The sequence below is a fragment of the Coregonus lavaretus genome (assembly GCF_964263955.1).
Source record: "Coregonus lavaretus genome assembly, contig: HAP1_SCAFFOLD_840, whole genome shotgun sequence".
Classification (NCBI taxonomy): Eukaryota; Metazoa; Chordata; class Actinopteri; order Salmoniformes; family Salmonidae; genus Coregonus; species Coregonus lavaretus.
The window spans coordinates 163,005-225,588 of NW_028157439.1; the positions used below are offsets into that span (position 1 = coordinate 163,005).

A 62,584-nucleotide genomic window follows, 5' to 3' on the forward strand; every position below is an offset into this window, starting at 1 on the left:
AAGTGCCTAGATTAGGACCTGAACCGCTTCCTGCTCCGTCTTGTCGAGTTTGAGCTTGAGGTGGTGGACTAACATCCAAGCTGAGACATCTGCCAGGCACGCAGAGATGCGGTACAGAAGGGGGGAAGGAAAAAAGTAGTTGAGTGTCATCCGCATTTAGACATTTTTATTTTTCAGAGGGGAAGCATGGCTATCCTCAGACACTGCCAGTTTGAAAAATGAGAATGAGGTGGCATGTAAAAGCAATTAGAAAGGGATTCAAATGGAATTCTCTCACTCACACTTCACCCGGGAAAATACCTAATAGGGCATTTACATTTTGCCATGTAGTGTTTTTTGGTCGGGCACAGCTTCGCGCTACTAGTCCTGCCAAGTCCAATAAACCCAGATAAGGACCAGCAAAAACAAACACTTTCCTCGGTCAATCACAGCCAGAACAATGGCCAGAGAGGACTCATGGAATGGCTTGTCATCGCAGGCCAGCCTCTACTGGGAACATGCCGCTTGTTGTCGTCTACTAGTTGTGGAATGTCTGGATCCTTTGCCAACTACATACCTATACAGACATTTTTTCCTTTTATATACCAGGTACTATTTATAAATAAGGACTATTTGAAAGGTTTTTCGTCACCCCCAACATCTAACCAATGTAGGTTCCACATATTTTTGTCTGGCATGCTATCGGGTCATTCCCATGGCCGGACATCTCCCTGCTATTCCTCCTTTATACCCATTTGGAATGACGAAGGAAAGGGGAAAAAGTGCTGTGATTCCTCTGTATCTCCCTGTAAGTTAGTTGATAAGAAGATATTATCAGTGTGCCTTCAGGGGACAGTGGAGATCTATGGCTGTTATCAGACGGGTGTTTTTAGACTACTGCTCATTGTTTCGATAACAGGAAATGGATGAGCTTTTTAATGACCACAATAACAGTGACCTGTACAAGCTACCCATAATCAGTCACAACACAGAGGACTGTGAAGTGTTAGCCTAATTCTGAGCGTTTGAAGAATGCCTCTCAATCAAATACGCGCCAAACATTGTTAGACCACGATACTCTTAGTCAAACGCGAGCATGGCCTGAAACGGAAGGTCCATTTTTTAACAAGGGACAGAAATAGCCACTTTCAAAATACAGACATCATCCCCATATGATGCAAAATGCATAATGGGTTTGGGGGTTGCATTTGTAGCTCAGTTGGTAGAGCATGGCGCTTGCAACGCCAGGGTTGTGGGTTCGTTTCCCACGGGGGGCCAGTATGAAAATGTATGAAAACTCATTAACTGTAAGTCGCTCTGGATAAGAGCGTCTGCTAAATGACTAAAATGTAAAATTATTTCTGTATTTTTAAAGTTACATATCTTAAAAACTTGATTGCTGACAAGCAAAACATTTTGGGACTATGTCAACAATGGACTAATGAAACAAATACCAAAAGCTAGTTTTTTGGGTGGAGTTTTCCTTTAAATCTCCAGAGAAGGTACATTTACATTTATGTCATTTAGCAGATGCTCTTATCCAGAGCGACTTACAAATTGGTAGTAGGGTAACGTGGGGTAACTAGCCCCCCCCCCCCCTGTAATTCTCACAGAAACAACTTTGTCACCCATTTTTTCCCCCAACACCTGCCCTTGCTGATTTCTTTTTTAATATATAGTGTGTTGGGGGAAACTGTCCCCCCCCGGCAATCCAATGCAAGTCAGTGGTAGGCCTACCTTAAACTCATGACCAAATCATCTAAAAGTATGTAATTTTTTAGAAACTTTAGGATGATTTGGACCTTACATCAAAACCTCATCATAGTGAGGATATTAATAGTGAGATGTGCAATGCCATTTTGTTTCAATATCTAATTTATTTAATTAACATATGATACCTAGACTATAGCTTTTTAAGGGGGGGGGGCATTAAAGACATGCTCCTGTACTTTGGCGATCACTTATTTCCCTTCATAGTGTGTTTGCCTAAGCATGAACATCATCCATATACCTCATTTTTACCAAACTTTGCTATTTTGTGTCAGCAATTGGTTCATTGTTCTTATCACTCCGTAGTTATCCCACGTTACCCTATCTGAGTGAACAAGAACCCAGTACACCAAGACATTAATTAGGGTATGTAGGGATAAACTGGATTACTTTACCTGACTTACCTCTAAACTTAGTTCTTAGTGTTGTACGGTATGCTGAATTTATATCCTCCCTTGAAAATGTTTCCCGTTTTGACGTCGTGAAATAAAGGAAATGATTTAATGAAATCTATCGTTAAACGATCACGGGAAAACCATTTCCCAACCATTTTATCAGTTATTTATCGCTCGTTGTCGGCATTTTGATGATTTAAGGAAATAATTCAGCAAACAGAGATGTAATAGCTGGACGTAATATAAAATATGATTCAGGAGCTAGTGAGTGAAGTAGCAGGGATGGTAGCTAGGCAAACACCATGATGATCTTCCCTCTCTCAGTTTCTCTCAGTTCCTCTCTGAGGTCAGATTCGATCACACGGATCATCGGTAGAGTGCTGTATTGCTCTCATCTCCTCAACATGAACCTCTCCAAACGTAGGAGGGTTCTCTCTTTTTCCCAGGCACACACTATGCATTATACTGGGAATGGTTCTCAGTCACCCTTTTCTTTTTCATCTTCTAAATCTCTTTTCTGTATGTATTTTCCTTTTGACATCAGGCCTTTCATTTTAGTTATGAATTATAAGATAATATTCTGGTCAAGATCAGGCCATTGTGCATGGGATCCCGGTTAGAGTGGATTTTTTCCTACCCTTATATTGAAACCACTTCATCCAGGTGCTCCATCATTGTGAGCAGCCCTCTCCTTTAAACAGAAGGCTCTGGAATGAGATCTCTAAAGCACATCTCATATCCAACCTGAAACAAGCCCCGAAACCCAATAAATCAATCAATTGCGTTTTATAAGAGGGTGTGTTACCCACTCAGGAAATGGAGTATTCCTGCTGCTTAGCCACCTTGTATCATGTTGAGGATGAGACTGACAGCACAATGAGTGTGTGTATGATGTGTGCGCTGTGTGTGTGTATTTACGCAAGCTTACAAGTGCACATGCGTGTGCGTGCGTGCAATTGTGCATTTGTGTCTGTGTGTGGCACAGCTCCAGACGACAGAACCCTGTGTCTGAGGCAGTTTCCCATCCTCACTGCTCCGGGGAGGCCCAGGCCGGGTCCAATGTCTTGGCAGAGGAATGCCTAGGAGTGGGCTTTTCCAATAAAGGCAACTCTCTTTCAGGGCCCTGTGACGGCCTTTAGTTTTCATCCTCTCCCTCTCTGAACCCAAGTGGGCCGCTTCATCTCAGGCTGGCTCTCAGCCCCTAATGACTTTACCTTGAGGTACGTAGGCCTGTAGCTAAAAGCAGCATTACTCATGTCCTGGCCGCCAATGTTAAGTGCGGGCTGCTATCATGTCATTCGCTTAAGAACCTGGCCCTGCAGCTGTCGGAATCAACAGAACACTCTGGTCTCTGTCTCTGACCGGCTAGCATCATCATGTACGAACATTGTCTGAACTGATACATAACGTATGTTGTTGTGTGTGGTGGAGTCATCTTGAGTCACTTTGGGAATAGTCCCCAGTGGTTATAACACAATTAAAGCAGGGGTAGAAGAACTTCCAGTGATACATTGCTTGTTCAATTCACCGTTTTTGTATTTGTCATCCATTATAACAAGGTGTTAGCCTACTACTCTGTACTTTGTATGTCATAACATTTAAAAACACAACAACAAAAAAAAAAGCATTACATCACTATATGTAATTTTAACGTGTCGAATTTCGGACCCTGGCAGCACTTTTCCATAGTCTTATTTGCTCTATAAATCTAATCTTACACTCAATACGACATACCAGGGTTCTTCAATTCCGGTCCTGGAGGGCCGAAACACCTCTGTTTTTCATCCTCTCCTTCTAATCAGGGCTAATTCAGACCTGGGACACCAGGTGAGTGCAATTAACTACCAGGTAGAAATAAAAACAGAAGTGTTTCGGCCCTCCAGGACCGGAATTGAAGAACCCTGCGATATACCCTGTTGTATTGTTGAGGGCTAGCAAGTCTGTCTGTCAGAAGCAGTTGTGAGGAGAGAGAGAGAGAGAGAGAGAGAGAGAGAGAGAGAGAGAGAGAGAGAGAGAGAGAGAGAGAGAGAGAGAGAGAGAGAGAGAGAGAGAGAGAGAGAGAGAGAGAGAGAGAGAGAGAGAGAGAGAGAGAGAGAGAGAGAGAGAGAGAGAGAGAGAGAGAGAGAGAGAGAGAGAGAGAGAGAGAGAGAGAGAGAGAGAGAGAGAGAGAGAGAGAGAGAGAGAGAGAGAGAGAGAGAGAGAGAGAGAGAGAGAGAGAGAGGAGAGAGAGAGAGAGAGAGAGAGAGAGAGAGAGAGAGAGAGAGAGAGAGAGAGAGAGAGAGAGAGAGAGAGAGAGAGAGAGAGAGAGAGAGAGAGAGAGAGAGAGAGAGGAGGAGAGAGAGAGAGAGAGAGAGGAGAGAAGAGGAGAGAGAGAGAGAGAGAGAGAGAGAGAGGACCCTGGACCACAGATCAAAGTAGCCACAGTGAATAGCAGCCCTGAGCAGAGCACCTGCTTCTGCCCGGCCGGCCGGCCAAGTCAAACACATTATTCCACCAGCCGCGCCGTTTAATGGCTTCTGTGGGGACCCCGTGAGTGGAGGGCCATCCAGGGCTGCCTGAACTCATGCTACACAGGTACAGGCCATAAACGCACAAAGTACACACATTCTAATAATGCAAACACAGATACAAACCCACACAACACACTCTCACACATAAATGCACATACACACACCTGGTCTTGGCCTAAGAGGAAAGCCCATGCTGCCCCCGCTCTCCCATTATGTTACTCAGTGCTCTGGTGAGGGGAGTGTGGTTATGCTTGGACTGAGATCAATAATGAGAAGAGAAGAAATCATCCTAAGAAAAACAGCAAACATCTGTTTTGAGACTTGGCCACCTCTCGTTGGCAACGTCAGGCTGACTTCAACAAAGCTGGTCCCTTTCTTCCATGAGCGAGCAAGTGAAAATAAAAACTAACCTTGACGCAGTGTAGGGTTCGCTTAAGTGTCTTGCAATATGTCTAAACAGACTGGCAGGTGAACGTCAGTGGGCATCGTGACATTCAGAGCCCTTGAAATATTGGCTGTTGAAAGATGACCTGAGACAGGACCATGTCTGTCCAAGTCCTTGTGTCAGCTGTGTGATTTGTACACTGACGATGATGTTTTCATAACCAGACCACATGCATTCAAATAAAAGTTGTCTCTTTTAAATAAAGTTGAGGACCTCCATGCTCCATGTATCTTACTGCTATGATGGCCTCTATCTAGAAGTGGACCTTAAGACACACAGTGGGTCCTGTTACTATGGGGTTTCTGGTTCAAGCTCTGCCCTGACTTTTCTGTCTCAATGGCCACAATAACGTTAAATGTTAATCTCACCAAACAGAATATGCCCCCCCTCCCCCTCCCCTAACAGGCCCATAGCTGAAGCCTTCGCTGTCTGCCTTGTTAGTGGGGATCTGACTGGGTTGCCATGATGGCCGACTCCCTGCTGCCGCACCAATGGGCAGCGGTGTGGTGATAGACTTTACAGCTTGGCCCCTCTGCTCTCTCAATCTCAGCATCCAGCCACAGGGGAGCCTGAGATCTGCCAATCACCAAAGTTTCTACAGGTCTGTGTGTGCTCTCCTCTGGTCCCGACGCTCTTGATGGGTTTTCCAGTAGGAAGACGGAGCTTAACGTTTGGAGGGGACCGCCGGCCGGCCAGCGTCTGTGAGAGGCAGCCCCGGCAGAGGGACCCTATCACCAGGGCTCAGATCGGTGAGAGCCTTGTACAACTTGTTCAACCAGGAGCCGTGTTCACATTTCTTACAAAGTGGTGACACATGACAAGGCAGCAAGTGAAAGCACATGGAATCTGCCAGGATAACTTTTTCTATTCCTTTCCCTGCTCAGCGAACAGAGGTAGCCAGACCATGTTACCCGGTTATAGCTGAAGAATATTGTGACGAATCACTACGCCAGGTTATTAAGTCTTGAGCATGTTTTCACTACAAAAACGAGCATTGAATTGAACACTAAAACAGTGCCTGTCCTGAGTTGTCTGCATGTAGATTGTTCTGTACTGTGATCTGCTCCCCTAACCACAGGTCCCCATCAAGTCAAAGACAAATAGGGGGTGCTTATATTTGTCCTGTTTCACACATGTACAAGTGTGGGGTGTGAAATGAAAATGTGTTTTTTGCATATCCTACTCCCCCCGAGACACCCTCGGAGAGTGGGGTCACGGCCAGGTCCCCATAAACCACCTGCACAACAAGGCCCTCCCCTGTCCTGTACCCAACCTGCAGATTGCCATGTCCCCCGGGAGTCACTTACACAGTAGCCCGACCCTACTCCCAGGTTTGAAAACAGTCATAGTTCCAACATCTACCTCAGGAGACCTGGGTTTGGGTTAGTCATTAAGCAGAGGTAGAACATAAAAATACTGTGATACAATAGCCATCGCCATGGAGATCGACCTCAGCCGGTGTGTGTGTCCATCCCAAATTCCCAGATTAAAGGCACGGTGGCATGGGAGGCCTTTTCCAATGGAAGGTGGCTTGTGTAGCAGCTAGCCTGCGAATGACATACGTTCCTCTCGATTGATCGCTTCCTGTGTTCCCGAACGCCATGTGAAATAGGCGGATGTGATCATTTCATTTCTTCATATTCCCAGAAAACAAATGTACTGTTGTATTACTTCCTCGGTGATATGCTTTATGTTCAAGTAATCATCAAGAAGATCTGTGCTGCAAGTTGAAATATTTAAAACAACTGTGGCGCTGCTGGCGCATAAGTATTGTACCTTAACTAATCAATTCGTTCAATGTAGGCCTGCTGTGGATAAAACAAATCTGAATTATTGCAATATAAACAGGAAACAACTGTAACTGCTGATGATGATCCTGACCTTATTTCAATGTTTTGTAAAGCTTAGCCCAGGAAAGTAAATAAAATGCTAGAGAAAAATGTATTTCTCACATGTTCCTAAAACCCAGTTACTGATTTAATATGGCCTGCTGTTCTCATTGTGCATGTTGAATCTGAAACGTTCTCATTATAGACCGAGACTTGAGAGTGAAACTCTCAAATGCAATCCACAGCTGTGAAGTAAGAGATCTATTGTGGTCAGGTTAACCAGGTTGTTTTGATCAAGATATAAATTCTAAGCAATGGTTTTGCGATTGTGGATGGTGGCAACATAGTGTATCACAAGATAGCAGCTTCTTCTCAACTCAAGAGCCTTCTTTAACTTTAAGAAGTGTTCCATGCTCTGTAGAGACAGACAGCGGAGTAAGCCTTTTACTTATATTCTTCAACCTTGGTAGACAGAAATCTGACTGTGCCTTTAATTTGGTCCTCACTCTCCTCCTCTCTTTCAGTCTCCCAATCAGTCTCTCTTTCAGTCTCCCAATCAGTCTCTTTCAGTCTTTCACCCTACCACCTGCCGACTACTGCATTCTCGAGCACTAACTTCAGACAATTATGAAAATAAACAGCACGTCCTCGGGTCCCTGCGGACCACGAATCTACTATTCCTATTACAGCATGTACTGTATGGCTGGCCTGGCAAGCTGCCCACTGTCAACAATGGTTAACCAGTAGGCACTAGAACTATGTGCCCTTCGGTATGAGAGGCATGCGTACATGTGTCAGCTGCAATTTAGTCACATTTACCACCGGTATGACATGTTGAGATGAAGCTGTGGGGATAAATTGTGAAATGTGGTTTCCTGGGTAGCAACAGAGGACCAATGGGAGTTTTGTCTCTCGACGTTATTTATCATGTGTGGAAGCCAAAGAAAATAATATTGTATATTATTTTTCACCTGCTGTTAGCTATAAAGGCCTAGGTTTCATTGAGCAAGGAGGGATTGGAATGTGATAGAGTGGCAAGAGGGTCAGCTCTGGGTCATATATTATACAGCTCTCTTCTGATATAAAACCTCAATGAAAAAAACTGTGTGGTTTGAGCCCTAAATGCTGATTGGCTGACAGCCGTGGTATATCATACCGTATACCACAGGTATGACAAAACATGTATTTTTACTGCTCTAATTACGTTGGTAACCAGTTTATAAGAGCAATAAGGCGCCTCGGGATTTGTGGTATATGGCCAATATACTATGGCTAAGGGCTGTATCCAGGCACTGCCTTATTGCCTAAATAAACACTTCTGTGTGTAACATATCATAGCATACTGAAATCTCCTGCCAAGAAGTGATATGTAAGCACAATGGACAAGATGAGGGGCAGAATTCAAACAAATATGTCATGACTTGAGACTTGGTGATCACTCAGCCCTATCATTTTGTTAGATCTTGTGCTCTACGCCTCAACAAATTGGGTCACTACTCAAGCATTTTATGAAGCTGTTCTGAACGGGAGGCATGCTTGGGTTTTTAGGGCAGAGATTGAAGTTCAACTCTAGTCAACCTTGTGGCAAAAGTGGCATCATGTATCTCTGTGGGGAGAGTCTGTTGCGTTGCTGCCCCATAAACGGGCCCAGTCCCTGTGGACTGAAGGAATTTTAATGGTCGCCCTAGGAATGGCAAGGCAGAGTCCATCCCTTGAAACAGGTCACCTCCCAACCAGTGACCCCCAGTTTAACCAAACCCAGAACACTTTGTAAACACCTCCTTCAACAGTAGCATGGCTGAAAGCAGACCCTGGTGGTATAAATATTGTTTTACACTGTAGACCCGTGGTTCGCAAACGTTTTTGGAGCTGTGATCCATCTAAAGCTTAAGTACTTTTCTTGTGACCATCATCCAAGAAAACAAGACCAATGTTTTTGACTAGGAATGGATCGGAATCTAATAACCAAAAAGTTATTAGCTATGATGACCCACCAACGGATACAGCACAGAGATCAGTTTTATGTCTCTGGTAAACCGTAAAACACATCAGCTCCTTAAGGGTAAATCAAATATAAAATATGACAAAATAGAGTATCTATAGGCTGGTCTCGTACAGTAGTAAACTTTTCTGTCATTGTCACATCATATGACATGGCTAAATTACAAACAGCACTGGCACGCTATTGGCTAGACTATGTGCATCTGTTGCCTAAAAAACCAACCCAGGAGCCTGCATTGCACTGTGAGTCAATGAAGTCTTTCTGTGACATGTTGGAAATTGTTTGTCCAGCCAAAGACTTGTCAGTCCTGGGAGGCAGCGCACTAAATACCTTGGGAATGGAGCTCAGATTTATAGGGCTGTAACCATTTCACGGCACCACAGTCCCCAAGGGAGGGATCACATAGCCTCAGCAATAAATTGGATTAATTAATAAGTTTAAATGCGCTCATTCTTTCATTTCCAGTGGTGATGAAGAGGAAGACAATTTTTACTCATATCTGACCATCAGCTAGTGAGACCAACAGACTATTATTTTTACATTTAAGTCATTTAGCAGACGCTCTTATCCAGAGCGACTTACAGTTAGTGAGTGCATATATTTTTCATACTGGCCCCCCATGGGAAATGAACCCAAAACCCTGGCGTTGCAAGCGCAATGCACTACCAATTGAGCTACAGGGGACTACAGTTAGAGTGTAAGGGGCAATCACTTTTTCACACAGGGGCATTGGGTGTTGCATAACTTTGTTTATGAAATAAGTACGTAAATCTGTTATTTATTCACTCGGGTTCCCTTTATCTAATATTAGGTTTTGGTTGAAGTTCCGATGCAGTGCCTTCAGAAAGTATTCAGACCCCTGGACTTACTCCACTTTGATACGTTACAGCCTTATTCTAAAATAGACCAAATAAATACAAATCCTCAGCAATCTACACACAATACCCCATAATGACAAAGCGAAAACAGAAATACCTTATTTACATAAGTATTCAGACCTTTTGCTATGAGACTAAAAATTGAGCTCAGGTGCATCCTGTTTCCATTGATCATCCTTGAGATGTTTCTACAACTTGGATTCCACCGGTGGTAAATTCAATTGATTGGACATGATTTGGAAAGGCACACACCTGTCTATATAAGTTGACAGTGCAAAAACCTAACCATGAGGTCGAAGGAATTGTCCGTAGAGGTCCGAGACAGGATTGCAGAAGGACAACCATCTCTGCAGCACTCCACCAATCAGGCCTTTATGGTAGAGAGGCCAGACTGACGCCACTCCTCAGTAAAAGGCACATGACAGCCAGCTTGGAATTTGCCAAAAGGCATCTAAAGACTCTCAGACCATGAGAAACAAGATTCTCTGGTCTGACGAAACCAAGATTGAACTTTTTGCCCTGAATGCCAAGCATCACTTCTAGAGAAAACCTGGCACCATCCCTACGGTGAAGCATGGTGGTGGCAGCATCATGCTGTGGGGATGTTTTTCAGCTGCAGGGACTGGGAGACTAGTCAGGATCGAGGCAAAGATTAACGGAGCAAAGTACAGCGAGATCCTTGATGAAAACCTGCTCAGAGCGCTCACTACCTCAGACTGGGGGCAAAGGTTCACCTTCCAACCAGACAACGACCCTAAGCATACAGCCAAGACAGCGCAGGAGTGGCTTCGGGACAAGTCTCTGAATGTCCTTGAGTGGCCCAGCCAGAGCCTGGACATGAACCCGATGGAACATCTCTGGAGAAACCTGAAAATAGCTGTGCAGCAACGCTCCCCATCCAACCTGACAGAGCTTGAGAGGATCTGCAGAGAAGAATGGGAGAAACTCCCCATATACAGGTGTGCCAAGCTTGTAGCATCATACCCAAGAAGACTCGAGGCTGTAATCGCTGCCAAAGGTGCTTCAACAAAGTACTGAGTAAAGGGTCTGAATACTTATGTAAATGTCATATTTCTGTTTTAGCAAAATTTTCTAAAATCCTATTTTTGCTTTGTCATTATGGGGCAGTGTGCAGATTGGGGAGGAAAAAACTATTCAATCAATTTTAGAATAAGGCTGCAACCCAACAAAATGTGGGAAAAGTCAAGGGGTCCGAATACTTTCCGAAGGCGCTAACATTCAGTATAAAAAATATGCAGAAGTAGAGGAAATTAGAAAGGGTTGGCAAATACTTTTTCACAGCACTGTACCTTACTATAAGGAGGGAGAAGCACTACATTCACATAGAGCAGAACTGGTGCGGCATTAGTTTAAATAATTACATTTTCCACATGGTAATAAGAATCAGTTGAGTGTAATAACCCATTGTTCACTCAAATAAGAGGAAATGTAGTCGGCAGGAGTGGAGGAAGAGGCCAACGGTTGATTGTTACTAGTTAACTGACTAAGTGTTCCAAAAGGTTACTTTCTGCTTGAATAAAATTAATGAAATAAAACGTAATTTGGTTTTTGAACCTTAATGTACATGATTGATGATTTATTACGTAAAAAAACATCAACATTTGTGAGCTGTATGCCTCATCTAAGAAAATCCCTAAAACAATTCACACCGAGACAGACTAGGCTGACTGATTATTCATCATAACCGAGTTTGAGCTAACACCTCAGTCAGAGGTGTAATCCGTAAAGATCACAGATGTTTTATTTTGTGAAAAGTGAGTCGTAATGGTATATTCTCTGCCACAAGTCCCTTTCCACAGCATTAAGAATATTGTTTGTTTTTTTCTCACAGATTTCTTCGAGAATTTATGAAACCTGCGCACCAAAGGACCAAGTTTGTTCCAGGAGTAGGACAGAGCTAGGTGCGAGGGAAAGTTGTGCTGGCTGCCAAGGAGTTGCAGTCGACCGGTACTCGCCAAATACCATTTGAAAGTGACTAATTCGTTTTTTTAAAGACCTGTTGGAGGTTTAATGTGTGTCCCCTAAAATAGGCTACTGGCTGCTGTCATACTGAGGTTTATAAAACTTTAATGGGACTACTTGGATATTGTTGGCAGGGTTATTTAAAAACGATTCTACATGAGAAAAAACTATAGTTCCCACAAACAGAGTCAACTTCAAAGAGTTCTCACAATGGAAAACTATGCAAAACAATCAATCTTATGGACAGCCCTTTGTCTGATAGACCTCCACTTTACACAACCATCTGTAACCATTTAATCTTACAAGTGACCCAGATTAACAAACCAACATGCACCTCTAATTCGATTTGAATCATATCCATATAACATCTACGGAGAAGGCGTATACCAAGTCACTTATAAATTACCAATGTGACTAGGGAAACAAATGTGGTCCATTTCCTCAAAATGGTATTCCATTGTTCGATGTATTGAAATGGTTCAGGAGAGGAAGGCCTCTCATTTCATTTCCTGTTCTCACATATAAATAATCCTCCTCTGAATTATTTTCACTTGCTTCCCACGACAGTATCGATAAATATAGCATGGCATAGACAGTATAACACAGTAGCCTCAGCAACAATACTGTGAAATACATCAGCCGATCTGGACTGATGCTTGAAATAGCAAGCATGGCAACGATGCACCAGACTCTTCTTAATCATTCAACATGACAAATATGTCCCTATGCTCAAATACACAATTGAAAAGACTTTCATTGAAATAAGTTCATGCATGTATACCTAGGCCTATCCAGAACATTACAATTTTGCATAGATACATGACATATGTAGGTGGTTAGCCCATTAAAATACTGTAAATGTTATTAAACCGAAAGAGGGGGGAACTGTAAGACCCATTGGGCCCTCATCAGCTAGTAGGTGGTGGTTGGCTGAGGTAGACACAGACAGACAGGCTTAAATGAATGAAGAAAATGTAACCAACAGAGAAAAGTTTACCAAACAGAAGTCATCTAGCGGTAGCTATAAAAAATAATATATTTTACACTTGTATGTCTACCTTCATATGCAGTACCAGTCAAAAGTTTGGACACACCTACTCATTCAAGGGTTTTTCTTTATTTTGACTATTTTCTACATTGTAGAATAATAGTGAAGACATCAAAACTATGAAATAACACATTTGGAATCATGTAGTATCCCAGAAAAGTGTTAAACAAATCAAAATATATTTTATATTTGAGATTCTTCAAATAGCCACCAGTGGGTGAGCCTGGTTCCAAAGTAATTGGGGAACCAGGCCCAGCCAATCAGAATTGTTTGTTTTTTTTCCCACAAAGAGGTTTTATTACAGACAGAAATACTCCTCAGGACCCGGCCCTCACGCTCTCTGATGATCCCGCAGGTGAAGAAGCCGGATGTGGAGGTCCTGGGCTGGCGTGGTTACACGTTGTCTGCGGTTGTGAGGCCGGTTGGACATACTGCCAAATTCTCTAAAATAACGGCTTATGGTAGAGAAATTAACATTCAGTTCTCTGGAAACAGCTCTGGTGGACATTCCTGCAGTCAGCATGCCAATCGCACACTCCCTAAAAACTTGAGACATCTGTGGCATTGTGTTGTGTGACAAAACTGCACATTTTAGAGTGGCCTTTTATTGTCCCCAACACAAGGTGCACTTGTGTAATGATCATGCTGTTTAATCAGCTTCTTGATATGCCACACCTGCCAGGTGGATGAATTGTCTTAACAAATGATAAAATGCTCACTAACAGGGTTTTTTTGTGCACTAATTTTGAGAGAAAAAAGCTTTTTGTGCGACCCCAGGAAGAGTAGCTCCTGCTTTCACAACAGCTAATGGGCAATGGTGTAAAGTACTTAAGTAAAAATACTTGAAAGTACCACTTAAGTAGTTTTTTTGGTTATCTTTACTTTAGTATGTATATTTATTACTACTTTTACTTTACTATATTCCTAAAAAAAATGATGTACTTTTTACTCAATCAATTTTCCCTGACACCCAAAAGTACTCATTACATTTTGAATGCTTAGCAGGACAAGAAAATTGTCTAATTCACACACGTGTGAAGAGAACATCCCTGGTCATCCCCACTGCCTCTGATCTGGCGGACTCACTAAACACATGCTTCGTTTGTAAATGATGTCTGAGTGTTGGAGCGTGCTCCTGGTTATCCGTAAATTGTTTTGGGTTTGCTTAATATAAGGAATTTGAAATGATTTATACTTTTACTTTTACTTTTGATACTTAAGTATATTTTAGCAATTACATTTACTTTTGCTACTTAAGTATATTTAAAACGTTAATATTTTTGTTTAGTGTATATCGGGTGTTGATGCCTACCCTAGCTGTGAAAGCATCTGAATTGAAACTTGTTGGAGCTTGTTAGAGGTGTTTGAAGTGCAGCAGTTGCGCGACGCCACAGATCTCTAGGTAATGTGGATAGCATCTCCACCTGTTAAACTGCAGCAGCCATTGTTCAGAGCATCTCGTCGTGCATGGGCCCTATCCAGATTCCACATTCTTCAAAGGTCAGCGCTAGGGGTATTCACAGACAGGCTAGTGGCTCAGCGAAGACGCGATCATGGCCTCCACAGCACTGAATTGCACACATTTTATGTTGTGTTTTATTTATTGTTCGTTACTTGTTGGTAATATATTTTGCGATGCTGATTCTGAAGAAGATGAACATGCCAAGCATACGTATACGGTGGATATGTTCAACAATGCTGTCCCCACCGCTCCCCACTTTGTCATGTTCTTCGCCCCTTGGTAAGCAAAAGTTTTCAAGTTTTAACCTGAATGAATGGATAAACTCGCTAGGTAGAGTGCAGTTTGTAAAGTTATTGACAATATTTAGATGGCTACCATATTTCTTTACCAACTTATAAGATTTTCAAGTTGTCATGGACTACAGTAGCAGCTAACTTGCAGCTAGCTAGTTCTGCTTTTATTGCCGGCTAGCTGTCTAAAAAGCTAGCTAATAAGCTAACTAGTCAGCCAAGTTGTATTATTTTTTGCTACAAATGATAACTAGGACTTGTATATAAAATGTTATCCATCATTGCATTGATGCGAAGTCATTGTAATCTAGCTAGCTAACTAACACACTGGCTAAAGATTGGCTAACAAATCACATGAGACCAGAACTACGCTAACGTTAGTTAACATGCTTTGGTTGCTAATCATTAGAGCCTGGGAAACTTATGGAAACTTGTGAACTTTTTGAAGTCACGATTCAACTTGGACTGTCCCGTACTTTAACGTTAGTTGACATAGTCGCTAACTACATGCACAGTGCAGTGTTTCCCCCCGTGTTCATTTTTCTGCACAGTTGTTTGTACTGTATAACAGCTAGCCTAGCTAGCTAACAGTACAGTAGAGTGAAGGAATGGACCATTTTATGATGAGACCGCTTACGTGGCAAGCACTGATTGACGTAACTTCGTAGACATGCATGCCCTAAAGCTGCCTAAAAATGTCCTACGTTTTTTTTCAACACAAGGAACAATATACTTGCTGTAGTAAGGCCTAATATGTTGGTGTCTTTTCTGAAATTTAAGCGTATGGACAACAGTGCAGTTCTTCATCACTTCACAGGAGTATCTTTACTGTATACCTCCCTGCACACAGTTACAAGCTGACCCCCACACTGCACAAACTGATCAAATAAACATAAAAAGCTATTTTGATAACTTAAGTCAGACAACATGACAAGGCGGCACATGTATGCCACTTGCCATAGAAACATGAAGACAGTTGGAATTCAATAGGAGTGTTGAGTTGTATCAGGTGTCTCCCTTTTCCACTGAGACTGGGCTCTCTCTATTTAATGCCTAGGCTAATCAGTGTTTCCACCAATTTTTTAGTGTTTGCGTCTTGGCAGATATATCCCGAGTGGCGCAGCGGTCTAAGGCACTGCATCTCAGTGCTAGAGGTGTCACTCCAGACCCCGGTTCGATTCCAGGTTGTATCACAACCGGCCGTGATTGGGAGTCCCACAGGGCGGCGCACAATTGGCCCAGCGTCGTCCGGGTTTGGCCGGTGAAGGCCGTCATTGTAAATAAGAATTTGTTCTTAACTGACTTGCCTGGTTAAATAAAGGTTAAATAAAATGTTAAAATCTCAGCGGTGGCAACAATGATATAGGGGGGGGAACAGCTAATTCCAGGCAGAACTGTGAGGCCTGTACCACCTCAGGGGAAATACTTTGAAAGAACCTGTGCTGCGTTTTGTTTCCAGGTGTGGTCACTGTCAGAGGCTACAGGGGACATGGAACGAGATGGGGGACAAATACAACAGCATGGAGACTCCACCCGCCTACGTAGTAAAGGTTGACTGCACTCAGGATGTTAAGTTCTGCTCCAATGTCCACGGCATCAGGGGCTACCCCACGTAGGTATAGGGTTGTATTAATTAGTGCACACCATAGCAAAACATTTAAAAAATGTTTTGCAACAGAACCGTTTCTTACTGGATTTCTTATTGGAGAAGTTCATGTACTACCTCGCCATTTCAAGGTGTATCTTCATTTTGCCACTAGGATAAACCATGTAGCTAGACTGATTACTTATTGACTGATAGCAGTGTGATACATTGACATGCATTTAGTTTAATTTTTAACCACCTTGTTTTGCAGTGTATGCTGTTACATTTTATTAGCCAAGGACTAACGTTGAGTTGCATGTAATGACGAAGGAATTGATCAGTTAAGTGTATTGTGAGTGTGTCGGTCATCTTACAGAGCAGTAGGGCCTAGTCATTGAGGCGAATGATCTCGTTGACCCCCTGTGTTGTCTGTAGGCTGAAGCTGTTCAAACCTGAGCAGGAGGCGATGAAGTACCAAGGCCCCAGGGACCTGCAGTCTCTGGAGACCTGGATGCTCAACACTCTGCAGGAGGAGCCTGTGGTAAGTGGGTGGGGGCGTTACCTTAGTGCAGCGACGATGGCGGCGGTACATGCATCTCATCTGAAATGGCTTCTCCTCCTAATTTCCTTTAATCTGCGCTGATTTGAAAGCCTTGGATAGGTGAATGCAAATTAACAGTGGACAACCTTGTTATTGCTTCCACCTGATCCTGTTCTCAGTGCATGAGGATGATGACGAGAGGGAATTCCTTTAAACCAGGGATCATCAACTAGATTCAGCCGCGCTAAAAAAATCAAAATCCGTTAGCGGATGGTCAGGGGGCTGGAACATAATTACAAATAATTTGTAGACTGCAAATTGACCGCAAGAAGCCCAAACAGATATTTTAATTGAGTACAGGCTTAAGTGAATGGACATATACAAAGACAGAATGCAATATGGAATTTTTATTTAGATATATTGGGGTAGGCCTCGTCTCTGAAGAAATGCTCCTCAGAGCCAGATGTTGATGGCAGATACCCTTAGAGGGACAGCTGGCATCAAAACCCCCCGCTGGAACAGCCCCAGACCATTATTCCTCCTCCACCAAAATGTACAGTTGGCGCTATGCATTGGGGCAGGTAGCGTTCTCCTGGCACCCGCCAAACCCAGATTCGTCGGACTGCCAGATAGTGAAGCGTGATTCATCACTCCAGAGAATGCGTTTCCAATGCTCCAGAGTCCAATGGCGGCGAGCTTTACACCACTCCAGCCGACGCTTGGCATTGCGCATGGTGATCTTACGCTTGTGTGCAGCTGCTCTGCCATGGAAACCCATTTCACGAAGTTCCCGACGAACAGTTCTTGTGCTGACGTTGCTTCTAGAGGCAGTTTGGAACTCGGTAGTAAGTATTGCAACTGAGGACAGACGATTTTTACGCACAATGCGCATTAGCACTCGGCGGTCCCATTCTGAGAGCTTGAGTGGCCTACCACTTCGCGGCTGAGCCGTTGTTGCTCCTAGACGTTTCCACTTCACAATAACAGCACTTACAGTTGACCGGGACAGCTAAAGCAGGTCAGAAGTTTGACGAACTGACTTGTTGGAAAGGTGGCATCCTATGACGGTGCCATGTTGAAAGTCACTGAGCTCTTCAGTAAGGCCATTTTACTGCCACTGTTTGTCTATGGAGATTGCATGGCTGTGTGCTCGATCCACTAATTTGAAGGGGTGTCCACGTACTTTTCTATATGTAGTGTAATTGCGCTAGTGAGCCCATAGGTTAATCAGGAAGCATGTTGACATTGCCTTAGTGTGCCGTGCTCAAAGGCTGGAGTTAATCATTGTATGATGATCCCCGCGCTTGGTAATTGTGAAGGATTAGGACACGTAACACTATACTGACGAGGTAACATTGTAGCCAACACCATATACAGTGGGGGAAAAAAGTGTTTAGTCAGCCACCAATTGTGCAAGTTCTCCTACTTAAAAAGATGAGAGGCCTGTAATTTTCATCATATGTACACGTCAACTATGACAGACAAATTGAGGAAAAAAAATCCAGAAAATCACATTGTAGGATTTTTAATGAATTTATTTGCAAATTATGGTGGAAAATAAGTATTTGGTCACCTACAAACAAGCAAGATTTCTGGCTCTCACAGACCTGTAACTTCTTCTTTAAGAGGCTCCTCTGTCCTCCACTCGTTACCTGTATTAATGGCACCTGTTTGAATGTTTTATCAGTATAAAAGACACCTGTCCACAACCTCAAACAGTCACACTCCAAACTCCACTATGGCCAAGACCAAAGAGCTGTCAAAGGACACCAGAAACAAAATTGTAGACCTGCACCAGGCTGGGAAGACTGAATCTGCAATAGGTAAGCAGCTTGGTTTGAAGAAATCAACTGTGGGAGCAATTATTAGGAAATGGAAGACATACAAGACCACTGATAATCTCCCTCGATCTGGGGCTCCACGCAAGATCTCACCCCGTGGGGTCAAAATGATCACAAGAACGGTGAGCAAAAATCCCAGAACCACACGGGGAGACCTAGTGAATGACCTGCAGAGAGCTGGGACCAAAGTAACAAAGCCTACCATCAGTAACACACTACGCCGCCAGGGAGTCAAATCCTGCAGTGCCAGACGTGTCCCCCTGCTTAAGCCAGTACATGTCCAGGCCCGTCTGAAGTTTGCTAGAGTGCATTTGGATGATCCAGAAGAGGATTGGGAGAATGTCATATGGTCAGATGAAACCAAAATAGAACTTTTTGGTAAAAACTCAACTCGTCGTGTTTGGATGACAAAGAATGCTGAGTTGCATCCAAAGAACACCATACCTACTGTGAAGCATGGGGGTGGAAACATCATGCTTTGGGGCTGTTTTTCTGCAAAGGGACCAGGACGACTGATCCGTGTAAAGGAAAGAATGAATGGGGCCATGTATCGTGAGATTCTGAGTGAAAACCTTCTTCCATCAGCAAGGGCATTGAAGATGAAACGTCGCTGGGTCTTTCAGCATGACAATGATCCCAAACACACCGCCCGGGCAACGAAGGAGTGGCTTCGTAAGAAGCATTTCAAGGTCCAGATCTCAACCACATAGAAAATCTTTGGAGGGAGTTGAAAGTCTGTGTTGCCCAGCGACAGCCCCAAAACATCACTGCTCTAGAGGAGATCTGCATGGAGGAATGGGCCAAATACCAGCAACAGTGTGTGAAAACCTTGTGAAGACTTACAGAAAACGTTTGACCTGTGTCATTGCCAACAAAGGGTATATAACAAAGTATTGAGAAACTTTTGTCATTGACTAAATACTTATTTTCCACCATAATTTGCAAATAAATTCATTAAAAATCCTACAATGTGATTTTGGGGAATTTATTTTCTCATTTTGTCTGTCATAGTTGACGTGTACCTATGATGAAAATTACAGGCCTCTCTCATCTTTTTAAGTGGGAGAACTTGCACAATTGGTAGCAGACTAAATACTTTTTTTCCCCACTGTATGTACCTGCTATGCCCATGAGCTAGGAAGCTATGTGAATATATTATGCTTACTGAAATAAAATACAAGTGACCCCCATTCAGATCAGCGTTACTGATTTGAACTTTTGTAACTACATAATATTTGTCTAAAAAATTATCATTTCAAACCTTGCCTCCATTTGTATATGATCACATATCTCTCTATTATGCGTGGAAATACACTACCGGTCAAAAGTTTTTGAACACTTACTCATTCAAGGGTTTTTCTTTATTTTTACTATTTTCTACATTGTAGAATAATAGTGAAGACATCAAAACTATGAAATAACACGTATGGAATCATGTAGTAACCAAAAAAGTGTTAAACAAATCAAAATAGATTTTATATTTGAGATTCTTCAAATATCCACCCTTTGCCTTGATGACAGCTGTGCACACTCTTGGAGTTCTCTCAACCAGCTTCATGAGGTAGTCACCTGGAATGCATTTCAATGAACAGGTGTGCCTTCTTAAAAGTTAATTTGTGGAATTTCTTTCCTTCTTAATGCATTTGAGCCAATCAGTTGTGTTGTGACAAGGTAGGGGGGTATACAGAAGATAGCCCTATTTGGTAAAAGACCAAGTCCATATTATGTCAAGAACAGCTCAATACTATAAGACATGAAGGTCCGTCAATACGTAACATTTCAATAACTTTTAAAGTTTCTTGAAGTGCAGTCGCAAAAACCATCAAGCGCTATGATGAAACTGGCTCTCATGAGGACCGCCACAGGAATGGAAGACCCAGAGTTACCTCTGCTGCAGAGGATAAGTTCATTAGATTTACCAGCCTCAGAAATTACAGCCCAAATAAATTCTTCACAGAGTTCAAGTAACAGACCCATCTCAATATCATCTGTTCAGAGGAGACTGTCTGAATCAGGCCTTCATGGTCGAATTGCTGCAAAGAAACCACTACTAAAGGACACCAATAAGAAGAAGAGACTTGCTTGGGCCAATACACATGAGCAATGGACATTAGAATGGTGGAAATGTGTCCTTTGGTATGGAGTCCAAATTGGAGATTTTTGGTTCCAACCGCCGTGTCTTCGTATGATCTCCGCATGTGTATTTCCCACCGTAAAGTAGGGAGGAGGAGGTGTTATGGTGTGGGGGTGCTTTGCTGGTGACACTGTCTGTGATTTATTTAGAATTCAAGGCACACTTAACCAGCATGGCTACCACAGCATTCTGCAGTGATACGCCATCCTATCTGGTTTGCGCTTAGTGGGATTATCATTTGTTTTTCAACAGGACAATGACCCAACACACCTCCAGGCTGTGTAAGGGCTATTTTACCAAGAAGGAGATTGATGGAGTACTGCATCAGATGGCCTGGCCTCCACGATCCCCCGAACTCAACCCAATTGAGATGGTTTGGGATGAGTTGGACTGCAGAGTGAAGGAAAAGCAGCCAACAAGTGCTCAGCATATGTGGGAACTCCTTCAAGATTGTTGGAAAAGCATTCCAGGTGAAGCTGGTTGAGAGAATGCCAAGAGTGTGCAAAGGTTGGCTATTTGAAGAATCTCAAATATAAAATATATTTTGATTTGTTGAACACTTTTTTGGTTACTACATGATTCCATGTTTTATTTCATAGTTTTGATGTCTTCACTATTATTCTACGATGTAGAAAATAGTAAAAATAAAGAGAAATCCTTGAATGAGTAGGTGTTTCATAACTTTTGAACTGATTTCCAAAATTAAAATCGCATGGAGCTGCTTTGCTGGTGTTTTCAGTCATTTATGTCCAACAATAAATCATTGAAATCTTGGGGGCCAAATAAAATCCCCCGGTTTTAAACCTTTGAGACCATCTGAATAAAACCTTGAGACTAATGTTATGTCATGGCAATCTATATTTGATGTGTGTCATGATGTTCTGTGGGTTAGCAGGAGCCAGAGACTGAACTGGAGCCTCCCAAAGCCCCAGAGCCCAAGCAGGGCCTGTTTGACCTCACTGCTGGCAACTTCAAGGCCCACATCGCTAAAGGTAATGTGGGGGACTGGGATCTGTCAGTACAATATACATATGCCAACAGTCTCTTTTATAGCCTGGTCCCAGATCTGTTTTTGCTGTCTCGCACCATAGGAGTTGGCAAGACAGCGCAAACTGACCTGGGACCAGGCTTGTCTATTTATACCCAAATACAACGTGTGAGAGTTCCTTAACACAACTTTTTTTGTAAGCTACATATGTCAATTTTCTACAGCGATTAACTTAATTTAGATGCTGTCATTTCCTTGAAACCATGACGCAATCCACTCTACATTTATCTCATGCAAACCGCATGTTTCCGGTCACTGGACAAGCACAACAAAAATACATGGTGGTCATGATAAATGTCCCGCTGAAATTGCAGCTCTTCAGCCCGGTTTTGAGTTGAATGTTTTGGTTGAGAAGTAAAAATAAATATATTCCTGTTTGGAGAAAAAATACAGGATATGACAGGGTCATTTTTAAGAGGAATGTTTGTGTCCAACCTTTTTAAATGGTGGCAAGATTGGCTGTGACAAAATTGCGTAACAGGTAGCATTTAACCTCTGAGCTCAGTGTATTTTAGTCTCTGGGCCAGTAATGCAGAGGCCATTTTATAGTTGATGTTATTTCATCAACTAAATACCCATCCTTAAGCTAAAACGCTCTGATTTCTGTGCTTTCAGATTGTAGCTACCCTTACTGCACATACATTTTTTATTTTTTGGGGGGTGGGGTACTTTTTACCCCTTTTTCTCCCCAATTTCGTAATATCCAATTGGTAGTTACCGTCTTGTCCCATCGCTGCAACTCCTGTACGGACTCGGGAGAGGCGAAGGTCGAGAGCCATGCGTCCTCCGAAACACGACCCTGCCACGCTGAACTGCTTCTTGACACACTGCTCGCTTAACCCGGAAGCCAGCCACACCAATGTGTCGGAGGAAACACCGTACAACTGGCGACCGAAGTCAGCGTGCATGTGCCCGGCATGAGTCGCTAGAGCGCGATGGGACAAGGACATCCCGGCCAGCAAAACCCTCCCCTAACCCGGACGACGCTGCGCCAATTGTGAGCCGCCTCATGGGTCTCCCGGTCGCGGCCGGCTGCGACACAGCCTGGGATCCAACCCGGATCTGTAGTGGCGCCTCAAGCACTGCGATGCAGTGCCTTAGACCACTGCACCACTCGGGAGGCTTACTGTACATTTTTATATATGATGTTTTCCAGTATTAATGTATTTTTCCTCTCTTCTCCGCAGGGTCCCACTTTGTCAAGTTCTTTGCCCCCTGGTGCGGTCACTGCAAGGCCATGGCCCCGACCTGGGAGCAGCTGGCCACCAGCTTCGAGCACTCGGACAACATCAAGATCGGCAAGGTGGGTGACAAGTCACCAGCAGGGGACTGGAGCGCCATGTTTGTCAGCTATGTACACGTGCACAAGTCCAGGATACGGAACTTATGACAACTCATTTTTGTTTGTACAGTAAAATGATATGACCCACTCAACAAATGTTATTTATGGCTGTGGTTTGATGTTTGTATTGGACTGACAGCCCAGTGGTAGTAGAAGTTACTGCATGTTAATATTTCCACATGAAAGCACAACTGGCTATCTTTACCAGCTACACGCGTTTTAAATGTGAATTATGACAAACTAGGTATGAGCTGGATATGCTGAATGAATTCTGATTAAACTGGTGTGTTGTGATTGGCCAGGTGGACTGTACCCAGCACTACGAGGTGTGCTCTGAGAACTCTGTGCGTGGCTACCCTACTCTGCTTTTCTTCAAGGACGGAGAGAAGGTACCTAGTTTGGTTGGCTAACTCACTGAAGAAGACCTTGTGTCATTGTGTTCTGTAACCCATTTATGTTTTGTAAGGAGCTATGACTTCACCATTTTAAGGAGTCAGTTTGTTAACCCTTTCCGGTGGTGGTGTTGTCTGTCCAGGCGGACCAGTACAAAGGCAAGCGGGACCTGGACTCTCTGAAGGACTTTGTGGACAACCAGGTCAAGGCTGCTGCTGCTGCTAAGGAGGATGATGAACACCCACATGCCAACGAGATCCCAGTACCCAGCGACGAGCCTGCTAAAGAGGAGGTACTGCAGTGTGTGTGGCTTTCTCTCCGGTATAATAGGCCTTCCAGATTTAAAATACTCCACATGCTATGTTGTGGGTAAATGCCTACGTCGAGATCTAATTTTGGTGCCGGGCACCCTGTTGCGTGTGTGGGCAGCACGTTTTTACAGCATACCTCTCCAGATACTTAATAAGTGAAATAAGATCTCAGGCAGATGTTTTAGCAGTGAGATTACCATCTAGCCAGCCCAGGCCAAGCTGTTTGACTCGACTCCAGTCATAGGCCTCAGCTACACAACGGTTAACTGGAAGTAGCAAATATGGGCAGGGTAGTTATTTTTGTGCTTGCAACGCAAGGATAGTGGGTTCGATTCCCGGGACCACCCATACTTAAAATTTGTGCACACATGTCTGTAAGTCGCTTTGGATAAAAGTGTTTGTTAAATTACATTTATTATTATTATATTAGAATGTTCAGTGTGAAGTGACATCACTAGTCTTAACAAAGACATGGCACGTGTGGTTTAACGAGAGATCCGATGCTACTTCCAATAAAACGTAGAACTCGATTAGACTCGGATGTCCGGTTTATGAACTTAGGCTACTTCTTTGAATTACTGGTCTTGTGGACGTGTAAACCAATACAGGACCGTGAATGATACAATCTGAAGTGATCTATTTTTTTCCTTGCAGTCTGGCGTGATTACACTCACAGAGGCCAACTTTGATGAGACAGTGGCCAAGGGACTGGTATTCATCAAGTTCTACGCTCCATGGTAAGAAATAGCTCTTTACGAGCTATTAAATCCAAATGTATGTTCTATTTAACCTATCTCACCTTGAATGAAATGTACAATATTTAAGGCAATTTGTGTTGGTGATTGACTTAAATTGAGGGGCCACAACTAGAAGGCATAACCATAACTCGCGTAACCTTCCGTCCCCTCCAGGTGTGGCCACTGTAAGAATCTGGCCCCTGTCTGGGAGGACCTGTCTAAGAAGGAGTTCCCTGGCCTGACTGACGTGAAGATTGGCAAAGTGGACTGCACTGTGGAGAGGACGATCTGCAACAGGTTTTCAGTAGGTGTTCTATGTTGTACATTGACTGCCTGGAGCTGAGGGATGATTCAGAAAGAGCACTTCTGAAGTCTGCCATGCTCTTTCTGAAGTCTGCCATGCTCTTTCTGAAGTCTGCCATGCTCTTTCTGAAGTCTGCCATGCTCTTTCTGAAGTCTGCCATGCTCTTTCTGAAGTCTGCCATGCTCTTTCTGAAGTCTGCCATGCTCTTTCTGAAGTCTGCCATGCTCTTTCTGAAGTCTGCCATGCTCTTTCTGAAGTCTGCCATGCTCTTTCTGAAGTCTGCCATGCTCTTTCTGAAGTCTGCCATGCTCTTTCTGAAGTCTGCCATGCTCTTTCTGAAGTCTGCCATGCTCTTTCTGAAGTCTGCCATGCTCTTGGTTATAAATAGCAAGACCTTGAGACATGTTGTTTATAACACACACAAACAGCAGGTGTGACCCAGAGCCGCAGGAAGTATAAACGGTGGACTGTGGGTTAGCTGAGGTTGTGATCTCTGGTTCCACTAGCCATAAAACTATACAGCACATACCTCATGGCAGGATTGGATGACCAGTGATGCTGCGCTACCAGGACACCCTCATTGCCCTTTTAAGAAGGTCAATGTTATGACCATCACAACCTTTATCGCTAGGACAGTCCATGGTATAGCCATCACAACCTTTATCGCTAGGACAGTCCATGGTATAGCCATCACAACCTTTATCGCTAGGACAGTCCGTGGTATATCCATCAACCTTTATCGCTAGGACAGTCCGTGGTATAGCCATCACAACCTTTATCGCTAGGACAGTCCGTGGTATAGCCATCACAACCTTTATCGCTAGGACAGTCCGTGGTATAGCCATCACAACCTTTATCGCTAGGACAGTCCGTGGTATAGCCATCACAACCTTTATCGCTAGGACAGTCCGTGGTATAGCCATCACAACCTTTATCGCTAGGACAGTCCGTGGTATAGCCATCACAACCTTTATCGCTAGGACAGTCTGTGGTATAGCCATCACAACCTTTATCGCTAGGACAGTCCGTGGTATAGCCATCACAACCTTTATCGCTAGGACAGTCCGTGGTATAGCCATCACAACCTTTATCGCTAGGACAGTCTGTGGTATAGCCATCACAACCTTTATCGCTAGGACAGTCCGTGGTATAGCCATCACAACCTTTATCGCTAGGACAGTCCGTGGTATAGCCATCACAACCTTTATCGCTAGGACAGTCCGTGGTATAGCCATCACAACCTTTATCGCTAGGACAGTCCGTGGTATAGCCATCACAACCTTTATCGCTAGGACAGTCCGTGGTATATCCATCACAACCTTTATCGCTAGGACAGTCCGTGGTATATCCATCACAAACTTTATCGCTAGGACAGTCCGTGGTATAACCATCACAACCTTTATCACTAGGACAGTCCGTGGTATATCCATCACAAACTTTATCGCTAGGACAGTCCGTGGTATATCCATCACAAACTTTATCGCTAGGACAGTCCGTGGTATAACCATCACAACCTTTATCGCTAGGACAGTCCGTGGTATATCCATCACAAACTTTATCGCTAGGACAGTCCGTGGTATAACCATCACAACCTTTATCGCTAGGACAGTCCGTGGTATATCCATCACAACCTTTATCGCTAGGACAGTCCGTGGTATAACCATCACAACCTTTATCGCTAGGACAGTCCGTGGTATAACCATCACAACCTTTATCGCTAGGACAGTCCGTGGTATAACCATCACAACCTTTATCGCTAGGACGCTCCCTGGAATTTCCCCTGACTCAATGACATGGGGCAGTAGTCTCTGCAGCTGCAGCCTATCTGTCTCTGTAGAGGCTAACAGAGTGAATTAACTTGTGGTATAATTCACACTGCTAAACGATAGGGACGTAACTATTCACCAGTAAGCATCGGTCTCAGATTCAAATGTTTAAGATACAGGTCATCGGTCCGCGGACCCCAAACCGATCCAAATGTAGCGTGCATCGGTCAGTAAATCGATTCAAACGTTACGAATCGCAGGTTCACTAAAATGTTTTGCTCATATTACATTCTTTCTACATTCCGAAAATACCTAATATTTTGTGACGACTGATGCGTCCTCTCTTTCAGTGTCGAACTGTGTTGAGTCATTGATCTACAAGTCATTTTGCATGCCAAACAACCCCAAGCAATGTCAGGCTAGTCAAACTGCGCACTGTGCCCAGATTCGCAAGCTAACCAACGCAAAGAAGGCAGCCTGTTCCTGATTGTGCACATCCGCGCAGCACCTATAGCATTCAAATGCTAAAATGGCTTGCGTGATATTAGGCTTTATTAGTTGAGTGACAACCTACTGTAATCTGCTAGGTTATTGTTATCTATGCGCTGTATAAAAAATTGTGTTTTACCGGAATAAAAGTAAGCCACCGGAGACGACTCACCTGGCTTATAGCCTACCTGCTGAACAAGGCTTATTTTGATTGTTGAAGTTCACCGTCAGCAATCATTTTGGTAGTTTTGCTTTTAAACAAGCAGTGTATATTGTCGTTTTTAGATATGCAGGGTAAAGTTGATTCTGGGGGGGGGGGGGGTGTACTAGGTGCCTACATAGTAAATACACTATATATATGTATCTCTCATTTACAAAAACACACCGTCAGCTCAGAGGCTCAGCTAATGAGCTCCATCAGCAGCAGATGTTATTTTAGAATGGAAAATGAATGTTTATGCAACAAATGTTAGTGCATCGATTCGTTTCCAACTAAAACGTGTCGTTCCTGTATCAGATCCCATGTATTGAATCATCTTGAAAGGGAAAGATCTAGATGGTTCATGCATAGTTTACAGTAAGAGAAAAACATTGCCCACATTCCTTCGGTGTTGACGGATCTGAAGGAATGGGGAAGGTGGAAGTGGTATGGTCAAGGCATTGCAGAGCTAGGTGAAGTTGAGGCCATATTGCTAATACCTATCCATTCCATTCAGATCAGCAAACACTGAGGAGGTAGGGGTTAGCTAGTGGTTGTTACCTGGATGTCAGAAGCTTTGTCCCCTTTCCATTCTACAGGTGAGTGGGTACCCCACCCTGCTGATGTTCAGGGCGGGTGTGCAAGGTGAGGAGCATCATGGAGGGCGGGACTTGGAGAGCCTCCACGGCTTTGTGATGAAGCAGGCCCGAGACGAGCTTTAGCACTGTCCAATCAACGTCCATCGTTAGTTCTCTCCTCCCCCACACAGCACATCTGGCCAACCGGAGGAATCCTTTCTCCTGTAGAGGCTAGCTCTCTTCTTTCTCTCTCTCCGATCATTTTCCTTTCAGAAAGGATTCGCATCAACAGACTTTTTTTTACCCCCCCATCTGTAATGCCTTGTTTTACCCCCCCGTCTGTAATGCCTTGTTTACCCCCCCTCCCCCTGCTTAGTCCCACTGTTCCTCTGGAAATGAAATGATGTGATCGACAACCACTTTTTGCCAGCGGTACTTAATCAGTCAGACCTTGAAAATGCATACTGTTATAGTCATCCCAATACTTGACACAACTCAAGGACGGTTGTCTTAAATTGTGCCTGCCGGTTGTATCAAAAAACATTGGATTAACCTGACTGAGTTTGTCGGACATTTTAAAACCGTTAATTCTGTGATTTTAAGGAAATCATGTTGATAAACAATCATGAGCAATTAATGTAATGTTACTGCAGCTAAAGGGTCAAAGCCGCATGACGTTGAGCGTTAAGTTGACGGTACTTCTCATCCATGCCAGTGACGGCCTAACTAACTTAACTCTCAGGGACACCCAGTTCTCGGCCTACTCCATACTGCTATCTCTTATCGGCTAACTTCGTATTCCCCTTATGTGTCTGTAGAGTCCCCCCAACTGCTTGTTGGCTATGTCGGAAGGCTGCAGGAAACTACTTTCCAATGTTTCATGTCAAACTGCCCTTCGTGTGTTCTTCTGACATTGTAAATGTGCTAGAAAATGTCAATGTAGACATGTTCTTTTATTTTCCATTTTAGTGCTGTCAGAGGCTTCGGTTCCAGTCCCACAACGGCACAATATCAGGTGCCTGGTTGGTGTTCTCACAGTTTCTATGAACAATGATTGTCAGTTTGCACGATCAAGACATGCCTTATGAATGGAATCTGGCAGTTTGGGTCATTACAGGAAAACTGCATTTTCATGTATTTGACATTAGTTAATGTTTGACACAGTCCCTCACATGGTTTGCAAGGGATTGTGTCAAATGTACAAAAAAATATTTAAAAATGGTTTTCTACGGCTAGTTCATTAGAATGGAATATTCAGAATGTCGCAGATAGAAGTGTGTTGTATAGAAGAAACACGTCCTTATCTTGTGTCTGCTGCAAATGCAATAGATTTCACAAAGCTGATGAATATTCTGTTCTATTGACTTAAGCCCTCTATCAGGCCCCAGTGTAAACCATTCTCCCATGTATCACTCATCCACCCAGTGAAGCACAAGAATGTAACAACATTAGTGCTATGGTCACTTTTACTGTTGGTTTATTAACCTTTGGAAAATCTGGAATGTTTGGTTTACCTCCGTATGCTTGAAGAGCAAAACAGAATAGCAAAAATTTTCCACCCACATAATGATCAATTTATATTTTACTTGTTTAGTCAGTATGTTATGATGACAACGTTGATTTTCCTTCTTTCCAGATGTAGTATATCAACCCATTTTGTAAGTGGTTCGCTAAGTCTTTGAATATACGTGTGTGCGCTATTCTGGGGCAGTTGGGGTGAATCAAAAGGGGTCTGAGAATGTGTGTGTGTGCGACTGGAGTTGCTGTGTGAGGCAGTTTTTACATTCAATGCTCAATTAAGGGAAACAAATGCATTCAGAGGCTAACCACTTATTGTCAGTACAATCTTTATGGATAGCACATGGTCTAGGCAGACTCCAGTGAAGGAAAGCAGTATTTTTTTTCTCGTGAGTGGGTTGTACACAGCCCATGAATTTTTGTAAAAAAAACAAACAACAAAGGCAAGTTGTAACATGAGATTTCGTAATAAAATTTCTTTTTCCAAAAATAGTTTGTATTTTTCATTTGTTCACATTTCTTTCTCTGTAATATGGCTTGTGATTTTAAGAGGTGCAATAAATAAGCTGAAAATGTACAAGTATTTACACACAAAAGTAAGTCTAAACATGATCACAAATGTAAACAGCAGCTTACCAGAGGTATATTTTGTGATTTGTTTTTGTTTGTTTTGTTGTTGGCACAATGGTATCAAATTTTCAGCTATGGTCAAATGCTCTGTTTTAAAGTCCATATGTCAATTTCTTGGCATGTTTTGAAAAAGGTTTGTACTCTTGAACAAAGTTCAGTAACATGCAGTTGATCTGTAAAATGCATTGACAGTTCCTATTTCTTTCAAGTGAACAAAACATCAATGACAAATGGTCATAAACCACACCGAAGCTAATTTCAGAAATCTGGTCCTAAACATTTGATCAGCTGGTTTTGACCAACAAATAGTTTTTTACACTCTCTCCAGGTTTTTGGGAATAATATGTTAACTTGGAGAGTGGAATAACATGGAAATTGCAGTTTGCGGTATGCCCGAGGGATGAGGTGAATGACATATTTGGAACAGTATGTCAGCTGAGCCACAACCTGCTACCTGATGAACCAGCTCGGTGAAATAAACTCGGCATGAGCCTGACAAATATTGACCCAATGAAGATATTTGGAGGAGTTCACAAGTGAAAATAGTATGTGGTCGTTTCCGTTCGGCCCATATGTTTTTGGAAGCCAGGTGAATATGGCGGAAAAGCTTACGAGTACAATACATAAAGAGGAGTAGGAAATATCTCTTTACATTAACTAATGTATCGTGGCATAAATGTTACAATATCAGCTGACTGTTGATGTTAAAAATCAGGCTTTGTATATATATTATACATACAGTGCATTTGGAAAGAATTCAGATCCCTTGACTTTTTCCACATTTTGTTAAATTATAGCCTTATTCTAAAATGGATTTAAAAAATATATTTTCCTCAATCTACACACAATACCCCATAATGAGAAAGCAAAAACTGGTTAGGAAATGTTTTGATAATTTATTTTTATATACGGAAATATCAACATTTACTCAGTACTTTGTTGAAGCACCTTTGGCAGCGATTACAGCCTTCGAGTCTTCTTGGGTATGACGCTACAAGCTTGGCACACCTGTATTTGGGGAGTGTCTCCCATTATTTTCTGCAGATCCTCAAGCTCTGCCAGGTTGGATGGGGAGCGTCGCTGCACAGCTATTTTCAGGTCTCTCCAAAGATGTTAGATTGGGTTCAAGTCGTGGCTCTGGCTGGGCCTCTCAAGGACATTCAGAGACTTGTCCCGAAGCCACTCTTGCTTTGTCTTGGCTATGTGCTTAAGGTTGTTGTCCTGTTGGAAGGTGAACCTTCGCCTCAGTCTGAGGTCCTGAGCGCTCTGGAGCAGGTTTTCATCAAGGATTTCACCAGATGTGACGCTTGGCATTCAGGCCAAAGAGTTCAATCTTGGTTTCATCAGACCAGATAATCTTGTTTCTCATGGTCTGAGAGTCTTTAGGTGCCTTTGGCAAACTCCAAGCGGGCTTTCTTGTGCCTTTTACTGAGAAGTGGCTTCCATCTGGCCACTCTACTATAAAGGCCTGATTGGTGGAGTGCTGCAGAGATGGTTGTCCTTCTGGAAGGTTCTCCCATCTCCACAGAGGAACTCTGGAGCTCTGTCAGAGTAACCATCGGGTTCTTGGTCACCTCCCTGACCAAGGCCCTTCTCCCCTGATTGCTCAGGTTGGCCAGGCAGCCAGCTCTAGGATGAGTCTTGGTGATTCCAAACTTCTTCCATTTATGAATGATTGAGGCCACTGTGTTCTTGGGGACCTTCAATGCTGCAGAAATGTTTTGGTACCCTTCCCCAGATCTGTGCCTCGACATAATCCTGTCTCGGCGCTCTATGGACAATTCCTTCGACCTCATGGCTTGGTTTTTGCTCTGACATGCACTGTCAACTGTGGGACCTTATATAGATAGGTGTGTGCCTTTCCAAATCATGTCCAATCAATTGAATTTACCACAGGTGGACTCCCAATGAAGTTGTAGAAACATCTCAAGGATGATCAATGGAAACAGGATGCACCTGAGCTCAATTTCGAATCACATAGCAAAAGTTATTTCTGTTTTTATTTGTAATAAATTTGCTAACATTTCTAAAAACCTGTTTTCGCTTCATCATTATGGGGTATTGTGTGTAAATGAGGGATATTTGTTTTTTAGAGTAAGTCTGTAACGTAACAGAAATGTGGAAAAAGTCAAGGGGTCTGAATACTTTCCGAATGCACTGTACATCTGTAGTTAGGCTAATGCTGTTTCCCCTGCTGTCCTAAAAGGATTTCTAAATGTTTTCTGTGTCATTTGACTACATCTGACGGGATTGGCTACCCGCGCTGAGATAACATTGAGTAAATTCCCTGACGTCTTCCGAGTTGTTTTGCTGTAATGAGCCAGTAGCCGTCGGAGAACTTGAAAATCACTTCGATTGGAGAGGGGGGGGAAAGCAGCACAATGGGCCATTATCAATTCCTCCCTCACCCTGAGTATGGGAGAGGAGTGGGTAGTACAAACACGCAGACCCAGGATGTCGCGTGCAAACAGTCTCTGCTGCAGCCCGCGTGCGGTCAGGTGACCATGATGACGCGGCGGTTTGGCGGTCGTCAGTGGCAACCACAGGCCCTGACCACCATGTTCTTGTACTTCTTCAGGATGACGTTGGAGTTGTCGTCGAAGTAGAGCACAGAGATGGCGTGCAGCCTGGTGGGCGCGCAGCAGGGCTTGGGCACATTCTCCGGGTTCATGAGGTGGACCTGGGAGACGACGACAAGGTCAGAAGTCGACGAAAAGATTTCAAAGGTCACTTATTCCCTTTGAAGGGCCAATTATGTCACCTTTGGAGCTTTGTTAGCGCTCAGCAGTTTATAAGCCTTCTTGGAGAACTCACCAGTGTCTGCACAATGGCATGGTTGGTAGCGTTCATATGGGCGTTGAGGGGGAAGGCACACTCTCCACCACAGTAGTAGGCGGCATAGCCCTCGGGTGCAATGATCCAGTCCTGATACAATCACAAGAGGGATACATTCAATATGGCTAACCAGTCGGGACACAACAGTCATCCTAATGGTCTACAGTGTGTTCTGAAGGCTCTGTGACAGGGATACTGAGGCAGTAGGGTACTGTGTATATGAAGGCTCTGTGACTGGAATACTGAGGCAGTAAGGTACTGTGTATATGAAGGCTCCGTGACTGGGATACTGAGGCAGTAGGTTACTGTGTATATGAAGGCTCTGTGACTGGGATGCTGAGGCAGTAGGGTACTGTGTATATGAAGGCTCTGTGACTGGGATACTGAGGCAGTAGGGTACTATGTATATGAAGGCTCTGTGACTGGGATGCTGAGGCAGTAGGTTACTGTGTATATGAAGGCTCTGTGACTGGGCTACTGAGGCAGTAGGGTACTGTGTATATGAAGGCTCTGTGACTGGGCTACTGAGACAGGGTACTGTGTATATGAAGGCTCTGTGACTGGGCTACTGAGGCAGTAGGGTACTGTGTATATGAAGTCTATGTGACTGGGCTACTGAGGCAGTAGGGTACTGTGTATATGAAGGCTCTGTGACTGGGATACTGAGGCAGTAGGTTACTGTGTATATGAAGGCTCTGTGACTGGGATGCTGAGGCAGTAGGGTACTGTGTATATGAAGGCTCTGTGACTGGGATACTGAGGCAGTAGGGTACTGTGTATATGAAGACTCTGTGACTGGGCTACTGATGCAGTAGGGTACTGTGTATATGAAGACTGTGACTGGGATACTGAGGCAGTAGGTTACTGTGTATATGAAGGCTCTGTGACTGGGCTACTGAGGCAGTAGGGTACTGTGTATATGAAGGCTATGTGACTGAGATACTGAGGCAGTAAGGTACTGTGTATATGAAGGCTATGTGACTGGGTTACTGAGGCAGTGGGGTACTGTATATATGAAGTCTCTGTGACTGATACTGAGGCAGTAGGGTACTGTGTATATGAAGGCTATGTGACTGAGATACTGAGGCAGTAAGGTACTGTGTATATGAAGGCCCTGTGACTGGGATGCTGAGGCAGTAGGGTACTGTGTAAATGAAGGCTCTGTGACTGGGATACTGAGGCAGTAGGGTACTGTGTAAATGAAGGCTCTGTGACTGGCATACTGAGGCAGTAGGGTACTGTGTATATGAAGGCTCTGTGACTGGGATGCTGAGTCAGTAAGGTACTGTGTATATGAAGGCTCTGTGACTGGGATACTGAGGCAGTAGGGTACTGTGTAAATGAAGGCTCTGTGACTGGCATACTGAGGCAGTAGGGTACTGTGTATATGAAGGCTCTGTGACTGGGATGCTGAGGCAGTAGGGTACTGTGTATATGAAGGCTCTGTGACTGGGATGCTGAGTCAGTAAGGTACTGTGTATATGAAGGCTCTGTGACTGGGATACTGAGGCAGTAGGGTACCGTGTAAATGAATAATCTGTGACTGGGCTACTGAGGCAGTACGGTCCTGTGTATATGAAGGCTCTGTGACTGGGCTACTGATGCAGTAGGGTACTGTGTATATGAAGGCTCTGTGACTGGGATACTGAGGCATTAGGGTACTGTGTATATGAAGGCTCTGTGACTGGGATACTGAGGCAGTAGGGTACCGTGTAAATGAATAACCTGTGACTGGTTTACTGAGGCAGTAGGGTACTGTGTATATGAAGGCTCTGTGACTGGGCTACTGAGGCAGTAGGGTACTGTGTATATGAAGGCTCTGTGACTGGGCTACTGAGGCAGTAGGGTACTGTGTATATGAAGGCTATGTGACTGGGATACTGAGGCAGTAAGGTACTGTGTATATGAAGGCTCTGTGACTGGGATACTGAGGCAGTAGGGTACTGTGTAAATGAAGGCTCTGTGACTGGGATACTGAGGCAGAAGGGTACTGTGTATATGAAGGCTCTGTGACTGGGATGCTGAGGCAGTAGGGTACTGTGTATATGAAGGCTCTGTTACTGGGATACTGAGGCAGTAGGGTACTGTGTATATGAAGGCTCTGTGACTGGCATACTGAGGCAGTAGGGTACTGTGTAAATGAAGGCTCTGTGACTGGCATACTGAGGCAGTAGGGTACTGTGTAAATGATGAATCTGTGACTGGGATGCTGAGGCAGTAGGGTACTGTGTATATGAAGGCTCTGTGACTGGGATACTGAGGCAGTAGGCTACTGTGTAAATGAAGGCTCTGTGACTGGGATACTGAGGCAGTAGGCTACTGTGTATATGAAGGCTCTGTGACTGGGCTACTGATGCAGTAGGGTACTGTGTATATGAAGGCTCTGTGACTGGGATACTGAGGCAGTAGGGTACTGTGTATATGAAGGCTCTGTGACTGGGCTACTGAGGCAGTAGGGTACTGTGTATATGAAGGCTCTGTGACTGGGATACTGAGGCAGTAGGGTACTGTGTATATGAAGGCTATGTGACTGGGATACTGAGGCAGTAAGGTACTGTGTATATGAAGGCTCTGTGACTGGGATACTGAGGCAGTAGGGTACTGTGTATATGAAGGCTCTGTGACTGGGCTACTGAGGCAGTAGGGTACTGTGTATATGAAGGCTCTGTGACTGGGCTACTGAGGCAGTAGGGTACTGTGTATATGAAGGCTCTGTGACTGGGATACTGAGGCAGGGTACTGTGTATATATCTCAGTGGAGGCTCCAGCCATTACCACGAGCCCGTCCTCCCCAATGAAGGTGCCACCAACCTCCTGTGTATATGTACAGTGGGGAAAAATAGTTTTTAGTCAGCCACCAATTGTGCAAGTTCTCCCACTTAAAAAGATGAGAGAGGCCTGTAATTTTCATCATAGGTACACGTCAACTATGACAGACAAATTGAGAATTTTTTTTCCAGAAAATCACATTGTAGGATTTTTTATGAATTTATTTGCAAATTATGGTGGAAAATAAGTATTTGGTCACCTACAAACAAGCAAGATTTCTGGCTCTCACAGACCTGTAACTTCTTCTTTAAGAGGCTCCTCTGTCCTCCACTCGTTACCTGTATTAATGGCACTTGTTTGAACTTGTTATCAGTATAAAAGACACCTGTCCACAACCTCAAACAGTCACACTCCAAACTCCACTATGGCCAAGACCAAAGAGCTGTCAAAGGACACCAGAAACAAAATTGTAGACCTGCACCAGGCTGAGAAGACTGAATCTGCAATAGGTAAGCAGCTTGGTTTGAAGAAATTAACTGTGGGAGCAATTATTAGGAAATGGAAGACATACAAGACCACTGATAATCTCCCTCGATCTGGGCCTCCACGCAAGATCTCACCCCGTGGGGTCAAAATGATCACAAGAACGGTGAGCAAAAATCCCAGAACCACACGGGGGGACCTAGTGAATGACCTGCAGAGAGCTGGGACCAAAGTAACAAAGCCTACCATCCGTAACACACTACGCCGCCAGGGACTCAAATCCTGCAGTGCCAGACGTGTCCCCCTGCTTAAGCCAGTACATGTCCAGGCCCGTCTGAAGTTTGCTAGAGTGCATTTGGATGATCCAGAAGAGGATTGGGAGAATGTCATATGGTCAGATGAAACCAAAATAGAACTTTTTGGTAAAAACTCAACTCGTCGTGTTTGGAGGACAAAGAATGCTGAGTTGCATCCAAAGAACACAATACCTACTGTGAAGCATGGGGGTGGAAGCATCATGCTTTGGGGCTGTTTTTCTGCAAAGGGACCAGGACGACTGATCCGTGTAAAGGAAAGAATGAATGGGGCCATGTATCGTGAGATTTTGAGTGAAAACCTCCTTCCATCAGCAAGGGCATTGAAGATGAAACGTGGCTGGGTCTTTCAGCATGACAATGATCCCAAACACACCGCCCGGGCAACGAAGGAGTGGCTTCGTAAGAAGCATTTCAAGGTCCTGGAGTGGCCTAGCCAGTCTCCAGATCTCAACCCCATAGAAAATCTTTGGAGGGAGTTTAAAGTCTGTGTTGCCCAGCGACAGCCCCAAAACATCACTGCTCTAGAGGAGATCTGCATGGAGGAATGGGCCAAAATACCAGCAACAGTGTGTGAAAACCTTGTGAAGACTTACAGAAAACGTTTGACCTGTGTCATTGCCAACAAAGGGTATATAACAAAGTATTGAGAAACTTTTGTTATTGACCAAATACTTATTTTCCACCATAATTTGCAAATAAATTCATTAAAAATCCTACAATGTGATTTTCATGATTTTTTTTCCTCATTTTGTCTGTCATAGTTGACGTGTACCTATGATGAAAATTACAGGCCTCATCTTTTTAAGTGGGAGAACTTGCACAATTGGTGGCTGACTAAATACTTTTTTCCCCCCACTGTATTTGAATGACTATTGAATAGTTTAATAAAACAGTGCTAGTTCTGCAGTCGGCCCCGGCAGCAGTGTCAGGCATGTATACTGGCATGAGGTCCAAAGCACTGTGTTGTTTCACACTGATTCTCTCCCTCAGTGTTCAGTTTCAACTGGGTCTCCTAGGACGGATCAGTGCAGGAATGTGCAAGTACCTGTGGAATCACTCATGGAGCAGGTAGTTGCTACGATCTCTTCCTCTTTAACGGTCTCTCTCTTTCTGTCTATGTGTGTGTGTTTGAGTGAGTACGTGTGTTTGAGTGAGTAAGTGTGTTTGAGTGAGTACGTGTGTGTGAGTGAGTGAGTACGGGTGTGTGAGTGAGTGAGTACGGGTGTGTGAGTGAGTACGTGTGTGTGAGTGAGTGAATGAGTGTGTGTGAGTGTGTGTGTGAGTGAGTGTGTGTGTGTGAGTGAGTATGTGTGTGTTTGAGTACGTGTGTGAGTGAGTACGTGTGTGTGTGGGCCTGTGTGTGTGTGTGTTGGCACTTTCCCTCTAGATGTCAGTTCTGTGTTAACAGGGGGTTGATTGTTTTGCGTGACTACGTGGCTGCCTGTTTTCCCTCCATTAACCTGACTGAGTTCACAGGCCACTTAAACTCGTACCAAATGCCCATAATGCTTCTTTAAATGGTTATTAAAGCAGTACAAAAGCCTGTTTGTTAGTCTGCTGTCTTCTACCAAATGTCTTCATTGACCCTCTTTGACCTGAGATTCTGGCCTTGTGTCTGTATTGTATTGGTAATGAGATAAACTACAGGTTGTTAACTCTCTTTCACTCTGATCAAATGGAATAGTTGCACATGGAATTATGGGTACTGTAGTCCCTGTAGTCCACCAGTGTGTCACTGCATTACTGGGGGAGAGTTAGACCTTTACCTGCCAGCCCAGCTCCCGGAAGCTGACGTAGAGCTCATGTCTCCTACAGGCTGTGTTCTGGTCACTGCTGTTGTGTTCTAAATGGGAAGAAGGAAGTAGCAGGATAAATCAGGGTTGAATCAGAATCATATCCGCCTTCACTCTCATATATCGGATTAGGTAGTGAATGATATGTGTACGGCTGTATTTCACAGTAACATCATGTGTTATAGTGTGTATGGCTGTAGTTCACAGTAACATGTTAGATTGTGTATGGCTGTAGTTCACAGTAACATGTGTTACAGTGTGTATGGCTGTAGTTCACAGTAACATGTTAGATTGTGTATGGCTGTAGTTCACAGTAACATGATGTGTTACAGTGTGTATGGCTGTAGTTCACAGTAACGTGTTACAGTGTGTATGGCTGTGGTTCACAGTAACATATGTTTCAGTGTGTATGGCTGTAGTTCACAGTAATATATGTTACAGTGTGTATGGCTGTAGTTCACAGTAACATGTTAGATTGTGTATGGCTGTAGTTCACAGTAACATGTTAGATTGTGTATGGCTGTAGTTCACAGTAACATGATGTGTTATAGTGTGTATGGCTGTAGTTCACAGTAACATATGTTACAGTGTATGGCTGTAGTTCACAGTAACATGTTAGATTGTGTATGGCTGTAGTTCACAGTAACATGTGTTACAGTGTGTATGGCTGTAGTTCACAGTAACATGTTAGATTGTGTATGGCTGTAGTTCACAGTAACATGATGTGTTATAGTGTGTATGGCTGTAGTTCACAGTAACATGATGTGTTAGAGTGTGTATGGCTGTAGTTCACAGTAACATGTTAGATTGTGTATGGCTGTAGTTCACAGTAACATGTGTTAGATTGTGTATGGCTGTAGTTCACAGTAACATGTGTTACAGTGTGTATGGCTGTGGTTCACAGTAACGTGTGTTACAGTGTGTATGGCTGTAGTTCACAGTAACATGATGTGTTACAGTGTGTATGGCTGTGGTTCACAGTAACATGTGTTACAGTGTGTATGGCTTAGTTCACAGTAACATGTGTTACAGTGTGTATGGCTGTAGTTCACAGTAACGTGTTACAGTGTGTATGGCTGTAGTTCACAGTAACATGTTAGATTGTGTATGGCTGTGGTTCACAGTAACATGTTAGATTGTGTATGGCTGTAGTTCACAGTAACATGATGTGTTACAGTGTGTATGGCTGTGGTTCACAGTAACGTGTGTTACAGTGTGTATGGCTGTAGTTCACAGTAACATGATGTGTTACAGTGTGTATGGCTGTGGTTCATAGTAACATGTGTTACAGTGTGTATAGCTGTAGTTCACAGTAACATGTGTTAGATTGTGTATGGCTGTATTTCACAGTAACATCATGTGTTAGAGTGTGTATGGCTGTAGTTCACAGTAACATGTGTTAGAGTGTGTATGGCTGTAGTTCACAGTAACATGTGTTAGATTGTGTATGGCTGTAGTTCACAGTAACGTGTTACAGTGTGTATGGCTGTAGTTCACAGTAACATGTGTTACAGTGTGTATGGCTGTAGTTCACAGTAACGTGTTACAGTGTGTATGGCTGTAGTTCACAGTAACATGTTAGATTGTGTATGGCTGTAGTTCACAGTAACATGATGTGTTATAGTGTGTATGGCTGTAGTTCACAGTAACATATGTTACAGTGTATGGCTGTAGTACACAGTAGTTCACAGTAACATGTTAGATTGTGTATGGCTGTAGTTCACAGTAACATGTGTTACAGTGTGTATGGCTGTAGTTCACAGTAACATGTTAGATTGTGTATGGCTGTAGTTCACAGTAACATGTTAGATTGTGTATGGCTGTAGTTCACAGTAACATGATGTGTTAGTGTGTATGGCTGTAGTTCACAGTAACATATGTTAGTGTATGGCTGTAGTTCACAGTAACATGTTAGATTGTGTATGGCTGTAGTTCACAGTAACATGTGTTACAGTGTGTATGGCTGTAGTTCACAGTAACATGTTAGATTGTGTATGGCTGTAGTTCACAGTAACATGATGTGTTACAGTGTGTATGGCTGTAGTTCACAGTAACATATGTTTCAGTGTGTATGGCTGTAGTTCACAGTAACATATGTTACAGTGTGTATGGCTGTAGTTCACAGTAACATGTTAGATTGTGTATGGCTGTAGTTCACAGTAACATGTTAGATTGTGTATGGCTGTAGTTCACAGTAACATGATGTGTTATAGTGTGTATGGCTGTAGTTCACAGTAACATATGTTACAGTGTATGGCTGTAGTTCACAGTAACATGTTAGATTGTGTATGGCTGTAGTTCACAGTAACATGTGTTACAGTGTGTATGGCTGTAGTTCACAGTAACATGTTAGATTGTGTATGGCTGTAGTTCACAGTAACATGATGTGTTACAGTGTGTATGGCTGTGGTTCACAGTAACATGTGTTACAGTGTGTAAGGCTGTAGTTCACAGTAACATGTGTTAGATTGTGTATGGCTGTAGTTCACAGTAACATATGGTACAGTGTGTATGGCTGTAGTTCACAGTAACATATGTTACAGTGTGTATGGCTGTAGTTCACAGTAACATATGTTACAGTGTGTGGCTGTAGTTCACAGTAACATATGTTACAGTGTGTGGCTGTAGTTCACAGTAACATGTGTTACAGTGTGTATGGCTGTAGTTCACAGTAACATGTTAGATTGTGTATGGCTGTAGTTCACAGTAACATGATGTGTTACAGTGTGTATGGCTGTAGTTCACAGTAACGTGTTACAGTGTGTATGGCTGTGGTTCACAGTAACATATGTTTCAGTGTGTATTACATTTACATTTACGTCATTTAGCAGACGCTCTTATCCAGAGCGACTTACAGGAGCAAGTAGGGTTAAGTGCCTTGCTCAAGGGCACATCGACAAATTTTTCACCTAGTTGGCTCGGGGATTAGAACCAGCGACCTTTCAGTTACTGGCACAACGCTCTTACCACTAAGCTACCTGCCTCCCAGTATGTATGGCTGTAGTTCACAGTAACATATGTTACAGTGTGTATGGCTGTAGTTCACAGTAACATATGTTACAGTGTGTATGGCTGTAGTTCACAGTAACATGTTAGATTGTGTATGGCTGTAGTTCACAGTAACATGTTAGATTGTGTATGGCTGTAGTTCACAGTAACATGATGTGTTATAGTGTGTATGGCTGTAGTTCACAGTAACATATGTTACAGTGTATGGCTGTAGTTCACAGTAACATGTTAGATTGTGTATGGCTGTAGTTCACAGTAACATGTGTTACAGTGTGTATGGCTGTAGTTCACAGTAACATGTTAGATTGTGTATGGCTGTAGTTCACAGTAACGTGTTACAGTGTGTATGGCTGTAGTTCACAGTAACATGTTAGATTGTGTATGGCTGTAGTTCACAGTAACATGATGTGTTATAGTGTGTATGGCTGTAGTTCACAGTATCATGATGTGTTAGAGTGTGTATGGCTGTAGTTCACAGTAACATGTTAGATTGTGTATGGCTGTAGTTCACAGTAACGTGTTAGATTGTGTATGGCTGTAGTTCACAGTAACATGTGTTACAGTGTGTATGGCTGTGGTTCACAGTAACGTGTGTTACAGTGTGTATGGCTGTAGTTCACAGTAACATGATGTGTTACAGTGTGTATGGCTGTGGTTCACAGTAACATGTGTTACAGTGTGTATGGCTGTAGTTCACAGTAACATGTGTTACAGTGTGTATGGCTGTAGTTCACAGTAACATGTGTTAGATTGTGTATGGCTGTAGTTCACAGTAACATGTGTTAGAGTGTGTATGGCTGTAGTTCACAGTAACATGTGTTAGAGTGTGTATGGCTGTAGTTCACAGTAACATGTGTTAGATTGTGTATGGCTGTAGTTCACAGTAACATGTGTTACAGTGTGTATGGCTGTAGTTCACAGTAACATGTGTTACAGTGTGTATGGCTGTAGTTCACAGTAACATGTTAGATTGTGTATGGCTGTAGTTCACAGTAACATGATGTGTTACAGTGTGTATGGCTGTGGTTCACAGTAACATGTGTTACAGTGTGTATGGCTGTAGTTCACAGTAACGTGTTACAGTGTGTATGGCTGTAGTTCACAGTAACATGATGTGTTACAGTGTGTATGGCTGTAGTTCACAGTAACATGATGTGTTACAGTGTGTATGGCTGTAGTTCACAGTAACATGTTAGATTGTGTATGGCTGTAGTTCACAGTAACATGATGTGTTACAGTGTGTATGGCTGTGGTTCATAGTAACATGTGTTATAGTGTGTATGGCTGTAGTTCACAGTAACATGATGTGTTACAGTGTGTATGGCTGTGGTTCACAGTAACATGTGTTACAGTGTGTAAGGCTGTAGTTCACAGTAACATGTGTTAGATTGTGTATGGCTGTAGTTCACAGTAACATATGTTACAGTGTGTATGGCTGTAGTTCACAGTAACATATGTTATTTATTTATTATTTACAGTGTGTATGGCTGTAGTTCACAGTAACATGTTAGATTGTGTATGGCTGTAGTTCACAGTAACATATGTTACAGTGTGTAAGGCTGTAGTTCACAGTAACATGTGTTAGATTGTGTATGGCTGTAGTTCACAGTAACATATGTTACAGTGTGTATGGCTGTAGTTCACAGTAACATATGTTACAGTGTGTGACTGTAGTTCACAGTAACATGTGTTAGTTTGTATGGCTGTAGTTCACAGTAACATATGTTACAGTGTGTGGCTGTAGTTCACAGTAACATGTGTTAGTTTGTATGGCTGTAGTTCACAGTAACATATGTTACAGTGTGTATGGCTGTAGTTCACAGTAACATATGTTACAGTGTGTATGGCTGTAGTTCACAGTAACATATGTTACAGTGTGTATGGCTGTAGTTCACAGTAACATATGTTACAGTGTGTGGCTGTAGTTCACAGTAACATATGTTACAGTGTGTGGCTGTAGTTCACAGTAACATGTGTTAGTTTGTATGGCTGTAGTTCACAGTAACATATGTTACAGTGTGTGGCTGTAGTTCACAGTAACATGTGTTAGTTTGTATGGCTGTAGTTCACAGTAACATATGTTACAGTGTGTATGGCTGTAGTTCACAGTAACATTATGTGTTAGAGTGTGTAGTAGATTATTTTTAAGTGCCTCACACTCACTAATGTAATTGGTGGGCGTTTGGGTGTATTGGGTCGGACACCGATGACAAGCGTGTTTATAACTGTCGTCCTCTCTCCGCAGTTTGTTTTAATCATTTCCCTTTCGTCCCACCCGGCCGCAGAGTCACAGAGTTAGCGACTCAGCGAGTGTCAACAGGTATGGTGTTTCAGAGGGGAAGGTCATTGCTGGCACCGGCCGGCATTCTGAAGTCAAAACGGGTGACTCAGACTTTCCACTGACGATGTTCCACTTGCTGATTTTTAGTTTTTTTGCGTTGCCCCCCCCCCATCACTAAACAGAGAGAGGAGAACCATGATATCAGCACAGGGTGGCATCACTTCCTGTTGTCGGAGTTCCCCACCCAGGGGAAAGCCATCAGTGGGCGAACCGTGCCAGGGTATGCCATGCCAGGCCCAGGTTGGCATCGGGGCTGGCAGAGAGGACCATCTCTTTGTGTGTGTGTCAAGACCAGGACCTAGTCATTAAACCAGATTATTTAGTTTACTGGGTGTGGAGTGGTAAGTTGTACTCACTCACTGCGCTTACTGTTCCATCCCATGACCAAGTGACTCCACTCTCTGATTGATCAATGCCAGCGGGCGTTCTACACAGTGCAGGCTCTTACCGGGGCGTCAAAATAACCACTTTCATTTGTTTTGTTTTTCAACTCGTCCACTTAGCCCGTCGTTATTAGAGAGCCATAATTTGGATTCATAACCGTAATGACATTATGATGTAATTACTCATTATTTTGAATGAAACATAAACAGAACAAGCCCAGACATGTGACAACCTAAGGCGAAAAGAGAGAAAGAGAGAGAGAGAGAAAATTGCCCTGAAACATGACAGTAAAAATAGCCTCCGCTCGCTTCTCATTGGAACAGGAAAGGCTTCAACATAAGTGCAGCAGTCACCTGACTGGGGGGTTAACTCACGCCAAGACGGAAAACAGAAAAGGTGGCATTTGGTCACGAGGGCAGGGTCGAGAGGTCATCCCGGCCGTTACTGTCGGAGACCACTCAGGTGTTTCCCGTGGTCCGACCACAGCGCTCTTTCCTGTCTGACTGTGTGTGTGCGTGTGTGTTCTCAGGGTGTCTGCTGATGATATGTTTAGATATGGGCGATAAAGGAGGAGTGTAGCTACAGTGTCTGTCCTAACGTGAAGCAGGGCGGTCCTAGCCCATGTGTTTGTGGCCATGTTTTCTCTGGGTCAGCCTGCCTGGCCTGTCAGCCCCCGGGCCGGTCTGGGTTTTCCGCCACCAGAGGCTGTGCCTCTGCAAGTTAAATATTTACAGAGATAAATCTGCTTCTCAATGAGGCCCTGGAGCCGATCCCGAGAGGGTACTTAACCCCTGGGCTGGTGTTCCTCTCACATGGCGAGATGTGACCTGACTTCACACAGACTCCCTCCCTGCCTGCCTGCCTGCCTGCCTGCCTGCCTGCACATACACAGGCCTTACGGGCCCAGACATTCAGCTCCCAGCCAAATCACAGGGTTGGGATCGTGCCACTGAAACTCCCTCCCTGCGCTGGGCAGCTCCTTTAACAAGCACCCTGGTAAAGCGTGACATGTAGCAGGACACTGTCTGAAAGTGCTAAGGGGACCAGAGGACTGGGGTGAGCAGGTGGAAAAGGTCTGGAGGTTGAATACACACACAGAGACTCACACACACACACCTTGCTTCCTCTCTGTATTTATAGCCATCAGTATTTACAGTCGGGGCAGTTTAACAGAAATAAAGTTGATATTTACTGTGGAGTTTCATTGAGTGTAAAGGCCAGATTTGTGGTACCCATAAACCACCTCTCTCCTTCCTGTCTGTAAAATGTTATGTCACACAGCTACTGCTGAGCATGGATACAAAGGGGATCCTTCAGATTAGGGGGTTCTACTAAACTACCTTATGGAATTGTTTTAAGATAGTCATACCAAGGCTCATTTAGCTATTTTATTTGGAATTTTAGGACCCCTTTAGGTATAAAAAAAAATAGTATAAACAAATGATTTGATGAAACATTGAATTTGGCCTTACTGCTACTAGCCCATAGAAACGCATTGAATAAAAGGATGTTTGCTTTAAAGTGTCTGTCCTATATCTGAGAGATATAAGAAAGATCCGAAAATTATTATTTATGTTTTTTTTACCCATATTTGACCCCTTATTTTTGGCACTAAACAGTCTCCATGTATACTTCCATTCATTTTTTAAAAACTGGTACCTGGGGACCTTCAGCAAAACAACCGACATGTTCGTGAGAGAGTGTCACCTTTCCACAGAGGGGTCATATTAGTGTGTAGCCCAAACTGTTTGGAGGTTTGCAGATCGGCGGTACCGACGAGTCCACTTCAGACGCTACAGATGCTTTCCGTGAGAAGACGGATTTTCGGGACGTCTCCTGGTCCTGACAGACGCCGCTGTAGCTCAGCCACCTTCCACCGCGGATGCGTAAGGCCGCCATTGGTGGATGCGGTGGATTGAGACGCAGCCCGTGCAACCAGATCTCTCTAGCTTAAACAGACCGATTTTGATGGTGATTGTTTTATTATGCTAATTCAATTTCCACGGGGACGCGGAGGTTGGGTTAACAGTGTTGACAAAGGAAAAGTCCATAAATAACAACATTAAATGGGTTCCTTCCACCAAAAGCCTCAATCTCTGCAACCGCATACAATAGCTCCACGGTTTATTCCCAAAACTTTTTCAAGGAAAAAAAAACTGCTACTTTTTACAGTAGCAATTACACAAGCCACTGTTCCTGTGGAGAGGCGGTGATGGAGCACTGGGCTAATAGGCCGCGGCATTCCCAAAAGAACAGGGTCTTCCCAAAGAGAGAGAGAGAGAATGGGCCAGCCTCTCCAAACTCCCATGAAGACTTAAAAGAGAATTTCACTGTTGTCTGTCTGTGTCATCAGTGGGCGAACCTCCCTCTCTCTCCCCCTCCCTCCCTCTTCCACTGAAGTTTATCTTTCTTCCTGTCTTTCATCAGGGAGGTTATTAAACCCTCTGCGGAGCTCGCTGATGTCTAATTACACCAACAGTCAACAAAGGAGAGACTGGAGGAGGAGACCCTGAGATGAAAACACACTGCTGGATAGCGCCACGTTATTAGAATTCTTTAAGCAATACTGTTAACTTGGTCAGACTTTTAGCGAGTGGCTAATGACTGGCCTGGGTAATGACAGGTCTGAGGCCAGGAGCGGCTAGCCTGCAGTGATTCTCCTCCTGGATGGCCGTTAAAGGTCCAAGCCCGGCTTCCTCAAACCCTGTTGTTGTTCTTCTTCTTCTCTCATTTCCAGTGCAGTACAAACTTTTCCCCTCTCAAAGGAACGCAGTATGTACAGCAGGTTCTGCTTGTGTTATTGTAGGGCAACTAACGCCAAGAGGACGCAGTTAACTGCCAAAGTAAAGGAAACACCAACATAAAGTGTCTTAATAGGGCGTTGGGCCACCACGAGCCAGAACAGCTTCAATGCACCTTGACGTAGATTCTACAAGTGTCTGGAACTCTATTGGAGGGATGCGACTCCATTCTTCCACGAGAAATTCCATCATTTGGTGTTTTGTTGACAGTGGTGGAAAACGCTGTCTAAGGCGCCGCAGATCTGGTGACTGAGACACACACGCACGCACACACTTTAAACACCCTATGCTCCTTTGAGATCTCTTCTAGCCGTGGTAGCCAAAATAATGGGCAACTGGGCGTTTTATACATGACCCTAAGAGTAAATGTATCCCTCATTTACTAAAGTGTTTCCTTTATTTTGGCAGTTACCTGTATATCATGAGACCATGGTTATGTTCCAATTTCCATGCTTAAGTAGTATGCTAGTGTGGATGTTGGAGCCAAGCCCCTGACTTGTCTGTGGGTGTGTTGTGTTCTTAAGCATACTATTATTCTGGTGGCTATGCTACATTGATTTGTTGATGTGAATTGTAAACTGTGAAGTGGGGACGATGGTGGTCCCAAGAGATGCTAAACAATGAAGCACTGTCCCTCTTTGTTTCTCCCTCAGAGCAGCACAGAAGAAGGATGCTCCCTTCATCCATCCATCCTTCCTGTCTTCCTCAGAGCCTGTGAAGTGAGTGAGTGATGTGGTATTGGAACCATATGCCTCATAAGTCCGCCTCATCGTAACCACGGCGATGGACGTGGTTGCTGTCGCAAGGGCCTCGCAACTTCCTGCGCAGGATCTAAATATTTACACTCCAGACATCCCAAGTGGTGTGGCCGAGAGGGTTGGTGTTTTGGGTTACATAAAGTCCAATCCTTTAGCACAGGTTGGTTCAACAGATTGTCCTCATAAACTGGAGCACCAGTAGACTAGTATGGGCCTGAGAGGCAGTTCTGTTCTGTTCTGTTCTGTTCTATTCTATTCTATTCTATTCTATTCTGTTCTGCTCTATTCTATTCTGCTCTGCTCTGTTCTATTCTATTCTATTCTATTCTATTCTATTCTATTCTATTCTGCTCTGCTCTGCTCTGCTCTGCTCTGCTCTGCTCTGTTCTATTCTGCTCTGCTCTGCTCTGCTCTGCTCTGCTCTGTTCTGCTCTATTCTATTCTATTCTATTCTATTCTATTCTATTCTATTCTGTTCTGTTCTGTTCTGTTCTGTTCTGTTCTGTTCTGTTCTGTTCTGTTCTGTTCTGTTCTGTTCTGTTCTGTTCTGTTCTGTTCTGTTCTGTTCTGTTCTGTTCTGTTCTATTCTGTTCTGTTCTGCTCTATTCTGTTCTGTTCTATTCTGTTCTATTAAGTTCTGTTCTATTCTGTTCTGTTCTATTCTGTTCTATTCTATTCTGTTATATTCTGTTCTGTTCTGTTCTATAGTATTCTGTTCTGTTCTATTATGTTCGGTTCTAATCTGTTCTATTCTGCTCTATTCTGTTCTGTTCTCTTCTAATCTGTTCTGTTCTATTCTGTTCTATTCTGTTCTGTTCTAATCTATTATGTTCTATTCTGTTCTGTTCTAATCTATTCTGTTCTAATCTATTATGTTCTATTCTGTTCTATTCTGCTCTATTCTGTTCTGTTCTCTTCTAATCTGTTCTATTCTGTTCTGTTCTATTCTGTTTATTCTATTCGGTTCTGTTCTATTATGTTCTGTTCTGTTCTATTCTGTTCTGTTCTATTCTGCTCTATTCTGTTCTATTTTATTCTATTCTATTCTATTCTGTTCTGTTCTGTTCTGTTCTGTTCTGCTCGGTTCTGTTCTGTTCTATTCTGTTCTGTTCTGCTCTATTCTGTTCTGTTCTATTATGTTCTGCTCTATTCTGTTCTATTCTGTTCTGTTCTGCTCTATTCTGTTCTGCTCTATTCTGTTCTGTTCTGCTCTAATCTATTCTGTTCTATTCTGTTCTGTTCTGTTCTATTCTGTTCTATTCTGTTCTGTTCTGTTCTGTTCTGTTCTATTATGCTCTATTCTGTTCTGTTCTGTTCTATTCTGTTCTATTCTGTTCTGTTCTATTCTGTTCTATTCTGTTCAATTCTGCTCTATTCTGTTCTGTTCTGTTCTGTTCTGTTCTATTATGCTCTATTCTGTTCTGTTCTGTTCTGTTCTATTCTGTTCTATTCTGCTCTATTCTGTTCTGTTCTATTCTGTTCTATTCTGTTCAATTCTGCTCTATTCTGTTCTGTTCTGTTCTATTCTGTTCTATTCTGCTCTATTCTGTTCTGTTCTATTCTGCTCTATTCTGTTCTGTTCTGTTCTGTTCTATTCTGTTCAATTCTGCTCTATTCTGTTCTGTTCTGTTCTATTCTGTTCTATTCTGCTCTATTCTGTTCTGTTCTATTCTGTTCTAATCTGCTCTATTCTGTTCTGTTCTGTTCTATTCTGTTCTGTTCTGTTCTATTCTGTTCTGTTCTGTTCTGTTCTGTTCTGTTCTGTTCTGTTCTATTCTGTTCTATTCTGCTCTATTCTGTTCTGTTCTGTTCTGTTCTATTCTGTTCAATTCTGCTCTATTCTGTTCTGTTCTATTCTGTTCTGTTCTGTTCTATTCTGTTCTGTTCTGTTCTATTCTGTTCTATTCTGTTCTAATCTGCTCTATTCTGTTCTGTTCTGCTCTATTCTGTTCTGTTCTGCTCTATTCTATTCTATTCTATTCTGTTCTGTTCTGTTCTGTTCTGTTCTATTCTATTCTGTTCTGTTCTGTTCTGTTCTGTTCTATTCTGTTTTATTCTGTTCTGTTCTATTCTGTTCTGTTTTATTCTGTTCTGTTCTATTCTGTTCTGTTTTATTCTGTTCTATTCTGTTCTGTTCTGTTCTATTCTGTTCTGCTCTATTCTGTTCTGTTCTATTCTGTTCTGTTCTATTATGTTCTGTTCTAATCTGTTCTATTCTGTTCTAATCTGTTCTATTCTGCTCTATTCTGTTCTGTTCTGTTCTAATCTGTTCTGTTCTGTTCTGTTCTAATCTATTATGTTCTATTCTGTTCTGTTCTAATCTATTCTGTTCTGTTCTATTCTGTTTATTCTATTCGGTTCTGTTCTATTTTATTATGTTCTATTCTGCTCTGTTCTGTTCTGCTCTATTCTGTTCTATTCAGTTATGTTCTATTCTGTTCTATTCTATTCTGTTCTAATCTGTTCTGTTCTATTCTAATCTGTTCTGTTCTGTTCTAATCTGTTCTGTTCTATTCTGTTCTGTTCTATTCTGTTCTGTTCTAATTTGTTCTGTTCTAATCTATTCTATTCTGTTCTGTTCTGTTCTAATCTGTTCTGTTCTAATCTGTTCTGTTCTATTCTGCTCTATTCTGTTCTGTTCTATTCTGTTCTGTTCTGCTCTATTCTGTTCTGCTCTATTCTGTTATATTCTGTTCTGTTCTATTCTGTTCTGTTCTGTTCTATTCTGTTCTGTTCTAATCTATTCTGTTCTATTCTGTTCTATTCTGTTCTATTCTGCTCTATTCTGATCTGCTCTATTCTGTTCTGTTCTATTCTGTTCTATTAAGTTCTGTTCTATTCTGTTCTGTTCTGTTCTATTCTATTCTGTTCTATTCTGTTCTGTTCTAATCTGTTCTATTCTATTCTGTTCTATTCTGTTCTGTTCTATTATGTTCTGTTCTAATCTGTTCTGTTCTGCTCTAATCTATTCTGTTCTAATCTGTTCTGTTCTATTCTGTTCTGTTCTGTTCTATTCTGCTCTATTCTGTTCTGTTCTAATCTATTCTGTTCTGTTCTATTCTATTCTGTTCTATTGTGTTCTGTTCTATTCTGTTCTGCTCTACTGTTCTGTTCTATTAAGTTATATTCTGTTCTGTTCTGTTCTATTCTGTTCTGCTCTATTCTGTTCTATTCTGTTCTGTTCTGTTCTATTCTGTTCTGTTCTAATCTATTCTGTTCTATTCTGTTCTATTCTGTTCTATTCTGCTCTATTCTGATCTGCTCTATTCTGTTCTGTTCTATTCTGTTCTATTAAGTTCTGTTCTATTCTGTTCTGTTCTGTTCTATTCTATTCTGTTCCATTCTGTTCTGTTCTATTATGTTCTGTTCTAATCTGTTCTGTTCTGCTCTAATCTATTCTGTTCTAATCTGTTCTGTTCTATTCTGTTCTGTTCTGTTCTATTCTGCTCTATTCTGTTCTGTTCTAATCTATTCTGTTCTGTTCTATTCTATTCTGTTCTATTGTGTTCTGTTCTATTCTGTTCTGCTCTACTGTTCTGTTCTATTAAGTTCTATTCTGTTCTGTTCTGTTCTGCTCTATTCTGTTCTGCTCTATTCTGTTCTGCTCTATTCTTTTCTATTCTATTCTGTTCTGTTCTAATCTGTTCTATTCTATTCTGTTCTATTCTGTTCTGTTCTGTTCTATTATGTTCTGTTCTAATCTGTTCTGTTCTGTTCTATTCTGTTCTGTTCTATTCTGTTCTGTTCTGTTCTGTTCTGTTCTATTCTGCTCTATTCTGTTCTATTATGTTTTATTCTGTTCTGTTCTATTCTGTTCTGCTCTATTCTGTTCTATTCTATTCTGTTCTATTCTGTTCTGTTCTGTTCTATTCTGTTCTGTTCTATTCTGTTCTTATCTGTTCTGTAGTGTTCTGTTCTATTCTGTTCTGTTCTGTTCTGTTCTAATCTATTCTGTTCTATTCTGTTCTGTTCTATTCTATTCTGTTCTATTATGTTCTGTTCTGTTCTGTTCTAATCTATTCTGTTCTATTCTGTTCTGTTCTATTCTGTTCTGTTCTAATCTGTTCTATTATGCTCTATTCTGTTCTGTTCTAATCTATTCTGTTCTGTTCTAATCTATTCTGTTCTGTTCTGCTCTGTTCTGTTCTGTTCTGCTCTGTTCTGTTCTGTTTTATTATGTTCTATTCTGTTCTATTCTGTTCTATTCTATTCTGTTCTAATCTGTTCTGTTCTGTAGTGTTCTATTCTATTCTGTTCTGTTCTATTATGTTCTGTTCTAATCTGTTCTGTTCTAATCTGTTCTGTTCTGTTCTAATCTATTCTGTTCTGCTCTAATCTGTTCTATTCTGTTCTGTTCTAATCTATTCTGTTCTATTCTATTCTGTTTTATTCTGTTCTATTCTGCTCTATTCTGCTCTGTTCTGTTCCATTCTGTTTTATTCTGCTCTGTTCTATTCTATTCTGCTCTGTTCTATTCTGCTCTGTTCTATTCTGTTCTATTCTATTCTGTTCTATTCTATTCTGTTCTATTCTGTTCTATTCTGCTCTGTTCTATTCTGTTTTATTCTGTTCTATTCTGCTCTGTTCTGTTCTATTCTATTCTGCTCTGTTCTATTCTGTTTTATTCTGTTCTATTCTGCTCTGTTCTGTTCTATTCTGTTTTATTATGCTCTGTTCTGTTCTATTCTGTTTTATTCTGTTTTATTCTGCTCTGTTCTGTTCTGTTTTATTCTGCTCTGTTCTATTCTGCTCTGTTCTATTCTGCTCTGTTCTGTTCTGTTCTGTACTGTTCTGTTCTATTCTGCTCTGTTCTATTCTGCTCTGTTCTATTCTGCTCTGTTCTGTTCTATTCTGCTCTGTTCTATTCTGCTCTGTTCTATTCTGCTCTGTTCTGTTCTATTCTGCTCTGTTCTGTTCTGTTCTGTTCTATTCTGCTCTGTTTTGTTCTGTTCTATTCTTCTCTGTTCTGTTCTGTTCTGTTCTATTCTGCTCTGTTCTATTCTGTTTTATTCTGTTCTATTCTGCTCTGTTCTGCTCTGAAGGTTTTTATCTAATGGACACTGCACTACTGAGAAGAGCACGGTTATAATGTACTAGAACTCTGAACATATTCCTTACAGGCTACAATAGGAATGGATGACTTGTGTGATTAACTGTACTCTGTATGTACATACATATGTACAGAGATGGAACCACAAACTCATAACTTCAGGTTCCCAGGGAAACAGTGATTGTTGCTGAGAGGAATATCCTGCTTAAATAAAGCTGAACTAACTGAACTTCCCCCACCACATAGTATGTTGTGTTGGGGGAAAGGAAGAAAATGTAGAGCTCCTGACTGACATCATCCAACAACACCTCTAGCCTTTAGATGGTATCGCCATCAAAGCAGATGACGTGAAACCGAGGAGGTGAGGGAAATCACTTGTGCTGCTATTGTAACGCTGACGGTTAAGAAGCTGAGTAGCTGATCCCGTGGCCCTGGCCATGAAGGCTTAATGTTAGCCTGGGCTTCATCCGTCAAATTAACGCTAGGATCAGGCAGATATTAGCCACAAAGCCCTCTGAAACCGCAGCTCTTCCTGCTGTGAAAGCACTGGGATCCTCCCTCACAGGGCCAGCTTTATGTTCAGCAAAGGCTAACATTATGCTAACGTTATGAAATGGCCAGGGGTGAAGGCAGAATGGGTAGCTGGATTAGAGCCTAATTTAATTTGACCTTTTCATAACATCAGCCGCTAAGTACGGAGGAGGGGAGGTACTGTAAAGTGCACTCTCGAATGATGAGGTCATGCATCTAGGGATAGTTTCACTCTCTCTCTGTCTTTTTTTCTCATTTGGAGAGCTGCCACCGACATCCCCATCAATGGCAGCACACCTCACCATATTACACTGAAACCTGGTGCTGCGAGAGCTTTCCTGCTCGGCTTGCAGGTGTTTGGATATTGTATTGTGCTCTGTGTGATGATGTGAGGTGTGATGTTGTGAGGTGTGATGTTGTGGTGTAGTTGTACGGTGCGGTTGGGTTTGATTGATGTTCTTACGGTAATAAACATGAACACATCCCAAAACTTTCCAATACTGAATTGAGCAAAAAGGTAAAATAAATAAAATACCTTCACACACTGGTATACCCTTTTCACACTACAGAGCTGTGATGAACTGGCCTGGTTACATATTCATCATAAAAGGGTTTAACTGGGTGTTGGTCAGACTATGGACACACCTGCTGGGCTGGGGCCTCTGGAGCCTCCTTCCTGGGGCTGCGTAGGGCGGTTGCGGTTCTTGTTGCGCTTGTTGGTGGAGCGGGCGGTGCGGATGTGCACCTCGCTGACTTTAAAGAAGGCCACCATGAAGGGTTGCTTCTCCAGCCCTCCGTCACGCCCCACTAGCCCCGCCTCCTTGGAGCTGATGCTCCGCCCTGTTCCACAGAAGAGAGGAGCCGTCAATCACTTGGACATACTGAATGTGCTACAGTTTACTAAACATAGCCTAGAAGGGAGAGTATCATACACCCTACTGATATATTCTTGTGAAACATTTGTCCTTTGATGGATGTTTAGTGTCCATTAAGTGTCAAATAGTTGACTTGCAAACATATCAACCTTTCCATTTCAGCATTGTGACAAGCCTAAAAAAGCCCCACTGTTCAGTATCCACTATTGTTTTCATTTCAAGATGAAAATTCTAAAGTTATTTAGCATGTTTCTAACGCTAGCTATTAGCATGTTTCCAAAGTTAGCCGTTAGCAACATATTTCTAATGTTAGCCGTTAGCATGGTGCTCACCGCTGCCGGTCTCCACTCTGATCTGGAGGCCCAGGTTGTGGTGAGGACTCATCACCCACAGGTTACTGGTGGCCAGGATGTCAAACTCCAGCCAGCCCTCCTCGGCTGCCCACAGCCTGCGAGACTCCAGCAAGAACAGGTCCGCCTCCCTTGGGGCACAGTCACAACAAGCAGCCATGACTGAGGGCCAACAGCTTTCCCATCTTTACAGAAGTATACAAAGTGTACATTAATTGCTGGTACTCTACCATAACAGATACTGTAGTATATGTCAGTACGACGTTCATGTTTTCTTACAGCCTACATTCAGGGATTTTGGCACTTTACACTATGAAGATGATCCCCGTCTATCCCTATACTGTATGAATCTACACTGAGTATACAAAACATTAAGAACACCTGCTCTTTCCATGACATAGACTGACCAGGTGAATCCAGGTGAAAGCTTTGATCCCTTATTGATGTCACTTGTTAAATCCACTTCAATCAGTGTAGATTAAGGGGAGGAGACAGGTTAAATAAAGATTGTTCAGCCTTGAGACATTGATTGTGTATGTGTGCCATTCAGAGGGTGAATGGGCAAGACAAAAGATTAAAGTGCCTTTGAGTGGGGTATGGTAGTAGGTGCCAAGCGCACCAGTTTGTGTAAAGAACTGCAACGCTGCTGGGTTCGTAACATAACCCCACCACCCTCCCCTCCCCTCCCCTCCCTACCACCCCTCCCCTCCCCTCCCCACCACCCCTCCCCACCTACCCTCACCTCCCCCCCACACCACCCCTACCCCCCCACCACCCTTCCCCTCCCCTCCCTTCCCCTCCCCTCCCCTCCCCACCACCCTTCCCCTCCCCTCCCCTCCCTATAACTGTAGCTAGGTCTCAGGTGAAAAAGACAACCACAACCTGAGTGAGAGAGAGAGAGAGGTTTGTCTCGTCCCCATTACTGTAATGACACAGCATGAGTCCGCTGGCCCCTCCCCGGGCCGCAGATCAAAGCCCCACAATCACCCAGGTGTTCCGGGAATGCCCCTGCGGTCATGCATCGGCAGCCCCTCATTATTGCTTGTTAATGAGAGTGTTTCTGAGGGCTTCCATATGAGGCCGTTCCCAGTGCCCCCCTCAGGCCGTTCCCAGTGCCCCCCTCAGGTAGTTCACACATTGGGCGCAGCTTGGGTTTGGTGGGCCGGTGCTGAGTCATTCTGATCGAGGCAGACATTTTAACACCCGTGGACCGGCAGGGGGTCCATCTGAGAGCCGTGGGGGGTGTGGCACTAAAGCCCTACTGTAAAGCCTCTTATTGACTGCTTAAATGAACTGGAATAATAAGGTCATATGTCAACGTTTTGTGTTTTTTGTTCCAATAAATCTCCTTTACTGGCCCTGTCAAATGAATGTAGTTAAAAATGCACCATATCTGGCTGTTGTTTAGATGGCTTGTCCTGTTTGAACGTACATTTAGCTTGAGACTGGTGACAAGACTTGGAAACAAAAGAATCGCCTCACAGTTCCCAAGAACACCATGTTAATTGGGTACTGAAAGATTGTGTGTTTTTGAGATAAGGTATGGAACTATATAGTCATGTAATTTAGTAAGGAAATGAACACAGTGCCAAAGAAACCACCTCAATCAAGTGAATACTGCAGTATAAAATGCAACAGCGAATTCTGCAGCCTATTGTTATTGCTGAGGGTCATAACAGAAGCCGGTAAACTGTAAACAGGAGGAGGACTGGAGAATCCCAGAGTTTGTGGACTCCCTGCTGACTTTGGATTTCAGAGGCAAGTTTTACATGACTTCAAGAACAACTACCAGAGACTTTACTCTCGCAAATGTATCCTTATTCATGGATTTTTTTAGCCTATCTTGTAGCTTTTATAAAACTTCAGAGGATGTATTTTGGCAATGATGTGTAGTTGTACCTCTGTTCAGCCCTGCTTGCAAGCTTTCACTACCCCATGTGCTTATTAAAAGATTGTGAGCTATAATCAAAGCAATTACAACTTCGAAGACTTGAACCACTTACAAATTTATCTGTTTGTCAGCAAATGTGTTTTGCAAGCCGCACAAGTAGTTAGGATTTGCAAGCACAAAGCACAAAGCGATGTTCTCGGATAGCCCACAAACCAAGCTATAATTTGCCTAAAGGTAAACATCCTCCTACAATAATACAGTAATTGGAGATATATGGCCCCTTTAATCTCCAAATATATCGCAAAATAAAAGGCTTTGCCTGCGGGCAGCAGAGCACAAACCGCCTATTGTGAAGATAAGAGAATGTGGCAAACAAGATCCTCATGATATAGACATAGAAACACTTTTACAAAAACAAGAATCCAGCAGAAACTTTAAAAAGAGCAATTGTCTTTACAATTTTAAATGAATTGAGGACTTGTAGACGACCAGAAACGTATACAGCAAACGTAATAATACAATTGCATCACTACACATAAGGAAAACAGATGCCCGTCTTACAACGGCGTGGGCCAAAAAGCATTTTGGGACATATTATCAACTCAATGACTTTTCCTTAAAAAGTGCCTCAATGAACTCAATGCAGAATCTTACATCGTCTCCCACCGTTTTCAAAACATCAATACCATCCAGCTATTTTAGTGTCTGTTGTCTCCGACTGGGACGTCTCTCCCAGCAGCCACAATGTAAATACTTGGCGTGTTTTGGCCTTGCTTCTGTTTTTGGGACACTAAAGTCAGGCTATATTGGTAAGGCGTTGTGGTCATGCCTCATTCAAGAGAGAATACATGGCAGAAAACCAGAGCTACGCTACCGTGTAATCAATGTCTGGAGAAGTACGTGTAGTTAAGTCTTTCCTCTGCACACAGTATACATTATCCCTCATCTCGACAAGATCGGAACTGACTAGGAGGACAGAGTAGCAGTATACATTATCCCTCATCTCGACAAGATCGGGACTAACTAGGAGGACAGAGTAGCAGTATACATTATCCCTCTTTTCGACAAGCTTAGGACTGACTAGGAGGACAGAGTAGCAGTATACATTATCCCTCTTTTCGACAAGCTTAGGACTAACTAGGAGGACAGAGTAGCAGTATACATTATCCCTCTTTTCGACAAGCTTAGGACTAACTAGGAGGACAGAGTAGCAGTATACATTATCCCTCTTTTCGACAAGCTTAGGACTAACTAGGAGGACAGAGTAGCAGTATACATTATCCCTCTTTTCGACAAGCTTAGGACTAACTAGGAGGGCGGAGTAGCAATATACTTTCCCCCTCATTAGACAGATCACTGGGAGAAGCTGAACCATATCATCCCAGTGTTAGACAGATCACTGGGAGAAGCTGAACCATATCATCCCAGTGTTAGACAGATCACTGGGAGAAGCTGAACCATATCATCCCAGTGTTAGACAGATCACTGGGAGAAGCTGAACCATATCATCCCAGTGTTAGACAGATCACTGGGAGAAGCTGAACCATATCATCCCAGTGTTAGATAGATCACTGGGAGAAGCTGAACCATATCATCCCAGTGTTAGACAGATCACTGGGAGAAGCTGAACCATATCATCCCAGTGTTAAACAGATCACTGGGAGAAGCTGAACCATATCATCCCAGTGTTAGACAGATCACTGGGAGAAGCTGAACCATATCATCCCAGTGTTAGACAGATCACTGGAAGAAGCTGAACCATATCATCCCAGTGTTAGACAGATCACTGGGAGAAGCTGAACCATATCATCCCAGTGTTAGACAGATCACTGGAAGAAGCTGAACCATATCATCCCAGTGTTAGACAGATCACTGGGAGAAGCTGAACCATATCATCCCAGTGTTAGACAGATCACTGGGAGAAGCTGAACCATATCATCCCAGTGTTAGACAGATCACTGGGAGAAGCTGAACCATATCATCCCAGTGTTAGACAGATCACTGGGAGAAGCTGAACCATATCATCCCAGTGTTAGACAGATCACTGGAAGAAGCTGAACCATATCATCCCAGTGTTAGACAGATCACTGGGAGAAGCTGAACCATATCATCCCAGTGTTAGACAGATCACTGGAAGAAGCTGAATCAGATGGAAAGCTGAGAGGATTTCAGAGTTCTGTCTGTATCCTATATATCATTCTATGGAGGATTCTGCCTCAGTGGCACTCACAAATACTATACATCTATATCAATCAATTACATTTTATTTGTCACATGCCCCGGATACAACAGGGGTAGACTTTACTGTGAAATGCTTACTTACGAGCCCTTTCCCAACAATACAGAGTTGAAAAGTAAAAAAATCAACAACAAAAAATAGTAAATAGTAACCCAATAGAATAACAATATCTATACCTCAAATACACTACATGACCTAAAGTATGTGGACACCTTCTCATCACACATCTCATTCCAAAATCATGGGCATTAATATGGAGTTGGTCCCCCCTTTGCTGTTATAACAGCCTCCACTCTTCTGGGAAGAATTTCCATTAGATGTTGGAACATTGCTGCGGGGACTTGCTTCCATTCAGTCACAAGAGCATTAGTGAGGTCGGGCACTGATGTTTGGCAATTAGGCCTGGCTCGGAGTCCATGTTCCAATTCATCCCAAAGGTGCTCGATGGGGTTGAGGTCAGGGCTCTGTGCAGGCCAGTCAAGTTCTTCCACACCAATCTCGACAAACCATTTGTGTATGGACCTCGCTTTGTGCCCGGGGGCATTGTCATGCTGAAACAGGAAAGGGCCTTCCCTAAACTGTTGCCACAAAGTTGGGAGCACAGAATCGTCATTGTATGCTTTAGCGTTAAGATTTCCCTTCACTGGAACTAAGGGGCCTAGCCCGAACCATGAAAAGCTCCCGACTAACAGTTATTGTGCTGACGTTGCGTCCAGAGGCAGTTTGGAACTCGGTAGTAAGTGTTGCAACTGAGGACAGACGATTTTAAAGCACTATGCGCTTCAGCACTCGGCGGTCCCGTTCTGTGAACTTGTGTGGCCTACCACTTCGCGGCTGAGCTGTTGTTGCTCCTAGATGTTTCCACTTCACAATAACACCACTTACAGTTGACCGTGGCAGCTCTAGCAGGGCGGAAATATGATGAACTGACTTGTTGGAAAGGTGGAATCCTATGACAGTGCCACGTTGAAAGTCACTGAGCTCTTCATTAAGGCCATTCTATTGCCAATGTTTGTCTATGGAGATTGCATGGCTGTTTGCTCAATTTAATACACCTGTCAGCAAAGAGTGTGGCTGAAATAGCCGAATCCACTACTGTGAAGGGTGTCCACATACTTTTGTATATACAGTGTATATAGCATTACTGTGATAGCATGACTTCAGCACTATAAAACAATACAACATGCTAGCCCTGATATGAACCCATTTATATAGTAATAGCAAGCACTAAGCTATCTGACTGTGAAAAGGTGCTGATGAGATGATCTATTTTCACCAGATTTACATATAAGGACTGAACTGTGTGTGTGTTACCTGTTGGAGTACTCCTGCACCACTTGGTAGACGCTGAGCAGGAGGGTCTCGTTGTGGACGGCTCGGCTCACACACTCCTTGTAGAGGCGGAACTCGGAGGCGGTGACGGCCTCGCCCTCGGGGATCTGGGACAGGTTGAACTGAACTCTTTGTGTGCAGTCTGTGTGGCGACAGCTCTCTGTCGTACTCCACTGGCAAAACCACCGGGCAGAGACATAAGTTAGAGCCAGACATGCGTACTGTACATAAGATTACCGTATGTATGCACAACATCGTTGGTTAGAACATGGCTGAGATGTGCAACAGTCAAACCAAGGAATATAAATGAACAGGAGAGATACCTGACCGCAGGACGACTTGTTATTGTTCTTGTATCTCTACGCACCCATTCGTTTACAATGTACAATTAGTTTACATAGAGGCATAGTGTTGGGTTTCGTCCTTCAAAGTCTGCGGATGTAAACATGAATGACTTTTTGAGTTGTCTAGCTAATGAGGCCACACACAGGATGTGCTGTTCGGATGTTAACATGTAGCTCAGCTAGCATAACAAACAGGGTTTGACTTGAAGAGGCCCCACAGGGACAGACGTTAATAGTAAAAATGACTTCTGCCTGTTACGCTGTACATGCAGTTAGTTCCTTAGACGTTCAATGTATTCCTATGCAGTGAAGTGGTTGATGGATATATCTCATTCACAGACAGCACTGAGGCTCACCATAAAGAGTTTCAAAGCATCGCATTTAGACTAATAGGGTTGTGGCTTACTGTTTCCTTATTAAATCCCTGTTATTGTCTGCAGTGAAAGCCATGATTCAGTCTGTGTGTGTGTTCCAACGACCACTTCAGAGGCTACAAATGACAAAAACCAACTATTGCCTCCCCACAAAGCTTCCCTCTTTCAACTGCAACAGGCGTTGCAATAATAATGTGTTCCCCAAGGAAATGGTTCCAGTTTCGCTCTGAGATGTCCCCAACAATAAAGCCACTTTCCCCAAAGTTTCAATACAACACAAAGAGGGAGAGAGGAGAGAGAGAGAGCGAGAGAGAGGGAGAGGGAGAGAGAGAGAGAGAGAGAGAGAGAGAGAGAGAGAGAGAGAGAGAGAGAGAGAGAGAGAGAGAGAGAGAGAGAGAGAGAGAGAGAGAGAGAGAGAGAGAGAGAGAGAGAGAGGGGAGGGAGAGAGGAAGGGGGAGCGAGAGAGAGGGGGAGAGAAAGGGGGAGGGGGAGAGAGAGAGCGAGGGAGAGAGGGGGAGAGAGAGAGCGAGGGAAGAGAAGAGGGAGGGGGAGCGAGAGAGAGAAGGGGAAGCAATAACCACAGTGTGACCCCCTGGTGGGACTCTTTCACACATCTCAATGCCTTCCCACTCTCGCTACAGTGTTCATTATTAAAGGTTAGTTCAACTCCTGTTTCTTGGGAAACTCTTGGGGCTTCACATGGTGGGCCTAAATATTCAAAAGTGAAAACCAGTCCAAACCTAAAAGGTGGCACTATGCAGAAATCGCTCTGCCATTTCCTGGTTGCTAAAATTCTAAAAATTTGCCTAATTTCAGTTTATGTGATAAACAAGCAAGTATAGTGTAGAGAATCATTGTACCATCTAAACCGCTGTGAAATATATTTTCCATTACCAAACATATTGTATTTCAGCTGTTTGAAGCTGGTGTAGAAAACCGAAAGTTAAAGATGCAAAAACGAAATGTAATAATGGGAAGCATAGAATACTACACATAGAACAGATCTACTGCTTCTTAGACGGATGAGGGGGAGAGGGGGAGAGGGGGAGAGGGGGAGAGAGGGGGATAGAGAGGGAGAGAGAGGGAGAGAGGGGGAGAGGGGGAGAGAGAGGGGGATAGGGGGGAGAGGGGTAGAGGGGAGAGGGGGAGAGGGGGATAGAGGGGGATAGAGGGAGAGGGGGAGAGAGGGGGGATAGAGGGGATAGGGGGAGAGGGAGGGAGAGGGGGGGGAGAGAGGGGGAGAGATGGGGAGGGGGGAGCGAGAGGGGGAGAGGGGGGAGAGAGGGGGAGAGATGGGGATAGGGGAGCGGAGGGGAAGCAATAACCCCCCCTGCACACTGATGGCATTCCTGCCTCCAACCATGCTCAGTCACACACCACTTCTCTCACTACACCACACACTATCACCCTCTAGTTCCCAGGGCTGGCTCCACTGGCTGTGTTTTTTCTGCCACATCAGTACAAGGCCAGCCGGATGCCTCACAACTCAGTCTGATGGAGTGTCATGTTCCACTCTCCCGCTCTGAACAGATTTCCATGCAGCGTCCCGTGTGAGATTCAGACATTGAGCCCACACTTCACCTCCGCCACACCAGACCTCCCCAACAAATCTGAGTAGTAAATTAAATGGTAGAGTAGTGATGTGGGAGGGAGGGGAGGGCTACGGGAGGAATTGTAGGGGGTTCAGTACTATAGTATAAAGAGACTTCCCTGTTTGATATGGTGGTTCAGTACTATATAAGAGACTTCCTGTTTGATATGGTGGTTCAGTACTATAGTATAAAGAGACTTCCCTGTTGATATGGTGGTTCAGTACTATAGTATAAAGAGACTTCCCTGTTTGATAACGGGGTTTCAGTACTATAGTATAAAGAGACTTCCCTGTTTGATAACGGGGGTTCAGTACTATAGTATAAAGAGACTTCCCTGTTTGATAACGGGGGTTCAGTACTATAGTAATAAAAGAGACTTCCCTGTTTGATAACGGGGGTTCAGTACTATAGTATAAAGAGACTTCCTGTTTGATAACGGGGTTTCAGTACTATAGTATAAAGAGACTTCCTGTTTGATAACGGGGGTTCAGTACTATAGTATAAAGATT

At 43.3% G+C, this 62,584-nt stretch overlaps 2 protein-coding genes across 3 annotated transcripts; one reads left to right on the forward strand and one right to left on the reverse strand.

Annotated features, from left to right (window-relative positions):
• Positions 1 to 14,333: 14,333 nt before the first annotated feature.
• LOC311125428 (thioredoxin domain-containing protein 5-like) lies at positions 14,334 to 29,869 on the forward strand. Of its 2 annotated transcripts, none has more exons than XM_084199471.1 (10): positions 14,334 to 14,580; positions 16,051 to 16,203; positions 16,612 to 16,717; positions 21,585 to 21,684; positions 22,928 to 23,043; positions 23,385 to 23,471; positions 23,618 to 23,767; positions 24,441 to 24,523; positions 24,698 to 24,827; positions 27,881 to 29,869. In XM_084199471.1, exons 1-10 carry the CDS (start codon positions 14,393 to 14,395, stop codon positions 28,001 to 28,003), a joined length of 1,236 nt encoding a protein of 411 aa, XP_084055597.1. In that variant the 5' UTR covers positions 14,334 to 14,392; the 3' UTR covers positions 28,004 to 29,869. The 2 variants fall into 2 exon arrangements, with proteins under 2 accessions (XP_084055597.1, XP_084055598.1); XM_084199472.1 differs by having other exon boundaries at positions 21,588 to 21,684.
• A 2,668-nt stretch (positions 29,870 to 32,537) lies between these two features.
• On the reverse strand, positions 32,538 to 59,938 carry LOC311125427 (bone morphogenetic protein 6-like; the record flags this gene model as incomplete). Its single annotated transcript, XM_084199470.1, is given in 7 exon segments — positions 32,538 to 32,687; positions 32,822 to 32,932; positions 38,178 to 38,254; positions 53,724 to 53,918; positions 54,286 to 54,434; positions 59,748 to 59,891; positions 59,893 to 59,938. Coding segments are annotated over 7 exon segments (872 nt in total), but the record flags the coding sequence as incomplete, so codon positions are not given.
• Between the last annotated feature and the right edge of the window lie 2,646 nt (positions 59,939 to 62,584).

Coding starts and splice junctions, on each gene's coding strand:
- LOC311125428 (XM_084199471.1), top strand. CDS start 14,393: ATGGCCTCCACAGCACTGAATTGCACACATTTTATGTTGTGTTTTATT. Junction 14,581..16,050: donor GTCATGTTCTTCGCCCCTTG/GTAAGCAAAAGT, acceptor TTTTGTTTCCAG/GTGTGGTCACTGTCAGAGGC. Junction 24,524..24,697: donor ATCAAGTTCTACGCTCCATG/GTAAGAAATAGC, acceptor CGTCCCCTCCAG/GTGTGGCCACTGTAAGAATC.